At 45.3% G+C, this 72,089-nt stretch overlaps 1 protein-coding gene across 1 annotated transcript; it reads left to right on the top strand.

The window, feature by feature from the left end:
* Positions 1 to 23,811: 23,811 nt before the first annotated feature.
* Positions 23,812 to 25,057, top strand: LOC123444799 (protein MAINTENANCE OF PSII UNDER HIGH LIGHT 1). Its single transcript, XM_045121650.1, has 3 exons — positions 23,812 to 24,149; positions 24,250 to 24,384; positions 24,500 to 25,057. Exons 1-3 carry the CDS (start codon positions 23,958 to 23,960, stop codon positions 24,845 to 24,847), a joined length of 675 nt encoding a protein of 224 aa, XP_044977585.1. The 5' UTR covers positions 23,812 to 23,957; the 3' UTR covers positions 24,848 to 25,057.
* The last annotated feature ends 47,032 nt before the right edge of the window (positions 25,058 to 72,089 follow it).

Below are 72,089 nucleotides of genomic sequence, written 5' to 3'. Positions count from 1 at the left end.
CTGATACATGAGGGGAACTGTTTCTAAAAAAACAGAAGAGAACTACAACCAAGACAATCTTCCTTACGCTACTCGTCATCGTCGATATCATTCTCGTCGTCGCTACAATATTGGAGGATTGTATCGTTAGTCCCAATCTCTTCATCATCCTCGCTTTCATGACCATCCACTACCTCCTTCCTCCTTTTCTTCATTCTTTCTACCACTCCAGCCTCAACAAACACAACTTCCCCGTCCCTTCGCAATCTGCCTTGCACATTGGCTTCTTGAGCTTGCACTGGAACTTCTGGGGTGTCATCATCTTGGTATGATAGCCCGATACCACCGGGACCATCTCCTATTTCATTTTCAATCACACTCCACAAATGCCTATGCTGAAACTTTTGCACAACTCGCCAATTTCCATGCAAACGAGTGTCTGGCACATAGAATACCATTGTTGCTTGTGTTGTTAGAATAAAAGGATCGTTCTTGTACCAACACTTTCCAGTGTTAATGCTTATGAAGTGTCCATCATCATTGAGTCTATGTAGGTTTTCTTGCAACTAAGATCAAACCAGTCACAACGGAATAAGACGACCAAACGACGGACACCTCTGATAGTGTTGTACTGCAGCTTTATGATGCTTTTGAGCTGACCATAGAAGTCGATGTCAGCGCCTTCATGTTCTCCCTCGGTAAAAATTCCACTACTCTGTGACTTTCGATCTTTCTTGCGGTCAACAATGTGGTACCGGACACCATCAACAATACATGCAGAATACAATCTCACTCGCTTATCCGGTTCACATGCCAAGGCAAAGAGATCATCACTAACATTGTTCTTCTCATGTAATTTTCCAATTTGCACAAATAAAACCAGGGTAAATAACACACATGGAAAATTACGTGTCAATTGATCAAATGCTAAATATCTCACATGAGTCTTAAACCATTTATCAACATTGATGATACCTTGCTGGTTCAGCTCTTCCTTGCACAAGCTGTGATGCCAACAAAATAATAAGTTAAAGCATCAGGCCTAAATAATGTGTTCGTTCCAACCAGAGAAAAATGATATAATTAAGAGCACAAGAGATGCCATACTCGATATAGGGTTGAACCTTAGGGCAACTTCTGAGGACATACCAAACCATCTTGTCATAGTCATCACCAGCAGGCACGTAATCTGAAGCTCCAAGAAAGCTCACACCATTCTTGAAAACCGAGAGATCACCACCTTGCGAATCATCTCGCTCTCTGTTTCTACCCGGTCGATTAAATCTCGTTTCCACATCGTCAAAGTACCTCGAGCAAAATGTCAAGCACTCATCTTCAATATATGCTTCGGCAATGGATCCCTCCGGTCTGGCCGTGTTTCGCACATACCGCTTCAGTGTAAGCAACCTTCTTTCGATCGGGTACATCCAACCGTATTGTACACGTCCTCTAAGCATTGCCTCTTTAGGTAAATGGATGGCCAAATAAACCGTAACAGTGAAGAAAGATGGAGGGAAAAATCTTCTCCAGCTTGCAAAGGATAATTGGGATTTCTTTTTCAAGTCTTTTCAGAACATCTAGCTTCAGTGTTTTGCAGCACAACTCTTTAAAGAAATTCCCTAGCTCAGCAACCGCTTCATATATTTCCTTATCCATCAAACCTCGGAGTCCCGCCGGTAAAATCCTTTGGAGCAGGATGTGACAATCATGTGTTTTTAGGCCTTGAAGCTTGCATCCATCAGGAGAAACACATTTTGCTAGGTTCGCGGCGTACCCATCTGGAAATCTGATACGTCTCAAACGTATCTATAATTTTTGATGGTTTCATGATGTAATCTTGTCAACTTTGGATGTATTATGTACCTTTTATATCTTTTTTGGGACTAACTTATTAATTCAGTGCCAAGTGCCAGTTCCTGTTTTTTCTGTGTTTTTGACTCTTTTCAGATCTGATTTTGGAACGGAGTCCAAACGGAATAAAATCCCCAAAATAATTTTTTCCAGAACAGAAGAAGATTGGGGGACTTGAGGGCCAAGGCAGGAGAGCCAGAGGGGGGCCACAAGCCCTGTAGCCGCCACCAGGGGGGCTGGCGACTACCAAGCTTGCCCCCCTGGAGCTCCCCTGCCCTAGCTCTTTCGCCTATAAATTCCCTAAAATTCCAGAAAAAATTAGGGCATCCACGAAAACACTTTTCCGCCGCCGCAAGCTTCCGTTTCCGCGAGATCTCATCTGGAGACCCTTCCCCGTGCCCTGCCGGAGGGGACTTTGGAGTTGGAGGGCTTCTACATCAACATCATCGCCTCTCCAATGACTCGTGAGTAGTCCACTTCAGACCTACGGGTCCGTAGATAGTAGCTAGATGGCTTCTTCTCTCTCTTGGATCTTCAATACAAATTTCTCCATGATCTTCATGGAGATCTATCCGATGTAATCCTCTTTGGCGGTGTGTTTGTCGAGATCCGATGAATTGTGGATTTGTGATCAGATTATCTATGAATTATATTTGAGTCTTTCCTGATTTATTATATGCATGATTTGATATCCTTGTAAGTCTCTCCGAGTCTTGGGTTTTGTTTGGCGAACTAGATCTATGATTCTTGCAATGGGAGAAGTGCTTGGTTTTGGGTTTATACCGTGTGGTGACCTTTCCCAGTGACAGAAGGGGCAGCAAGGCACGCATCGTGTTGTTGCCATCAAGGGTAACAAGATGGGCTTTCATCATAGATTTGAGATTGTCCATCTACATCATGTCATCTTGCTCAAGGCTTTACTCTGTTCTTTTGAACTTAATACACTAGATGCATGCTGGATAGCGGTCGACGTGTGGAGTAATAGTAGTAGATGCAGAAAATATCAGTCTACTTGTTTTGGACGTGATGCCTATAGATATAATCATTGCCTTAGATAACGTCATGAATTTGCGTGGTTCTATCAATTGCTCGACAATAATTCGTTCACCCACCGTCTACTTGCTTTCATGAGAGAAGACACTAGTGAACACTACGGCCTGCAGGTCTATTCACAACTATCGTCTCCACTTTCACTTTTACTTTGCTTTGTTTACTTTTTTCTTTCAGTTCTCACTTTGCAAACAATCTATAAGGGATTGACAACCCCTTCATAGCGTTGGGTGCAAGCTCTTTGTGTTTGTGCAGGTACTTGTGACTTGACGTGATCCTCTTACTGGATCGATACCTTGGTTCTCAAACTGAGGGAAATACTTACCGCTGCTGTGCTACATCACCCTTTCCTCTTCAAGGGAACACCAACGCAAGGCTCCAAGGCCGCGGGGAAATCCTTTGCATATTTGCCAAGGAAGTCCCTATAGGCGTAGCCCGTAGCAGAAGGATTCCTGGCGTAGTTGCCAGGGAAGGTCTGTTAACGCAGTAGCAGAAGGATTTCTGGTGCCGTTGCTGGGGAGGATCGCTTGCCGAGGAGTATCAAGACAAGAATAATCTCCCGTGAGCACGCCTATTTCTGGCGCCGTTGCCGGGGAGAGATCAAGTCAAGATCTATCCAAGTAGGTGTCACAAACTCATCTCTTGCATTTACCTTTTTTGCCAGTTGCCTCTCGTTTTCCTCTCCCCCACTTCACATTTGTCGTTTTCATTTGCCTTTCTCCTTTGTCGTTTTCTTTTGTCTTTTGCCTTCTTTTTCCGCCCGTTTTCCTCGCTTGCTCTTGGGCTTGTTCGTGAGAGACCTTTCCTCATGGCCAAACCAAACTATTTCAGAAGGTTGGAAGAGATTGAAACTAGTGTCAAAGGTTTCATGTCTTCTCAGTTTGACCAAAATAGTTACTTCTGTAGGGAATTAAAAGAGCAAAATTCTTTTTTGGCCTGTTTGAATAAAGAGGTTGATGATATGGCCAAAGAATTCCTTGCACTAAATTCTCAGCTTGCTCACCTTGAAAAATTGGTGGGCCAAATTTCTGACAAGCACGCTACCTTAGTCAATAAGATGGCAGCTAAACCTGAAATTTGTGATGCAGATCACGAAGATCTTAAAGTGCTTGGTGTGACTCCTCTTGAATCTTTGTTTTCGCGTGTCAAACCTATTGATGAAGGGGCTGGATATGAATCCACTTTGGTTGAAAAACGCCCCAATGATTCGGAGTCCACCTATCTTGATGATAAAGGTGTGGAGAGTGCAGTACAAGAAATCAAAATATTGGGTAGTAATGAAACTCCCACTTTGGATTTCAAGGAATTCAATTATGATAGTTTCTCCTTGTTTGAATGCATTTCCTTGATGCAATCCATTGCAAACTCTCCACATGCTTATAGCCAAGCAAAGCCATTACCGCACATATCGTAGATGCTATGATGAAATCTCTTGAAGAGAAACTCGAACTAGAAGTCTCTATACCTAGAAAATTTCATGATGAGTGGGAACCTACTATCAAAATCAAAATCAAAAACTATGAATGCAATGCTTTGTGTGATTTGGGTGCTAGTGTTTCCGCGATTCCAAAGTCTTTATGTGATATTCTTGGTTTTCATGAGATTGAAGAGTGTTCTCTTAATTTGCATCTTGCGGATTCGACTGTCAAGAAACCCATGGGAAGGATCGATGACGTTCTTATTATTTCAAATAAGAACTATGTACCCGTGGATTTCATTGTACTTGACATAGATTGCAATCCTTCATGTCCCATTATTCTTGGTAGACCTTTCCTAAGGACTATTGGTGCTATCATCGATATGAAGGAAGGGAATATTAGATTTCAATTTCCTCTAAATAAGGGCATGGAGCATTTTCCTAGAAAGAAAATAAGATTGCCTTAGGAATCTATGATGAGGGCTACTTATGGTTTGAGCACCAAAGATGACTATACGTGATTCCATCACCTTATGCCTAGCTAAGGGCGTTAAACAATAGCGCTTGTTGGGAGGCAACCCAACAAATCTATCATTTTTCTTTCTGTTTTGTGTTTTCCACACTTTCATAATTCTGTTATGATTGTGTTTTTTGTGTTTCTTTTGCGTTTGTGCCAAGTAAAACCGTTATGATTAGTCTTGGGGATGATCGTTTGGTCATGCTCGAAAAGACAGAAACTTTCTGCTCACGAAAAGAATTGTCATTTTTTTCTGTAAGAGCTTTTGAGTTGATTCTTTTTGCGGCTGATTTCTACGCAAATTCTTCAGGCTGTCGTAAGTTTTCAGAATTTTTGAAGTACCATAAGTATACTAAGTATACAGATTGCTACAGACTGGTCTGCTGTTAACATATTCTGTTTTTGCTGACTTGGTTGCTTATTTTGATGAAACTATGGATAGTATCGGGGGGTGTTAGCCATGGAAGATTGAAAATACAGTAATACAACATCAACATAAGTAGAATTTAAGTTTGCTACAGTACCTAAGGAAGTGGTGGTTTGCTATCTTATACTAATGTTATCACGAGTTTCTGTTTAAGTTTCGTGTTGTGAAGTTTTCAAGTTTTGGGTGAAGTTCTTATGGACAAAGAGATAAAGAGTGGCAAGAGCTCAAGCTTGGGGATGCCCAAGGCACCCCAAGTTGATTCAAGGATGTCGTAGAAGCCTAAGCTTGGGGATGCCCCGGGAAGGCATCCCCTCTTTCGTCTTCAATCCATCGGTAACGTTACTTGGGGCTATATTTTTATTCACCACATGTTATGTGCTTTGCTTGGAGCGTCTTGTATCGTAGGAGTCTTTTATGTTTGTTGTGTCACAATATTCCTTGCTGCACACCTAGAGAGAGACATGCACTCACCGTGATTTTGTCGAGCTTCACTTATATCCTTTTGTTAGACAATTCAGCTCACATGTGTTTCACTTATATCTTTTGAGCTAGTTGATTTTGCTCTATGTTCTTCACTTATATCTTTTAGAGCACAGCGATGCGTGGCTCGGTAGTTGGCTTATGCTATGAAAGTAGTCTCAAAAGGGGTAGTTATCCAAAGGGATGTGAAAACTTCCATCTTCATGTGCATTGAATAGTTAGAGAAGTTTGATTCATCTCAATTAGTTTTGAGTTGTGGTTGTGGTAATATTGAAGTTATGTTAGTATGATGTTGTGGATCTAGAAATACTTGTGTTAAAGTTGGTGATTCACGTAGCATGCACGTATGGTGAACCGCTATGTGATGAAGTCTGAGCATGATTAGTTTATTGATTGTCATCCTCTGTGTAGCGGTCGGGATCGCGCGATGGTTTATACCTACCAACCCTTCCCCTAGGAGTATGCGTTGAATGCTTTGTTTCGATTACTACTAAAACTTTTGCAACAAGTATATGAGTTCTTCATGACTAATGTCGAGTCCATGGTTTAGATGCACTTTCACCTTCCACCATCACTATCTTCTTTAGTGTTGTGCAACTTTCGCCGGTGCACAAAACCCACCATATAGCCTCCCTCAAAACAGCCACCATACCTACCTACTATGGCTTTTTCAAAGCCATTCCGAGATATATTGCCATGCAACTACCACCATGACATGTGCCACCACTTCTACATTGCCATTGCATGATCGTAAGATAGTTAGCATGATGTTCCCATTAATGTCTATGCCATGCTAGATCATTGTCACGGTACACTACCAAAGGCATTCCACATAGAGTCATCATTGCTCTAAGTTTTGAGTTGTAAGTGTGATGATCATCATTGATGGAACATTGTCCCATTTGAGGAAATAAAAGAGGCCAAAGATGCCCACCAAAGAAAAAGAGGCCAAAGAGCCCACCAAAAAATGAGAGAAAAAGAGAGAAGGGACAATGCTAGTATCCTTCCACACTTGTGCTTATTAAGCACCATGATCTTCATAATTGATAGTCTCTCGTTTTGTCACCACCATATAGCTAGTGGGAAATTTTCATTATATAACTTGGCTTGTATATTCCAATGATAGGCCTCCTCAAAAATTTCCTTAGGTCTTCGTGAGCAAGCAAGTTGGATGCACACCCACTAGTTTTCTTTAAGAGCTTTCACATACCCTTAGCTCTAGTGCATCATTTGTATGGCAATCCCTACTCATTCACATTGATATCTATTGATGAGCATCTCCATACCTCATTGATATGCAAAGTTAATGTGACCATCTTCTCCTTGTTTGTCTTACAACCTCCACCACACTCCATTCCACTTATAGTGCTAAAACCATGGCTCACGCTCATGTATTGCGTCAGAGTTGAAAAAGTTTGAGAAAGTAAAAGTGTGAAAACAATTACTTGGCCAATACCGAGGTTGTGCATGATTTGAATTCGTTGTGCAAGGATGATAGAGCATAGCCAGACTATATGATTTTGTAGAGTTAACTTTCTTTTGGCCTTTTTATTTTGAAAGTTCGTGATTACCTTGCTAGTTTGCTTGAAGTATTATTGCCTCCACGTCAATAGCAAACTATTGTTTTGAATCTAATGGATCTGAACATTCATGTCACATAAGAGGAGTTACAAAGGACATCTATGCTAGGTAGCATGAAAGCATCAAAAATTCATTCTTTATCACTTCCCTACTCGAGGACGAGCAAGAGTTAAGCTTGCGGATGCTTGATACGTGTCAAACGTATCTATAATTTTTGATTGTTTCATGTTGTTATCTTGTCAACTTTGGATGTTTTGTGTACCTTTTATATCTTTTTCTGGACTAACTTATTAATTCAGTGCCAAGTGCGAGTTCCTGTTTTTTCTGTGTTTTTGACTCTTTTCAGATCTTATTTTGGAACGGGGTCCAAACAGAATAAAATCCCCGAAATAAATTTGTCGAGAATAGAAGAAGATCGGGGGACTTGAGGGCCAAGGCAGGAGAGCCACAGGGGTCCCACAAGCCCTGTAGCCGCCACCAGGGGGTCGGCGGCTACCAAGCTTGTGCCCCCCTGGAGCTCCCCTGCCCTAGCTCTTTCGCCTAAATTCCCTAAAATCCCAAAAAAAATCAGGGCATCCACGAAAACACTTTTCCGCTGCCGCAAGCTTCCGTTTCCGCAAGATCTCATCTGGAGACCCTTCCCGGTGCCCTGCCGGAGGGGACTTTGGAGTTGGAGGGCTTCTACATCAACATCATCGCCTCTCCAATGACTTGTGAGTAGTTCACTTCAGACCTACGGGTCTGTAGTTAGTAGCTAGATGGCTTCTTCTCTCTCTTGGATCTTCAATACAAAGTTCTCCATGATCTTCATGGAGATCTATCTTATGTAATCCTCTTTGGCGGTGTGTTTGTCGAGATCCGATGAATTGTGGATTTGTGATCAGATTATCTATGAATTATATTTGGGTCTTTACTGATTTCTTATATGCATGATTTGATATCCTTGTAAGTCTCTCCGAGTCTTGGGTTTTGTTTGGCCAACTAGATCTATGATTCTTGCAATGGGAGAAGTGATTGGTTTTGGGTTTATACCGTGCGGTGACCTTTCCAAGTGACATAAGGGGCAGCAAGGCACGCATCATGTTGTTGCCATCAAGGGTAACAAGATGTGCTTTCATCATAGATTTGAGATTGTTCATCTACATCATGTCATCTTGCTTAAGGCGTTACTCTGTTCTTTTGAACTTAATACACTAGATGCATGCTGGATAGCGGTCGACGTGTGGAGTAATAGTAGTAGATCCAGAAAGTATCGGTCTACTTGTTTTGGACGTGATGCCTATATATATAATCATTGCCTTAGATAACGTCATGACTTTGCGCGGTTCTATCAATTGCTCGACAGTAATTCGTTCACCCACCGTCTACTTGCTTTCATGAGAGAAGCCACTAGTGAACACTACGGCCCCCGGGTCTATTCACAACTATCGTCTCCACTTTCACTTTTACTTTGCTTTGTTTACTTTTTGCTTCCAGTTCTCACTTTGCAAACAATATATAAGGGATTGACAACCCCTTCATAGCGTTGGGTGCAAGCTCTTTGTGTTTGTGTAGGTACTTGTGACTTGACGCGATCCTCCTACTGGATCGATACCTTGGTTCTCAAACTGAGGGAAATACTTACCGCTGCTATGCTACATGACCCTTTCCTCTTCAAGGGAACACCAACGCAAGGCTCCATGGCCGCGCGGAAATCCTTTGCATATTTGCCAAGGAAGTCCCTATAGGCGTAGCCCGTAGCAGAAGGATTTCTGGCGCAGTTGCCAGGGAAGGTCTGTTGACGCAGTAGCAAAATATCACATTCATTATATATTCACAAAATGCAAGCTTTTCTTCTTTAGTCATCGTATACCATGCTTCTAGCATTTCGAATGACTCTCCGTCTTCAGAAGGTTGTAGGTGCAAATCTTCTCTTATGCCTCATACGACTCCATCGTATCTACTTTTCCAAACTCTTTTGCTCTTGTTTTGGACTCTAATTTGCAGGATTTGAATGGAACTAACCTGGACTGACGCTGTTTTCAGCACAATTGTCTTGGTGTTGTTTTTGTGCAGAAATCAAAGTTCTCCAAATGTCCTGAAAATTTACGAAGACTATTTTTGGAAAATATGAAAAATACCTGCGCAAAGATCCACCTGAGGGGGTGGGCCAGTGGGCCTCAAGCCCTGCCACCGCCACCCCGCTGGTGGCGGATGGCAAGCTTGTGGGGCCCACGTGGCTCTGTCGGCCCCATTCTCAGCTCTATAAATTCACTTTCGTCCCAGAAAAAATAAAAAGAGAAGATTTCCTCGCGTTTACGATATGGAGGCACCGCCACAACCTGTTCTTCATCTGGAGGGCAGATCTGGAGTCCGTTTTGGGCTCCGGAGAGGGGAAATCGTCGCCATCGTCATCATCAACCTTCTTCCCTCTCCAATTCCATGAAGCTCTTCGTCGTTCGTGAGTAATCTATTCGTAGGCTCGCTGGGCGGTGATGAGTAGGATGAGATCTATCATGTAATCGAGTTAGTTTTGACGGGGATTGATCCCTAGTATCCACTATGTTCTGAGATTGATGTTGCTACTACTTTGCCATGCTTAATGCTTGTCACTAGGACCCGAGTGCCATGATTTCAGATCTGAAATTATTATGTTGTCACCAATACATGTGTGTTTTAGATCCGATCTTGCAAGTTGTAGTTACCTACTATGTGTTATGATCCGGCAACCCCGGAGTGACAATAAACGGAACCACAACCGGTGATGACCATAGTTTGAGGAGTTCATGTGTTCACCAAGTGCTAATGCGTTGGTCTGATTCTTTATTAAAAGGAGAACCTTAATATCCCGTAGTTTCCTTTTGGACCCCGCTGCCACGGGAGGGATGGACAATAGATGTCATGCAAGTTCTTTTCCCTAAGCACGTATGACGACACACGGAATGCATGCCTACATCACATTGACGAACGGGAGCTAGCCACATATCTCTCCGTGTTATAACTGTTGCATGATGAATATCATCCAAACAAATCACCGACCCATTGCCTACGAGTTCGTCCTACTACTGCTATTACTTGTCTTGCTCTGCTGCTACTTCTGTTACTTGTCTTGCTCTACTGCTACTGTCGCTTGCTACTATTGCTACTTGCTACTGTTGTCACTACTGCTGTTCCTTGCCACTGCTATTACTCGTTACGCTGCTGCTACCTGCTACAATACTTTTTCTCGCCGGTCGTTGACGGGAACAGACAATTTCCGTCAACGGGCAACTTCTGGCGCCATTAATACGACAGTTAGGAATAGTCTGCCGTCAATAGATCGTTTCTGACACCGTTGTTATCATACTACTTTGCTGCTGACTCTTTGCTTGCAGATACTAATCTTTCAGGTGTGGTTGAATCTGATAAATTCAGCTGCTAATACTCGAGAGTATCCTCTCACCTCCTGCCTCGCGGATCAATAAATTTGGGTTGAATACTCTAGCCTCGAAAACTGCTACGATCCCACGCGCTGGTGGGCCGTCAACAACGTTCTTCTAGTTTCAATTGCTGGAGAGTGCTAGCAGCATTCTTATGGTGCCGTGCAGGGGAAGGTCTGTTGTCACGGAGTCAGCATTTTTCTAGCACCGTTGCCGGGGAGGTATTGCTATATTCTTTGAGTCACTTGGGATTTATATTTGCTTATCACTAGGGGAGGTAAGGAACTGAAGAATCTGAAGGATCCAAAAACCAAAGTCTTGCCCTCAATTAAGAGGGGAGGTAAGGAACTGCCATCTAGCTGTGCACTTGATTCACATTCACTTATGAGTAAGTTTGCGACATCACCTCCTGCTAGAAATTTTGATATGTCGTGTGTGCTTGATGATGCTTATGATGCTACTGCTAGAGATGCTATGCCTGATACTTCTAGAGATGCTATGCTTGATACTTCTTTGCCTGATATTGCTAGAGATGCTATGCTTGATAGTACGCCTGATGATGCTATGCCTGATGCTATGCTTGATACTGCTAGAGATACTACTTTGCCTGATGTTCCACTGGGGGTGTTCCTTGATGCTCATATTGCTAGAGTTACTGCCAATGCTCGTGATGCTTCTGATACCGCCGATACTATTGAGATAGAACCTGCTTTTGCTCCTGTTAGATCTAGCTCTCCTAGATATGAATTGCCTGATATACCTGAGGGTTACGTTATGGACGAAGAGATAGTTGAGGATTTTCTTGCGTGTAAGTATGCCTATGACGCTGAGAAATTACTTCTCAAGTGGAAGGAAAAATCTATGAAAGCTAGGATGAAATACGACCCGAAGTTTGCCACTTCACCTATCTTTATCACCGATAAGGATTATGAATTCTCTGTCGATCCTGAGATAATCTCTCTAGTCGAATCTGATCCTTTTCACGGTTATGAGTCTGAGACGGTCGTAGCCCATCTTGCCAAACTACACAATATAGCCACCCTTTTCACTAGTGAGGAGAAGATCCGCCACTACTACATCCTTAAGATGTTTCCTTTCTCTCTAAAGGATGACGCTAAAGCCTGGTTCACCTCTCTTGCTCCTGGATGCGTGAGTATTCCCCAGGATATGGTCTATTACTTCCGTGAGAAATATTTCCCTGCCCATAAGAAACAAGCTGCCTTGCAGGAAATATACAACTTTGCTCAACTCCAAGAAGAGAGTCTCCCACAAGCTTGGGGGAGGCTCGTCCAGCTACAAAATGCTTTGCCTGATCACCCTCTTAAGAAGAACGAGATACTTGATATCTTCTATAACGGACTTACCGATGCTTCTAGAGACCACCTAGATAGTTGTGCCGGATGTGTTTTTAGGGAACGAACTGTAGAACAAGCTGAGACCCTACCGAATAACATCTTGATCAACGATAATGCTTGGACTATTCCCGAACCACCTCCCAAGACAACTCTGAAGAAAAGGGGTATTCTATTCCTCAGTCCCGAAGATATGCACGAAGCCAAGAAATCTATGCAAGAGAAAGGCATTAGATCTGAAGATGTCAAAAATCTACCACCTATCGAAGAGATCCATGGTCTCGATAACCCGATACAGGTAGTAGAAGTGAATTCTCTGCGTAGGTTTGATGGGAGTGATATTCCTTTTGATAAACCTGCTAGCTTATGCTTTTATGAATTTGACAACTTTGTTGCCAAACAACAGAGTTTCAATGATTATGTTAGCAGACATTTGGAACAAAGTACTCGTATGCTTAGCCGTTTAAGTGCTTGTGTAGACAGAAATGTCAATGATCTAAAGCTTCTGAGTAAACATGCATCTATGATTACTACTCAGGTAGAATAAGTACTTAAAGCTCAGAATGACTTGCTCAATGAATTAAATGACAACTCTGTCAAAGTCATTACTAGAGGAGGCAAAATGACTCAAGAACCTTTGTATCCTAAAGGTCATCCTAAGAGAAATGATCAAGATTCTCAAGGAATCAATGCTGATACACCCAGTCATCCTAAGGAGAAGAAGAAGGATGATAGAAACCTAAATGCTAGTTCACCAAATACTGTCACACCTGAAGAACCTAATGATATTTCTGCGTCTGATGCAGAAACACAATCTGGTGATGAACATGAACCTGGTGACAATATGGATAGTGATGTTCATAATCATGCTCAACCTAGCAATGATGAGGAGGTGGAGACTGAAGCTACGGTTAATCCTGATAACCCATAACCTAAGAAATACGATAAGAATGACTTCACTGCTAGGAAGCATGGTAAAGAAAGGGAGCCATGGGTTCAGAGATCTATGCCCTTTCCTCCTAAGCCATCCAAGAAAAAGGATGATGAGGATTTTGAGCGCTTCGTTGAGATGATAAGACCCATCTTACTGCAGATGCAGTTAACTGATATGCTCAAGATGTCTCTGTATGCCAAGTACATGAAAGATATCGTGACTAATAAATGGAAGATACCAAATCTTGAGATCTCCACCATGCTTGCCAACTACACTTTCAAAGGTGGAACTCCTAAGAAACTTGGTGATCCCGGAGTGCCCACTATACCTTGCTCCATTAAAGGAAACTACGTAAGAACTGCCTTATGTGACCTTGGAGCCGGTGTTAGTGTTATGCCGCTCTCTCTTTAGCGTAGACTTGAATTGGATAAGTTGACAGCCACTGAAATATATGTGCAAATGGCCGACAAATCAACTGCTTTCCCTATCGGCATTTGCGAGGATGTGCCTGTTGTGGTTGCTAATACCACTATCTTAACAGACTTTGTTATCTTGGATATTCCCGAGGACGATGCCATGGCTATCATCCTCGGAAGACCCTTTTTAAACACTACAGGGGCTGTTATAGATTGCAACAAAGGCAATGTCACCTTCCATGTCAACGGTAATGAGCACGGTGCACTTTCCGAAGAAACGATATCAAGTACATTGCATCAATGCTATCGAAAAGACTTCATCTATTCTTATTGGGAGCTTTGAATGCCCTATTCCTCGTGTCAAGATGAAGTATGATTTGCTTGTTGGGGAGATACATATCCCCATTGAGGTGACTTAGTAGCTATTCGACAATTCTCCGTTCTCTCTTGCGATTCGAGAAGGCTTTGTCATGAGGACTTGATCAACCCCATTGACGGAATTCTTCCGATGACCATGAAATGGATGAATCAAGGAGTCACATACCTCTATTTTGAGCTTTCATTTTCTTTTGCTTAGAAGAAAAATGATAGATTTAGTTTAGTTTTCCCGTTTTCTGTTTTAGCGTCCCGGAGAAAAATACCTCGAAAATAAAAGTTCTCCCATGGTCCTGAAAATTTAGTATGATTTTTTCTAGAATATTTGAAAATTATTGGGCCTGAGAGCTAGCCAGTGGGCCACAAGCCCTGCCACCGCCACCCCTCTGGTGGCGGCTAGCAAGCTTGTGGGGCCCATATGGACCCCCTCCACTCATTCCAGCTCCCATGCTCTTCTTCCACCTCCGGAAAAATTTGTTTCGCAGCTCAAACCCGTGTTCTTGCTCATTTGGCTGTGATTTTCGATCTCCTTGCTCAAAGCACCATTCTCCGAACCGTTTTGGGGAAATCACTCCTTGATAAGTGACTCCTCCATTGGTCCAATTAGTCTTTGCTCTAGTGCTTTATCCTTCGCGTATTTTTGCTACCTTGGTGACCCTGTTCTTGAGCTAGAAATGTTGATTTTAGCTAGTTCCAAGTAGTTTTATCGCGTGATACGGTCTCTAGGCACTAGTAGGAGTAGTTGCTACAAGGTGTGGTTGGTCTTCATTCACTTTTCTCTTGAACCTCAAAAATTTCAGCAAAAGGAAATTATGTTCAGGAGGAAGTTTCATGGTGGTTCCTCAAGTAAGAAGGGTCCCCGTCTTTATTTTCGGGAGCCTGAACCTTTTCAACTAAGGGACGCACCGGTACAACCATGTGAATGGCCTTCCGATGAGTTCATGATCGAAGCAGGTTTCAAGGATGAGTTTGATACACTTGTCCGCAATGCCGGGTTAGAAGAATTCCTCTCAGATAAATGTGAACAATATGCTATGCTCACTGCCTCTTTCATGTGTAGATTTAAATTTTCAGTTGGCCGTGACTCATCCATACTGTTTGATCTGTACGATAAATCCTACGCTATGGATTTGGAGGATTTCAATAGGATTTGCAAGCTACCCGATCCGGGTAGTATTAATGATCCTTCTAAGTCTTCGGTCAGAGACTTTGTCTCCAGTATAACTGCTGGAGAAACCAGAGATATCACACAAGCCACCATAGGAAGCATCCATTTCCCTTCCTTGCACTACTTTGCCCTCTTCATAGGTAGGTGCATTAACGGCAAGGGTGCACATTGTCACCTATGCGCTTCTGACCTTAGTATCCTTAAGAGCGCAGTAACAGGTGACAGGAGCTTCAATATGGGAGCTATAATAGCAAGGAGGCTGAATAATAATGCCAGTGAGGGGGATTTCTTTGGTGGAGTTTATGCTACACGCTTAGCAAATTTTCTTGGAGTATCCATCCATTCAGAAGACCCTCCTCTCCGTACAGCCTACCTTGATCGTGTCGCTCTAACACACTACCAGTTCCTTGAGAGAGATCATGGATCCCTCCTATACCGCTTGATATTTAGCCGGCAGCATGTTTTCCATATTACCCTTCCTGCTCCTGCTTTCTTTGACTTTCAGGTAAAACGAAGATACTACATAACCATAGGAGAGGCAGAGGAGTGTGAGAGGGTGGCGACGGCTGCTCGACTACGTGAGGCAGCTATTCAGGCGGTGGCTGCATCACTCCCGTATAACACCCATTATGATTTTGGGTTTCGCCAGGACCATCCATGGGAGTAGACCAAGCTAGGCCAAAAGACTAAGCTTGGGGGAGTACGTGTTCTCACCGACTTTACATTCATGCTTATGCTTTCACTTTGTTAGCCGGTGTTTACACTTTGCCACTGTATTATCCATGCTAGTTTATTTTCGTTTTCTTGTTTTGTGTCCTTTTGAGAAAACCCAAAAAGATTTTTCTTTCTTCTTTTGCTTGTTGGGAGCTTTCCCGTGTAAGTAGTTTTCTTTTTCTTTGGGTCAAGGTAGAAGATATTGGTTACAATGTTTAGTGGTTCTTGCTTGCATACGTGTTTAGCTTTCAAAGAGCCATATTACTTTGTCTTCTCCTTTGTGTTTGCTTGCAGATTCAGCTTAGTCCAATGCTCTTATTATCGTTCACATCGTTCGATCGTGCAAATGAAAGGTAATAATGATGATATATGATGAAGTGAATGAGACTGGAAAAGCTGGTATGAACTCTATCTATTTTGTTTTTGTAAATATGACTAGCTTGTCAAACTAGATTCAACTTTGTTGTGAGAGAACCATGTTTGCAATGAAAACTTAGAGATCATAGTTTTTGATGCCATGCTTATTTAGCTAGGAGCTAATAATGGTTTGTCTTGAATGCCAACATAGATTTTGAGATGACTATGATGTAGTATGGTAGTATGGTATTCTCCATTGAATGATTCAAGTGGCTTGACTTGGCGCATGTTCATGCATGTAGTTGAAACAAAATCAACATAGCCTCTATGATGTTCGTGTTCATGGTGATTTATATCCTGTTCATGCTTGCATTTAATGTTAGTCAAATTCGTTGCATCTTGATGACTATTGTCGCTCTCAAGTTGGTCGCTTCCCAGTATTTTGCTAGCCTTCACTTGTACTAAGCGGAATACTGCTTGTGCATCCACTCCCATAAACCCAAAAGTTTTTCCATGAGAGTCCACCACACCTACCTATTTGCGGTATCTACCTGCCGTTCCAAGTAAATTTGCATGTGCCACTCTATAAACCTTCAAGAAATAATCTGTTTTGCATGCCCGAACCGCTCATGTGGTGACAGGGGGCTATTGGTATCTTCCATGCCAGGAGTGTTATCCTCGACATGTGTTTATTCACTGTCATTCATGAGAAAAAGGGCCGGTAATTGGAATGCCCAGTTCCACGCTTAAATCGAAAACATAATTGTAAAACAAGACTCCCCCCGAATTGATGTTAGTATGGACGGTACCCGAGGATTCGGCTAGCTGTGGAGTGTGATTGATTGGTGGTGGGGGAGTTAAAACTTTACTTTTCTGTTTGGGAACCGCCTATAGCATGAGTAGCATGGAAGATATTGAGAACTCTTGGTCATTGTGTTGACAATGAAAGCATGCCACCCAAAATTATTATCTCTGTTTTCAAAGCTTGAGCTCTGGCACCTGTGCATATCAATGCTTCCCTCTGCGAAGGGCATGTCTATTTATTTTCCTGTTGATTCATCCTCTTCTTATATAAGAACCAATTAGAGAGCACCTCTGTCATTTTTATGCTTTTCTTTTGATTGATATTGAGTATGACTATGACTGGATCTTCGTTGCTATGAATTACAATGTTTAGTCAGCCCTTGATCTTTGAAAGTGCTGTGCATTTATGTTTTGCGGACTCAGAAAGAGCTAGCGAGATACCACCTATTCATATTGCTTCATGCTTGTTTTGTTTGAAGTGTTGGTATTTGAAACTCATTATTATTTGCTCGTTAGTTGATTATGCGATTGATATTAGTTTACCGTGAGACCTTTGTGTCACTTGCTTATGTGGTTAACTTGTGATCTTGCTGAAACTCTGGTTATGAGTTAGACATAGTTGCAACAACAAGATCAAACAGAGTTTGTCAAAGTTTTTCTTTCTCTCTCAGTTTGACAACTGAGTTGCTTGAGGACAAGCAAGGTTTTAAGCTTGGGGAAGTTGATACGTCTCCATCGTATCTACTTTTCCAAACTCTTTTGCCCTTGTTTTGGACTCTAATTTGCATGATTTGAATGGAACTAACCTGGACTGACGAAGTTTTCAGCAGAATTGCCTTGGTGTTGTTTTTGTGCAGAAATCAAAGTTCTCCAAACGTCTTGAAAATTTACGGAGATTATTTTTGGAAAATATGAAAAATACCTGCGCAAAGATCCACCTGAGGGGGTGGGCCAGTGGGCCACAAGCCCTGCCACCGCCACCCCCTGGTGGCGGATGGCAAGCTTGTGGGGCCCACGTGGCTCTGTCGCCCCCAATCTAACTCTATAAATTCACTTTCGTCCCAGAAAAAATAAAAAGAGAAGATTTCGTCGCGTTTACGATACGGAGGCACCGCCACAACCTGTTCTTCATCTGGAGGGCAGATCTGGAGTCCGTTTTGGGCTCCGGAGAGGGGAAATCGTCGCCATCGTCATCATCAACCTTCTTCCCTCTCCAATTCCATGAAGCTCTTCGTCGTTCGGGAGTAATCTATTCGTAGGCTCGCTGGGCGGTGATGAGTAGGATGAGATCTATCATGTAATCGAGTTAGTTTTGACGGGGATTGATCCCTAGTATCCACTATGTTCTGAGATTGATGTTGCTACTACTTTGCCATGCTTAATGCTTGTCACTAGGGACCGAGTGCCATGATTTCAGATCTAAAATTATTATGTTGTCACCAATATATGTGTGTTTTAGATCCGATCTTGCAAGTTGTAGTTACCTACTATGTGTTATGATCCGGCAACCCCGGAGTGACAATAACCGAAACCACTCCCGGTGATGACCATAGTTTGAGGAGTTCATGTGTTCACCAAGTGCTAATGCGTTGGTCCGGTTCTTTATTAAAAGGAGAACCTTAATATCCCGTAGTTTCCTTTTGGACCCCGCTGCCACGGGAGGGATGGACAATAGATGTCATGCAAGTTCTTTTCCCTAAGCACGTATGACGACACACGGAATGCATGCCTACATCACATTGACGAACGGGAGCTAGCCATATATCTGTCCGTGTTATAACTGTTGCATGATGAATATCATCCAAACAAATCACCGACCCATTGCCTACGAGTTCGTCCTACTACTGCTGTTACTTGTCTTGCTCTGCTGCTACTGCTGTTACTTGTCTTGCTCTGCTGCTACTGTCGCTTGCTACTGTTGCTACTTGCTACTGCTGTCACTACTGTTGTTCCTTGCCACTGCTATTACTCGTTACACTGCTGCTACCTACTACAATACTTTTTCTCGCTGGTCGTTGACGGGAACAGACAATTTCCGTCAACGGACAACTTCTGGCACCATTGATACGAAAGTTTTGAATAGTCTGTCGTCAACATATCGTTTTTGACACCGTTGTTATCATACTACTTTGCTGCTGACTCTTTGCTTGCAGATATTAATCTTTCAGGTGTGGTTGAATCTGATAAATTCAGCTGCTAATATTCGAGAGTATCCTCTCACCTCCTGCCTGGCGAATCAACAAATTTGGGTCGAATACTCTACCCTCGAAGACTGCTACGATCCCACGCGTTGGTGGGTCGTCAACAACATTCTTCTAGTTTCGATTGCTGGAGAGTGCTAGCAGCATTCTTCTGGTGCTGTGCAGGGGAAGGTTTGTTGTCACGGAGTCAATGCCCATGTCTTCCAAATCTAGCCTGGAGTTAACCGTGTGCTTTGTCTTTCCTTCAATATTCCGAAATGTCCCTAGCAGATTCTCACATATGTTTTTCTCGATGTGCATAACATCGAGATTATGCCTGAACTTCAGGTGTTTCAGTACGGGAGGTCCCACAGAATAGACCTCCGGTCCCAACATTGATCCTGCTGACGCTTTCTTTTCTTTCCATGCTTTCCTGGTCTCACATCTTTGACCTTGTCGAGTTGCTGCTCAAGCTCTTCTTGAGTGAATTGTGCTGGCTTGTCGCGAGTTTCAGTCTCGCCGTTAAAATCCTTGGTTTTCCGCCAAGGATGGTTGCGACTAAGAAAACGGTGGTGCCCACTAAAGCATATCTTGCTCCTTATTCTCTTTAAGCAAGGGTCCTTGTCACAATGAACGCATGCTTGATACCCCCCTTTGGTCCTCCCCGTTAAAGTGTGCAGCGTTGGGTAATCATGGATGCACCATAAGATCGCAGCACGTAGATTGAACTTTTCGGGACTTCCGGCATCATACGTAAGTACACCCTTCCATAGCAGGAGCAGTTCATCTACGAGGGGCTCCATAAAGGCATCAAAATCCTTGCCGGGAGAATTTGGACCCGGAATCAACAACACCATCATGACGTTGGACTGATCCATACATGCCCATGGCGGAAGGTTGTATGGAATCACAAATACAGGCCACATACTATAGGATGTGCTCATCTTTCCAAATGGATTGAAACCATCACCGTCAATGCCGAGTCTAAAGTTCCTTGGATCAGCGGCAAATTCTTTATCTAATTTGTCCAACTCTTTCCATGCCTCCCCGTCAGCTGCATGGCTGAGTTCACCCTCCACGGCTTTCCGATTTAGCTTGTGCCATTGTACCTCCTCCGATTGTTTCTTTGAAATAAACATCCTCTGCAGCCTTGAAATCAAAGGAAAGTGGCTCAATACCTTCACCGGTATCCGCTTCTTCCCATCAGCATTTTTCCACCTAGAGGCATTACATTTTGGACACTCGTCGTAGTGGGCAAACTGCTTCTAAAACAAGACACAATTATTCCGGCAGACATGGATTGAAACATATCCAAGTCCCAATATGCTGATTATACTCAATGCTTCATCATAAGATTTGGGAATTTCGCTATCTGGATATTGCAAGGTCATGATACGGAGAAATCCGTTGAATTGAACATTGGTCATCCAGTAGAAAGACTTGGCGTGAAGTAACTTCACGGTGAAGGAAAATTTGGACAATTTACCACCATCACTAGTTGGGCGCTTTGCCTCCTCTAACAACTCGGCAAAGATTGTCTTTTGTCGATCACCTTGCGGTTCTGAATTGTAGAAATCCTTTAACAACTCAGGAATTTTGTCATCTTCATTTCCACCCTCCTCAAAATCAGCACCCGTTGGCGGATCATCTTGTACAAAATCATTGCCTTCATCAACATGGTGTGGGTCTGCATCAGGTTCAGATTCAGGTTCAGCATGTAAAGGTTCTCCATGATAGACCCACCGATCATATGTGCTTGCCATCCCATAAATCAATAGATGAGCCTCTACAGTTCCTAGAGGTTGTTGTGCACGGTTGAGACAGCTTCGACATGGGCAAAGAACATGAGCATCCTCGGCAGCACTTCTGCGAACAAATTGCATAAATTCTTCGACTCCTTTTGTATGTTCAGCGGAAAGCCTTCTAACTCCTTTAATCCAGCTCCTGTCCATCTGCAAAAGACCAAGAAATGTTGCAACTTAGCATCAATCAAAGCTCAGAGACCAATAGTAGCTAGCAAAAAGCAAACCAAACCTATATAAATCATTAGTGAGCAATATTATCAATATTTTTTGCATTCAAAGCTAGCAGTAAAAGGCACAAATTTACTACAATGGATTCAGGAGAGAATTTGTTCATCTGAGACAATGGCTTTAGAAATGAGAACAAATTTATTTCGGATATATCATATACTCCAAGAGCAAGCAAAGTGATTTAGGCTGATTTAAACAATTGATTATCAAGAGCAATGCTAGAACCCACTACTGCAACATTCATCCATGAAACAAAATACTTAAGCAAATTAATTTGGCCATGTTCAGGAAGCAGCAACATAAATCCATTCATCCATGTTCAAGAAGAAGCAGGGCAAGAAGTAACCTCATACCTCAAAGAAGCAGGGGAACAAGTGCGCGCCGCCGCCGGACCAGACCTCCTCCCCACACCACCTCCCTCCGCAACTCCCTCCACCGCTGCCCGCCCCCTCCGTTGGTCACAGCCACACCAGCTCCCTCTGCCGATGCCCGCCCCCGCACCAGCCCCCTCCGTTAGTCACGGCCGCACCAGCCACCGCCGCCGGTCACCTTTGCATCAGCCCCCGCCGCCGGTCACCTCCGCATCAGCCCCCGCCGCGGTCACCAGATCCGCCGCCGGACTCCTTTTCTAAAAACTACATCCCATGACTCTGTTAGATTAGGGAAGGGCAGGGAAGAGCAGTTGTATCTATATAAAGTTACTATATATACACTTAGTTGTATCAACTAACACAAGCAGAATGGCTAGCGCAGTGGTCCGGACCATGAGTTCTGGACAAAGAGATCGTTAGTTCGAGTCCCATGGCGCTCGAATTTTTGAGATTTATCGGCGTGGTGCACACGATGTGGACAGACCACAAACAAGCCCATTAGCAAGCCCAATATAAAATTAAGATGAAAAAATAGCCAACAGAAAATTGATATAAAAAAATCAATACATTTTACGATGTTTTTATAATCGTCGTAAAAATTATGTTAGAACATGTTACGACGTTTTTATAATCATCGTAAAAATTATGACGATCTCATCTTATTCGGTTACGACGTTTTTGACTCGCATCGTCGTAATTTATATGTAGATTTGATCCCCTCAAACGGTTTACGACAATCTCGGATGAAATCGTCATAGATTTATGACGAATTCATCAGCGACATCTTAAAAAACGTCATGTATGAGCATATTTCTTGTAGTGGATCTCAAACAGGGAGAGGAAGATTGCGTACGGTGCAGCGGGAGCCGATCCGGCAGCGTTCATGTTCTCGACCATGTCGTTGATGAAGAGGTTGCCGAGGTCGGGGAAGAAAACGTCGTCGAGGAAGTTGTCGCTGCCAGCAGTCGCGTGATTACGCTCCCCGGGGTTCCGGAGGCCTGTCGTCCCTTCTCGCGGTGCTCGCCGGAAGGAGACTCGCATGGCGGCGCAATGATCTGGAACTATATTGGTATGAGCTCGGCTCAATCCCGCAACCCGTGGCGTGGCGAGCGAGGAAAAGTGTGCGAGGGCCTCTTCTGTTCTCACTCTCTTACAAGTACTAGAAGAGCTCACCTTATATAGAGGTAGAACTCTCTCCCAACTAGCAATGTGGGACTAAACTTTAGTCCCACCCACACCACAAACCAGCCAACATACATGGGCCATGAGAATTTCAGATTCTAGTTGGGCTTTGGGCCAAAGCCTGCTAGCAAATTCCAACAAGCTCATGCCCTCACAGACCCCCACCCCTCTCATGCGTCGTCCACGACGGCTTCTGCTACATATCATAAGGGGGGGTCGGACGACATGGCGCTAGTGTGGCCTCAGAGCTGTAACCCGTGCGGAGCTCTGGGGTGGCGCCATGGCCATTGGCCTGCGGAGAAACATCGGCATTTTGTATATGTTTTTTATGAGACGAACATGTGGGCCTCATGTGTAAGTTAACGGTACAAACGCATGAGCGACCGGTTAAGATTCAAGCATTCGTTTACTTGCGTGTTTTGAAACGGCCAACCATGTATTTGATAAATATGTGTATAACAAACAAAAATATGTTATTCCCTCAAAAAAATGTTATAACAATGCGGTCTGTCCAAAATACCGTTATATGCGGGCTCAAGCTATACGGCCGCTTTGTCTGGCGGGCGCCGCAGCGTCCCGCATAACCCGCATCTCCAACTTGTACTAGCAGCTCTATACGGTCGGGAGAATGCCTGAAAAATCGCCCAACAAACGAACAAGCCGCATCTACTGTACAACACGCAACACACTTATGCCTCTGGATCCTTCGTCTACACGCAACACACTTATGCCTCTACACGCAACACACTTACGCCATGCCAGTGTTAGAACATCTACAATCGAACGCCTCAAACGATCTTTTCTATATCCGCGAATACGTCCGGTCAGTTACCGGACAGGAAAAAGAAGAAGAAAAATGATCCAAGCGGATCCGGCCTTGTACCAACACTATACGTTCGGGTTGTTCGCGAACCCTCGTATACATGTCAAATATAGATAGGATATGAGGGTTCGCGAATGCGGCCGAACGCGTCCGGTCAGTGTGCCTCGTAGGACGTGACATCATCTCGGCCAATCTTTTCCTTTTTCTTTTTATCAATCACGTGCAATTGATCGGCTATATAAAGAAGAAAATAAACCAGAGACGGGAAACGTTGGCAGCTCCAGAGAAAATTCCGCAGCAACCAGGAGGAGAACGTGGACGGCCGGTCATCCACACGCAGCTGCAGCTTGGCGGAGTGGAAAAGCCAAAAGAAAAATAAATACTCCACAAAAGCCCCGAGGCCTCGGTCGAGTACCTTGCGATTCTGTGGTGTTCACTAGTCCCAGCCATATCCTCCCACTCGTTTTCTTTTCTGGTGTGTGTGAGGCTAGAGCGAGCGAGCGAGAGAGAGAGAGAGAGGGAGAGAGGAGAATTGAGAGAAGGTGAAGATGGCTTGCCCTGCCCAATCCATGCTCTCTGCGAGCAGCTGCGTGCTCCTCAGGAGCAGCAAGCCCCAGCAGGCCACGATTCCGCGAGGAGGCATCAATGGCAACAGCAGGTTCTTGACAGTCTCCTGCAATGCTTCTTCGTCTCCGGACGACTCCGAGTGCAACGACGTGGAGTGCGCCCCGGAGAAGGAGGTACCGGACCTATCTAATCGTGTCTTCTTCTTCTTCTTCTTCTTCTTCTTCTTGCTGCTGCTGCTCTTGCTGTTATCTGAACTTGCATTTGCCTGCGCAGATCGGGAGCCTGAGCGTGGAGTGGCTGGCGGAGGAGAGGACCAAGGTCGTGGGAACTTTCCCTCCCAAGAAGAAAGGATGGACCGGCCTAGTCGAGAAGGACACCGCCGGCCAGACCAACATCTACTCCATCGAGGTACGCACGACCTACTCTACTCCAACTACTAATTCTTTGTCAAGACTCTGCTTCTGGCCTTGTCTTGCTTCTTCTTGGCATCCCAAACTGACGGCGTAATTGCGCGCGCGCGCAGCCGGCGGTGTACGTGGCGGAGAGCGCCATCAGCTCCGGCACGGCGGGGACGTCGTCCGAAGGGTCTGAGAACACCGCGGCGCTCACGGGGGGGCTGGCCCTCATCTTCGCCGCCGGGGCGGCCTCCATCCTCATCCAGGTGAGCAAGAACCAGCCGCCGGTGCAGACCACGGAATACTCCGGCCCGCCTCTCAGCTACTACGTCGCCAAGTTCCAGCCGGCCGCCGCGGCATTCTCGGTGCAGTCAAGCCCCCCTGTTGTGGAAGCGCCCGCGCCCGAGGAGGCGCCTTCCGATTCACCCACCTTAGAGGCGGAATCTTCGGCGACCGCGGAGCAGCCGTCCTCGTGAGCTCATCATATACTCAGTGAGCGTGAGACGGAAACCGAAGCGTAAATTTGATGTGGAAGACAGGCACGAGCTTGTGTATTGGCATTTCAATGTCAGGCTAGAGTTTGAAAAGTTTGACGCGTCGTTCTTCATTCATGAGCTAATAAGTCTACTCTTCGTTTTATGTATACGCGGTCTATGCCGGGTGGTTAGCTTGGTTTCAGTTACTCTTATCTTGCATACCAGTTCCAATCATGTCACAACATCTCCACGAAGATATACTCCAGTTTTGTTAGCAACCGGCGATATTCAGAAGGAATAGTGATACGGGGATAGCATTGGTCAGGCTCAGCTGGTGATTCGTTTTCGCAGTCTGAAAGCCTATTGTGGGCTCAAGCAAAATAAGATATTGCGTAATCAGGTGAAGGACTTCATGGCCTTGTGGAGAAGAATGCTCGAACACCCGCCTATTTCGTCCCTTCCACAAGTTCCAACATGTGTATGTGGAAGTGGTGATGCGTTGGTCGTTCATGGGGAAACGATGTACTCGTTCCACCAAGATGGAACAGAGCCTATCTAAAAAAAGAAAGATGGAACACAGCAAAAAAAATGTGCATGCCAAGTACGCTGAGCGATTATATAAACACCTACCCCTCCGGTCCGTAATATAAAGGGGACTGCTACTTATTCACCGGATGATGTTTAGAAAACATCATCCACCTTGATAGCCGTCTGATCTACATGCGTAGCTGTTCGATCCGAGCGCGGCGTTTGGGTTGGGCACTCCGTAATTCCTTGTTGCAGTTTTTTTTCTTCGCGCGCGCACCCTGTAATTCCTGAGACAACACTCGAGTTTCTGAAACAATCGCTTTGTTGTGGGTTTTTTTCTTCGTGCGTGCTTCGGCTGGTCACCCGGTAATTCCTGAGACAACGCTCGAGTTTCTGAAACAATCGCTTTGTTGCAGTTTTTTTCCTCGCGCGCGCACCCTGTAATTCCTGAGACAACACTCGAGTTTCTGAAACAATCGCTTTGTTGTGGGTTTTTTTCTTCATGCGCGCTTCGGCTGGTCACCCGGTAATTCCTGAGACAACGCTCGAATTTCTGAAACAATCGCTTTGTTGCAGTTTTTTTTCTTCACGCGCGCTTCGGTTGGGCACCCGGTAATTCCTGAGACAACACTCGAGTTTCTGAAACAATCGCTTTATTACAGATTTTTTTTCTTTGTTTTTCTGCAACAATGACGTCCGTCTGAGTCGGTAGGCCAGCTCGTATCCTACCTCCATCTTTGAGCTCTCGTCCTGAGTGCCGCCAATCCCCGTCGCCTGTCGGGGCCATGGCCGGTGGGCACAAGCTGGAGCAATTTGTGGGTGTCTCCATGGAAGCTAACTACTCTGTTGCTTGCGTGTGTGATGTATGAGGCTGGATGGCTAAAAGAAAGAAGGTATGAGTAAAAAAGATGTGGAGGAGAGTAGTCAAAGAAGAAGATAAGGCAACAGGTAAAAGCGGTTGGGAAATCCACTGGAACACGTGTCATCAGCGGGAGGAGGCGGAAGGAACGAAAAAAATCAGCCGGCTGAGAGAGATCATTTCTCTAATATAAAATCACTTTTTACATTAGTATAGTGTTAAAAACGTTTTTATATTATGGAACAAAGAAGATAAATCAAAGTTGTTTCAAGTGATAGTATCCACCGTACCTGGCTGGAGTTGGACCTGCTGAATCAATAAGCACAAATTGGTGGATTTTTCTAGCATAATAGATGTAATTATATATTTAAATATCCCAGGCAAGAAATAGCACCTGATTGTAAATTGATTATATAGTACACCATACACAAAGTCCAACAAAAGATCATAGTTTGTTGCTGACATAATTACGACATGTCATCACAATTTGTTTGTATACCATACCTAGCTGTGGTAAAGATGGAAACCGTTGTCTCATTTCTGCATCTTCCAGTTGAAGGGGAATTAAATAAAACTACTACTGCCATCTTCCAAAGAAAACAATGGCAACACCAAGCCTCCTCTAAAATTGATTACTTGAATTATTTCTTGATTTTTATAAAAAAAGTATACAGCATTTTCTCAACAGTGATTATGAAAATTGAAGCAGCTCAGTTGCTTTTATCTAGTATTCATTTTTGCAAGGTACTCCTGTGTTCATAGAGGAAATATAGCCATAAGGCAACGGCAGGGTGAGATGTATGTGACGTGAATGTACTACGGGAAAAATTGTAAGCTAATACTCCTTTCGTTTCTAAATATAAGTCTTTCTAGGAATTCTACTAGAGGACTACATATGAATGTATATAGACATACTTTAGAGTGTAGATTCATTTATTTTGCTTCGTATGTAGTCATCTAGTGAAATCTCTTAAAAGACTTATATTTAGAAACGGAGGGAGTACATGCAATTCAAGTAAACCATCTACAAAACTAAAACCACCCAGTCCTGATCAGTTTCAGGTTTTCTCAAAAATAAAATGTTGAGGTTAAGCTCATGGCATCATGCGTATATAACCAATCAAATAGCTTCAAGAAGGAAATTATCACATACTCCTTAGAGCATCTCTAGCAGACCCTTAAAAAGGCCGAGCCCGTAAAATTCTGATGAGTATACGGATTCGGCCCGTTTTAGTGGCCAGAACAGACCCCGTATCGCGAATCCGGTCCATAATTTTTTTATTATGGCCCGTAAAAAGACCCCTCGAGCCCGCATATATGCAGTTTCACAGCGCGTTTACGGGTCAAACCCTATTCTCCGCCGCTGCAGCTCCGCCCCTATTCAACTCCCACTCCGCCCTAATTTCTCGTCGCCAGCGAGACAAAAAAACCACCAGCGGGCCGTCCCGACAATGGACCGCCACAAAAATGGAGGGGATGACGCCGAGCGTCGTCGCCGCCGTGTCTCCGACGTCGCACGCAAGCGGGGATTACGGAGGTGGCTGATGTATGTCCTCCGGCCGCCGCGAGCTCGCGGCTCGACGCATCGGTTCCTTTGTTGCTGGGAGTTCGTCTGTGTGCGCCTCGTCCTCGCGGACCATCACTCCGGTGAAGAGAAGGGCGGAGGAGCTCGGGCCGCTCACCGTCAAGCTCGATGATGACGTCGGCGAGCTCCGTGGAGGGGTCATCGGCCCCTAGGATTACCTCCCCTGGGGGCAGGAGGATCGCCTCATGCATGCCATCATGGAGTGCTCGGTGAGGGAGGCGGCGGAGGACGCCGCGCGCAACCGCCACAAACTCGAGATCGAGCAGATCTTCCTCGAGCAAGGGGTCACGGGGTCACACCTGAGCACGTCCAAGGAGGCGGACCTGCGTGTCCTGAAGGCCGAGCAGGACAAGATCTGGATCGACCTCGACTCCGACGAGGAGTAAGCTCCTCTGGCTCCTCCCGCGCATCGTCGCCGCCGCACCCATAGTTTTTGGTAGCATTGGCTCGAGTACGCTGCACGGCCCGCAGATCCCCCCATACCTAGTAGTAGTATGAAGAACTTATGTAATTTGGTGAAGAAGTGATGTAGTTTTTGCAAGAACCATGCTATAGTTTGATGAATGATGTAGTGGTTGCTTCGTGCGAACACTTTTTGTCAAATTTTACAGTTTCATATACATGGTCTAATCTTTGGCGCACGAAATGGCCTGATAAAATAACTTCACAGGTAAACCCATTTTACAGGTCGCTCTTTGACGAGGTCTGCTAGATATGCTCTTACGTCCCATATGTTGGGGAATGTTGCATGGGAAACAAAAAATTCCTACGCACACGAAGACCTATCATGGTGATTTTCATCTACGAGAGGGAGATCGGATCCACATACCCTTGTAGATCGCTACGCGGGAAGCGTTAAGAAATGCGGTTGATGTAGTGGTACAGCTTCGTGATTCAAATCATCGTCGTCCCACGACCCGTCCCACGATCCGTCCTGATCTAGCACCGAACGGACGGCACCTCCGCGTTTAGCACACGTACAACTCGAGGACGATCTCTGCCTTCTTGATCCAGCAAGAGAGACGGGGAAGTAGATGAGTTCTCCGGCAGCGTGACGGCACGCCAGTGATGGTGATGATCTATTCCTGCAGGGCTCCGCCCGAGCTCCCCAGAAAGCCGATCTAGAGGAAGAACTACGAGGTATAGGTTTGAGTTGCACGTGGCAAAGTTGTATCTCAAACACCCGAAAACCTGTAGTATATATAGGAGGAGGGGAGGGGCTAGCCTTGGGGCTGAAGGGAGCCCCTAGGGCACCGTACGACGTGGAGAGGAGGACTCCAACTCCAATTCGGTTTGGAGAAGGAGTCCTCCTCTCCCTTCCCACTTCCCTCTTCTTTTTTTTCTTTTGGTTTTCTTTCCTAGAGCCATGGCCCACTTGGGCTGGCCTCACCAGCCCACTAAGGGCTGGTGCGCCACCCTTGGACTATTGGGCTCACTTCCGGGTGGGTGGGCCCCTCCCGGTGAAAACCCGGAATCCATTCGTCACTCCCGGTACACTACCGGTAATGCCCGAAATCTTTTCGATGAACAAATGATCAATCTTCGTTTCAGGACCATTCCGGAAACCCTCATGACGTCCATGACCTCATTCGAGACTCCGAACAACCTTCGGTCACCAACACCTATAACTCAACTATACCGAAACGTCACCAAACCTTAAGTGTGCAGACCCTACGGGTTCGAGAAATATGTAGACATTACCCGAGACACTCCCCGGCCAATATCCAATAGCGGGACCTGGATGTCCATATTGGATCCTATATATTCTACGAAGATCTTATCGGTTGAACCTCTGTGCCAAGGATTCATATAATCCCGTATAACATTCCCATTGTCCTTCGGTATGTTACTTGCCCGAGATTTGATCGTCGGTATCCTATACCTATTTCAATCTCGTTATCGTTAAGTCTCTTTACTCGTTCGGTAATACAAGATCCCGCGACTAACACTTTAGTCACATTGCTTGCAAGGCTTATATGTGATGTTGTATTACCGATTGGGCTCCGAGATACCTCTCCGCCACACGGAGTGACAAATCCCAGTCTTGATCCATGCCAACTCAACATACAACTTTGTAGATACCTGTAGAGCACCTTTATAGTCACCCAGTAACGTTGCGACGTTTGATACACACAAGGTATTCCTCCGGTGTCAGTTAGTTACATGATCTCATGGTCATAGGAATGAATACTTGACACGCAGAAAACAATAGCAATAAAATGACACGATCACATGCTACGTTCATAGTTTGGGTCTTGTCCATCACATTTATCAAGTGACAACACTTGCGTATGGTCAAAAAACCTTAACCATCCTTGATCAACTCGCTAGCCAACTAGAGGCTTACTAGGGACATTGTTTTGTCTATATATCCGCACATGTATCTATGATTTCATTCAATACAATTATAGCATGGATAATAAACGATTATCTTGAAACAGAAATACAATAATAACTATTTTATCATTGCCTCTAGGCCATATTTCCAACACCATAATATAAGATGCATATTAGACATAATAACATCAATATTGTGGGAAGAAAGGAGTATCATTTAACATTGCCGGGAGAGAAGGATGGTGGAAGAAATTACATATTACGGAAAAAGTGAGCACTGAGCCACGCACAAGAGGGTGTCGTCTCATGGCCATGTTGTTGAACCACCGGGAGCCGAGCCCTTATTGAGTATTATGATTATCAAAAAGTATATGATAGACTATAACTTATTCCTCCCTTGTGACAGCCCGGTGCCAACGTTCCACAAGATTCCCCCTTCCTTCCGTTTTCGTCGTGTGCCTATTTTATTTGTCGCATCATCATCGCATCATGCGCATCATCTGCATTGCATCGGCGTCTCCGTTGTCGCCCGTTTTCAAACGTTGCATCCGTTATTAGTTGCCGCTTCTCTTCGCGTTCGTCGTTGTTCGTTCCGAGCCTGACCGCACACGCACGCGCCCGCGGCACCGTCGTAACTATGTTTTTAAAGTGTGCGTAAAACTTTCTCTGATCGAGGTGAAACTTGGCATGCGGTCGTGATTAGTTATAGCCAGGCCGCCTGTCGAATTTCGTCGCGATCGGAGACCGTCTGGTACCCGAACGGTCGACCATAGCGGCACCGTATTCGGTCTACCGTCGGACGTGTTCCGGTGTTTTAAATTGCGTTGCCGCGCCGCCCGTTCTTCCTCTCGTCTCCGGATATCCCCTCTACACGGCCGCGTACCCATACCCGCGTTTGGAATCGTCTGAATCCGACCCTGCGGTTGGATCCGGAATGAAATTCCGGTTAACCGAGCCCCCCCGTTTGTCTATATGTAGCCCCCATGCCATTAATTAGAGAGCCACTCCCCCTCTGCCTCGAAATCCGTGCAACCTACCCGAAACCTTAGCCTCCCACCTGCCCCCTCTCTCCTCCCCCCAGCCGTCGGGCCCGCCAGAGCCCGCGCGCGGCCCGTCGAGCCCATCTGGCCGCCGCCCCGGGCATGCAGCCGCCGCGTTCAGCCCCGCAGCCCGAGCCCCTCCTCCCGAGGCAGCAGCCTCGCTGCCAGCCCCGATCCGGAGCCCCGCTCCCGAGCGCCGCCGCCGCCAGATCGGGCCGCCGCCTCGAGCGCTCCGCCGCCTGGGTCCCGCGCTGCGCCCCGCCGGATCCCGGAGTCCCGCCGCCCCGATCTCCCGCGCTCCGCCGCCTCAGATCCGCGCCCCCTGCTCCTCGCGCCGCCAGCCGTCGTCTTCCCAAAGGGCCGCCGCGCCCCTCGCCGGTGTCTCCTCGCCCCGTCCTCGCGAGGGACCTGCATGCAGCCCCGCCGCCAGCCGCCGGTTGCAGACGCTCGCGGGCGAGCTGGAGACGAAGCCCCGAGCGCTTCGCTGCTAGGCGCCTTGGGCCGCGCCTCCATGGACCGGCCCAGTCGGCCTCCCGAGCCGCAGCACCCCTCGGCCTGCTACCGCGACCGGCCTCCTCCAGCAGGCCAGGCCTGCCTCAGCCTTCTCCACCGACCCCGGCCCATCTCCACAACCGGCCCAAGGAGAGGTGAGATCCCCCCCCCCCCCGCCTGTGCACCTTTTATCTAAGCAGTGCCCCTGTTCGGCCCATTAGTGAATTAGGGTGATTCTCGGAATTATCTAAATTCCAGCAAAATATACGTATATTAGACGTTTAGTAAAACCCCCGTAACTTTTATTCCGCAAGTCGGATCGAGGTGATCTATATATGGTTTTGGCGTAGAATATGATTATCCAACTTGCATATTTGTTTGAAGTCGTTTAGCGTGTCTAACACCTAATTTAGCGTGCTGTCCTATTTTGTTTGCGTCCCATAATATCTTTCGCGCGTGTCCGGACTGCCCGTATGCCGTAGATTAAATGTCCAAGTTTTAGGAACCTTGATTCCATGTATTTTAGAGCGGCCACTTGTATTTTTGCGTGTAGGGATTGCCGGTAGATTATTTTCCCGTATATAGGTTATTTTCTCGCATTTAGGTGCGGCATTATTTTGTGTTGCAAACCCCACATATTTTATATGTTTCCGGGGTAGAAAAATCCATGTGATTTTTCTGTGCAATTAGTTTTGCCATTCGAGCAAGTTAGTTCGCGCGATATTTTGCCGTGATGCCCTTTTGTTTAATTCGTAGGATTTATTCCGTGCTTCGTTTGACGGAGTTGTCAACTAGAGAGTTGATCTTGGATGTTTTGTTTAGCCCCTGGTATTTTTAGTTGCAATAGAAATGCATGTTTAGGTGTTGTTTGCTTGCTCTCAAGTTGCTAGAAATAGTGCTGTTTTAGAGGAGCTGAAATATTTCTAAGTCTGGAATCGGTTATATTTTGTTGCTGTCTTGTCTTGCTTGCATCTTCTGATCTGTAGCTCTTTTGAGGTTGGTCCAATGGAGTTAGTTGTACCCCTTGTGTTTCTTTAGCATTCTGTAAAGTTTCATGCCATTTGGAGTCCTGTAGCTATAGGTTTTGCTGCTGTCAATATAGCTTCAGATCGAAAACTGCACTTTCATGAGGTGTAATTTTCACTAAGTCTGAAATAGTGTGTGAGATGCCATTTTGTGTCTTCTTTTCCTAGTGCTCCTTGCTGCCATGCTAGTTGTTGTTAGTTGTTTGTAGTAGTGCTTCTTTCCCTCTTTCGTGCCATGCCTTGCTTGAGCATATCGGAGTTGTGTAGCCGTAGTTGTGGGGCGTAGAAAATGCTATGTGGCTGATTTTGGCAGATTGTAGCCATTTCTTGTTTTGCTCGCAGTTTTTGAACCGTAGCTCCGATTTGATCGTGTCCTACATGAAACTTGCTTAGAATCTCGTGTAGTTTCATTTTCTCTTGCTGTTTGTATGTTTTGAAGTGCTCGTGACCGCCGTTGCACACATATTGCATTCATGCCATCATATCTTGCGATGCTTGTATCTTTTGATCCGTAGCTCCGTTGGAGATGTTCTTTATGTGTAGATTGCTTGTCTTGACGCGTAGAATCAGGTGAACCTATTTGTTTTGCTGTTTAACAACCAATTAAATGCATTAGTTCAGATCTGGGCAGAATTGTAAATTAACTTGTGAGGTCGTTTCGGAGGTGCTATAGACATTTCCGACCTCATTTAAAATGCCTAGATAAGTAGTTTAATTTCCGCTTCACCTCTTGCCATGTTTAAACACATTTAATATTGCCGTATAACTAATCGGGATAGAACTAAATAAATAGACGTGGAGTATCGTCAATATGCAACTCTTTGCATATTGAACTACACTTAATGTGTAGTGATTGATTGTGTGAATTGTCATGCCGTGTCTTGCATGTATTCAACTGCTCATGCATCATATGTGTTGTGCATCGTGTGGTGAATTCGTGTGTTGATTCGTGTTTCCGGGTTGCTTCGTCTCGATAGAGTTCCGCAAGCGTGTCGGATGTGAGGACCCGTTCGACTATATCGGTTCGTCTGCTTCACGGAGTCATTCTTCTTCCAAGCGGGATCTCAGGCAAGATGATCATTTCCCCAGATACCATTACTATCATTGCCATGCTAGTTTTATCGCTTCTATCGATTATGACTCGTTGCCTACCACCTGTTAAATGTCAGCCTCTCAACAATGCCATGTTAACCTTCAACCTGTTCAACCTAGCAAACCACTGATTGGCTATGTTACTGCTTGCTTAATCCTGTGTTAGCGTTGCTAGTTGCAGGTGCATTTCTTCCATGTGAAAGCATGGGTTCCTTGTTATATCACCATATTAATTGCTATTTAATTTAATGCACATATATACTTGGTAAAAGGTGGAAGGCTCGGCCCTTTTCTAGCCTGGTGTTTTGTTCCACCTTTGCCCCTTTAGTTTCCGGCTACCGGTGTTATGTTCCATAAATGAGCGCTCCTAACACAATCGGGGTTGTTATCGGGACCCCCTTGATAATTCGTTTTAGATTAAAGCTGGCCTGGCAAGGCCCAACATTGGTACTACATTTGCCTAATCACCTAATAAAATTGCATAGGGACCCGCCGGCACCCGTGGACTATTTTAATCAACCCCCAGGCCAGTGCTCCTCATGAGTGTTGGTCCAAAACAGAGCAGCTTATTAACGCTACCCGGGGCAACTCGGCGTTTGGCGTGGTAACCATCGCTCATCCGTCGTGTCCTGAGAACGAGGTACGCGACTCCTATCGGGATCGTCGACACGTCGGGCGGCCTTGCTGGATTAGTTTTACCTTTGACGAGATATCTTGTGCATCGGGATTCCGGTGATGCTTTGGGTAATCTCAGAGTTGAGGTTTTCCACTAGGGAATCCGACGAGATCGCGAGCTTCGTGATTGAGGATTTCTATGCGGCTTGTGGTAATTTGTGATGGACTAGTTGGAGCACCCCTGCAGGGTTAACTCTTTCGGAAAGCCGTGCCCGCGGTTATGTGGCAACGTGGAAACTTTGTTTAACACTGGTTCTAGATAACTTGAAGTTAACTTAATTAAAATATGCCAACTGTGTGTGTAACCGTGACTGTCTCTTTCGTGAGTTTTCGTCCGTAGTCGGACCCTGCTCTTACTCTTGATGATTATGTAATGTACTAATGTGACTCTGATGTAGCTTGTGCGAGTGTAAGCCAACTCTTTATATATCTCTTCTTTTTCAGTACATGTACTTGTAACGATATCCATTCTTGCGACACGACGAGATGCGCTTCTATCCCTGACGAGGCCCTCGTGCCAAATTGAGGATAGGGTCGCATCTTGGGCGTGACAAGTTGGTATCAGAGCAGTACCGACCTAGGAGCCCCCTTGATTGATCGAACTTGGCCGAGTCGAGTCTAGTGAAAAACTATTTGAGTCTTACTTATATATCGGAGAGTAGGATTCTTTTTTTTCTCCTCTTCTATGCTCTGGTGAGGAATCTTGACGTAATATTGTAATTCTACTCCTCTTCCCACTCAAAAAAATTTTGGGATCACGCGGATATTCTTGGAATCTATATGATGCTGATGTGACGGAGTTTTGTCTTGGTGCCTCCTGTCTGACTTGATTTTCTTCCGGGGAGTTGAGCTCCAGGGGATTCTCGAGCACATCGTTATCATTCAGATTTCTTGGTATCTAAGAACGAAGGATGTTCGTAATTGCTTCAATACTAGTAGTGGCGAGATAACCCCGATGTCCCGAGTACTGGTGCAGATTGTTTGGGAGTACTGCCATACTTTGTATCGTTGTGATCACGAGGGTCTGTTGTAGATGAAGGTCCGAGATTCTGGTCGTGTGTTGACGGATGTGATACAGGTGACGGGTTAGTATAGGAGTTGTGTGATTATTACTCCTTGTATCCGTGTACCAGATTGCATGATCAGATATTTCGGGAATTCATAGGTGGGAATTCAAGTAGTTGCTTATAGGACAATCTTCCAACAAATGCATGATGTTAGGTTGGGGTTCGACATCTAGTGGATTCGTTTGTTCACGGTCGACTTACAGCGGTACACGTTGTGTCTTAAAGAGTCCTTGTAGCTTGCTACGACTCGGGGACGCTTCGTATGTCGGGTGCACTGCCTTGCACTTGATGGCTACTGTAAAATCGAGCCCGTGCGATCCTGTCCACGAAAATATCGGATGAAATCTTTCTCATGAGTTTGTTCTGGCTTGTTTCATAATCCTCACCCTTTGTGTTGTTGAATTATGGTAATTCGAGTTGCTTCGATGTCAATGGTGATTTCAGATCTTTCCTAATCTGTGTTCTCATATTTTTATGTGAATGCAATTCTTTGCTCAATCAGATTGTCTTATCATTTCTTGTCAACCGGAGTCGTCGTGCTAATTCTTTTTCAACCGGTGTGTTTCTCTTCAAGTAATCATATCCTCTCCAATTTTGCAAGATCATTCTCTCATTTTATTCCGGAGTTCATCTCATCCGTCCCAAGTTGTCTTTGTTTTTCCCCGCCCTCCCGCCCTTTTTCTTCAGTGATTGGATTTCATCCAACTACATTTCATTTCAGTGATGCTTCCGCTATCTCTTCTTTCTTTCGTAACCGGTGATTCATCGTGAAGATTCTCAGGAGCTTCGTGCTCATCTTTATTCAATCTTGTTATCTTTTCGGTGAATTTAATTCAGTTGTCCGTGTTCATCATATCCTATTTATCCTTTTAATTCTTTCCTATGTTAAATTCTTATGAGCATATCTTGTTTTTCATTCCTCTCTTTTCATCCGGAGCGTTGAAGATATTTCAGTAGTTTCTCGTTTTCAATTCTTTTAATTATTTTGAGGTGCTAACCTCATCTAGTTTTCTTATACAGGTGCAATATCTCTCGTTCTAGCAATTGTTTCAACGGTGATTTCTTTGAGTGGGCCCATAACCCACAGGTTTTCCCAGGATCTTGTCTGGCTCTTGTAATTATCCGGAGGTCGTTAATTCTTTTCAACTATGACGTAGGTATGAATTTCATCAGTCATATTCTTTCTTTAAGATCTATTCGAATTATTCTCATATTTGGCTCAACCTTGCATTCTTCTTTATTCCGGAGTGTCTCAGTTATTCATGGTGTTGTTTCTCGTCATCATTCTCAGTTTGGAAATCTGAAGGAGTGTTTCACTCAAATCTTGGTCCATTCTCTAGTAGATTCATCATTTCAGCTTGGTGCCATCATCTTAATTGTTCCAATCATGAGTAATCCCTTTCTTCCTATCCGGTGCATTTCTGAGTTGTTTTCATTCTCGATCCTGCGAAGGCCATCATTTTAGAAGATTCTTCGTTCTCAGCTTTCAGCTTCATCCTCAATTCTTCTTAACTGTTGTCTCTTCGTTCGTCTCTCGGTTATTCAGGCGCCTTTTTCAAGTTTTCTCTCAGGTGGCTCATGAACTCTTCATTCTCATGTATGTCCATTAATTCTTGGTTTTTCCATTCAATTGTGAATTCTTACCGGTGCTTCCATCAATCATGCCTCAAGTGGTTCTTATCTCTCTGCTAGAATAAGTGGTATGCTAAATCTGTTGCTTGTCATCAATTAAACTTGATGAAGGATAAGCATAACTTAATTCTTATTCTTGTTCTTCCTTCTTCCAAGATATTTCAATTCTTCTTCCGGAGTGCCTCATGATATCAATTCTTTTCTCAAGTGCCTATCTTTCTTTTCCGGAGTTCCAAGTTCTTTGAAGTATCTCTTTGTGAGGCTTCATCTAAATCTTGGCAAGGTCATAATCTTATTCTTTTTTACCTTCATATCGTTGCATATTTCATTTGTATACGGAGGTCCTTCATGGTGGTTCATCAAGGTTTCAATCCATTCTCAGGTGTTCTTCAAGATTCTGTTGGAGTACCTCAAGTATTCTTTCTCTTGCGTCTCCAGTGCAATTGTTCTTCCTTTATCCTTTGAGGTGGTATTATAGCATTCTTGTTAGTGTAGGAGCCTCGAAGAGATTTCCTTTCAAGTATGAGATAATTAAACCCACCAATTCTATGATCATGTGATATTCTCAACTCATGGTTTCTTCATTGAGCTATCTTGGGTTGGATTTCACCTAAAGCTTTTCCTATGGATTGCTGCTATCATGGTGCTTGTCATTAATCCAAGTTCTCAATGTATCCTCTTGGTGTAAGAAATTGTTCATATCTTGTTGCTCCCAATCTGTCCTTGTTTCTTTAGTGGGTGGTTGTCACCTCATAAATGTGAGATGATTTTCATAAGCCCACTACTATCTTGTTCCTCGATGTTGATTTTCCAACTACTCTGTCAATTCTCTATCCGGAGGCTCTTCAATTCTATCGTGATGATAGTTGTCATTTCTTTCTTCATTCTCTTCTTCCGTATGAGCTAGTTCCTATTATATTCTTCCGGAGGCATTGTGTTATTGCTATTTTGGGTCAATCTTGTTGTTCTATCAAGATCATGGTGTTCCCTTTTTCTATTTACTTGTTTTTTGTGAATATTGTCTAATTCTACCATCTTATCGAATTTTTTGTCCCATTTTCCTACCGAAGTGCTGCCGAAATTTTCCATGAATTCTTGCTCGTCTCTCATATCAGTCCTCATCTCCTTGCAACCTTCAAGGATCGTTGGTTTCACTCGTTTGTCAAAGAAGCGACTAAATTTTTACCTCTTGCTTTCTCATCCTCTCCACCTTTCATTCTTGGATCTCGGGGCGAGATCCTCTTGTAGTGTAGGAGAGTTGTGACAGCCCGGTGCCGACGTTCCAGAAGATTCCCCCTTCCTTCCGTTTTCGTCGTGTGCCTATTTTATTTGTCGCATCATCATCGCATCATGCGCATCATCTGCATTGCATCGGCGTCTCCCTTGTCGCCCGTTTTCAAACGTTGCATCCGTTATTAGTTGCCGCTTCTCTTCGCGTTCGTCGTTGTTCGTTCCGAGCCTGACCGCACACGCACGCGCCCGCGACACCGTCGTAACTCTGTTTTTAAAGTGTGCGTAAAACTTTCTCTAACCGAGGTGAAACTTGGCATGTGGTCGAGATTAGTTATAGCCAGGCCGCCTGTCGAATTTCGTCGTGATCCGAGACCGTCTGGTACCCGAACGGTCGACCGTAACGGCACCGTATTCGGTCTACCGTCGGACGTGTTCCGGTGTTTTAAATTGCGTTGCCGCGCCGCCCGTTCTCCCTCTCGTCTCTGAATATCCCCTCTACACGGCCACGTACCCATACCCGCGTTCGAAATCGTCCGAATCTGACCCCGCGGTTGGATCCGGAACGAAATTCCGGTTAACCGAGCCCCCCCCCCCCCCGTTTGTCTATATATAGCCCCCCATGCCATTAATTAGAGAGCCACTCCCCCTCTGCCTCAAAATCCGTGCAACCTACCCGAAACCCTAGCCTCCCACCTGCCCTCTCTCTCCTCCCCCCCAGCCGCCGGAGCCCGCGCGCGGCCCGCCGAGCCCATGTGGCCGCCGCCTCGGGCATGCAGCCGCCGCCGTTCAGCCCCGCAGCCCGAGCCCCTCCTCCCGAGGCAGCAGCCTCGCTGCCAGCCCCGATCCGGAGCCCCGCTCCCGAGCGCCGCCGCCGCCAGATCGGGCCGCCGCCTCGAGCGCTCCGCCGCCTGGGTCCCACGCTGCGCCCCGCCGGCCCGATCTCCCGCGCTCCGCCGTCTCGGATCCGCGCCCCCTGCTCCTCGCGCCGCCAGCCGTCGTCTTCCCAGAGGGCCACCGCGCCCCTCGCCGGTGTCTCCTCGCCCCGTCCTCGCCACGGACCTGCATGCAGCCCCGCCGCCAGCCGCCGGTTGCAGACGCTCGCAAGCGAGCTGGAGACGAAGCCTCGAGCGCTTCGCTGGTAGGCGCCTTGGGCCGCGCCTCCCTGGACCGGCCCAGTCGGCCTCCCGAGCCGCAGCACCCCTCGGCCTGCCACCGCGACCGGCCTCCTCCAGCAGGCCAGGCCTGCCTCAGCCTTCTCCACCGACCCCGGCCCATCTCCACAACCGGCCCAAGGAGACGTGAGATCCCCCCCCCCCCCGCCTGTGCACCTTTTATCTATGTAGTGCCTCTGTTCGGCCCATTAGTGAATTAGGGTGATTTTCGGAATTATCTAAATTCCAGCAAAATATATGTATATTAGACGTTTAGTAAAACCCCCGTAACTTTTATTCCGTAAGTCGGATCGAGGTGATCTATATATGGTTTTAGCGTAGAATTTCGCGTAGAATACGATTATCCAACTTGCATATTTGTTTGAAGTCGTTTAGCGTGCCTCACACCTAGTTTAGCGTGCTGTCCTATTTTGTTTGCGTCCCGTAATATCTTTCGCGCGTGTCCGGACTGCCCGTATGCCGTAGATTAAATGTCCAAGTTTTAGGAACCTTGATTCCATGTATTTTAGAGCGGTCACTCGTATTTTTGCGTGTAGGGATTGCCGGTAGATTATTTTCCCGTATATAGGTTATTTTCTCGCATTTAGGTGCGACATTATTTTGTGTTGCAAACCCCACATATTTTATATGTTTCCGGGGTAGAAAAATCCATGTGATTTTTCTGTGCAATTAGTTTTGCCATTCGAGGAAGTTAGTTCGCGCGATATTTTGCCGTGATGCCCTTTTGTTTAATTCATAGGATTTATTCCGTGCTTCGTTTGACGGAGTTGTCAACTAGAGAGTTGATCTTGGATGTTTTGTTTAGCCCCTGGTATTTTTAGTTGCAATAGAAATGCATGTTTAGGTGTTGTTTTCTTGCTCTCAAGTTGCTAGAAATAGTGTTGTTTTAGAGGAGTTGAAATATTTCTAAGTCTGGAATCTGTTATATTTTGTTGCTGTCTTGTCTTGCTTGCATCTTCTGATCTGTAGCTCTTTTGAGGTTGGTCCAATGGAGTTAGTTGTACCCCTTGTGTTTTTTTAGCATTCTGTAAAGTTTCATGTCATTTGGAGTCCTGTAGCTATAGGTTTTGCTGCTGTCAATATAGCTTCAGATCGAAAACTGCACTTTCATGAGGTGTAATTTTCACTAAGTCTGAAATAGTGTGTGAGATGCCATTTTGTGTCTTCTTTTCCTAGTGCTCCTTGCTGCCATGCTAGTTGTTGTTAGTTGTTTGTAGTAGTGCTTCTTTCCCTCTTTCGTGCCATGCCTTGCTTGAGCATATCGGAGTTGTGTAGCCGTAGTTGTGGGGCGTAGAAAATGCTATGTGGCTGATTTTGGCAGATTGTAGCCATTTCTTGTTTTGCTCGCAGTTTTTGAACCGTAGCTCCGATTTGATCGTGTCCTACATGAAACTTGCTTAGAATCTCGTGTAGTTTCATTTTCTCTTGCTGTTTGTATGTTTTGAAGTGCTCGTGACCGCCGTTGCACACATATTGCATTCATGCCATCATATCTTGCGATGCTTGTATCTTTTGATCCGTAGCTCCGTTGGAGATGTTCTTTATGTGTAGATTGCTTGTCTTGACGCGTAGAATCAGGTGAACCTATTTGTTTTGCTGTTTAACAACCAATTAAATGCATTAGTTCAGATCTGGGCAGAATTGTAAATTAACTTGTGAGGTCGTTTCGGAGGTGCTATAGACATTTCCGACCTCATTTAAAATGCCTAGATAAGTAGTTTAATTTCCGCTTCACCTCTTGCCATGTTTAAACACATTTAATATTGCCGTATAACTAATCGGGATAGAACTAAATAAATAGACGTGGAGTATCGTCAATATGCAACTCTTTGCATATTGAACTACACTTAATGTGTAGTGATTGATTGTGTGAATTGTCATGCCGTGTCTTGCATGTATTCAACTGCTCATGCATCATATGTGTTGTGCATCGTGTGGTGAATTCGTGTGTTGATTCGTGTTTCCGGGTTGCTTCGTCTCGATAGAGTTCCGCAAGCGTGTCGGATGTGAGGACCCGTTCGACTATATCGGTTCGTCTGCTTCACGGAGTCATTCTTCTTCCAAGCGGGATCTCAGGCAAGATGATCATTTCCCCAGATACCATTACTATCATTGCCATGCTAGTTTTATCGCTTCTATCGATTATGACTCGTTGCCTACCACCTGTTAAATGTCAGCCTCTCAACAATGCCATGTTAACCTTCAACCTGTTCAACCTAGCAAACCACTGATTGGCTATGTTACTGCTTGCTTAATCCTGTGTTAGCGTTGCTAGTTGCAGGTGCATTTCTTCCATGTGAAAGCATGGGTTCCTTGTTATATCACCATATTAATTGCTATTTAATTTAATGCACATATATACTTGGTAAAAGGTGGAAGGCTCGGCCCTTTTCTAGCCTGGTGTTTTGTTCCACCTTTGCCCCTTTAGTTTCCGGCTACCGGTGTTATGTTCCATAAATGAGCGCTCCTAACACAATCGGGGTTGTTATCGGGACCCCCTTGATAATTCGTTTTAGATTAAAGCTGGCCTGGCAAGGCCCAACATTGGTACTACATTTGCCTAATCACCTAATAAAATTGCATAGGGACCCGCCGGCACCCGTGGACTATTTTAATCAACCCCCAGGCCAGTGCTCCTCATGAGTGTTGGTCCAAAACAGAGCAGCTTATTAACGCTACCCGGGGCAACTCGGCGTTTGGCGTGGTAACCATCGCTCATCCGTCGTGTCCTGAGAACGAGGTACGCGACTCCTATCGGGATCGTCGACACGTCGGGCGGCCTTGCTGGATTAGTTTTACCTTTGACGAGATATCTTGTGCATCGGGATTCCGGTGATGCTTTGGGTAATCTCAGAGTTGAGGTTTTCCACTAGGGAATCCGACGAGATCGCGAGCTTCGTGATTGAGGATTTCTATGCGGCTTGTGGTAATTTGTGATGGACTAGTTGGAGCACCCCTGCAGGGTTAACTCTTTCGGAAAGCCGTGCCCGCGGTTATGTGGCAACGTGGAAACTTTGTTTAACACTGGTTCTAGATAACTTGAAGTTAACTTAATTAAAATATGCCAACTGTGTGCGTAACCGTGACTGTCTCTTTCATGAGTTTTTTCTCCGATCGAGGACACGGTGGGGTTATGTCTGACGTAGGTAGGTGTTCAGGATCATTCATTTGACCATCTGTAGTTCACGTCCGCTATGCGTAGACCTTCCCCTCTTATTTCTTGTACTCGTAAGTTAGCCACCAAATATATGCTTAGGCGCTGCTGCAACCTCACCACTTAACCATACCTCACCCATTAAGCTTTGCTTGTCTTGATACCTTTGGAAATGAGATTGCTGAGTCCCCTGTGGCTCACAGATTACTACAACACCAGTTACAGGTACAGGTAAAGGTAAATTGACGCGAGCGCTTGATTGTACATTTGGAGTTGCTTCTTCTTCTTCTTCTTCATCGATCTAGGATGGGTTCCAGGCCGGCAGCCTGGGATAGCAAGGATGGACGTCGTTCTTCTTTTCTCATTTGTTTTCGTCCGTAGTCGGACCCTGCTCTTACTCTTGATGATTATGTAATGTACTAATGTGACTCTGATGTAGCTTGTGCGAGTGTAAGCCAACTCTTTATATATCTCTTCTTTTTCAGTACATGTACTTGTAACGATATCCATTCTTGCGACACGACGAGATGCGCTTCTATCGCTGACGAGGCCCTCGTGCCAAATTGAGGATAGGGTCGCATCTTGGGCGCGACAAGTTGGTATCAGAGCAGTACCGACCTAGGAGCCCCCTTGATTGATCGAACTTGGCCGAGTCGAGTCTAGTGAAAAACTATTTGAGTCTTACTTATATATCGGAGAGTAGGATTCTTTTTTTTTCTCCTCTTCTATGCTCTGGTGAGGAATCTTGACGTAATATTGTAACTCTACTCCTCTTCCCACTCAAAAAAAATTTGGGATCACGCGGATATTCTTGGAATCTATATGATGCTGATGTGACGGAGTTTTGTCTTGGTGCCTCCTGTCTGACTTGATTTTCTTCCGGGGAGTTGAGCTCCAGGGGATTCTCGAGCACATCGTTATCATTCAGATTTCTTGGTATCTAAGAACGAAGGATGTTCGTAATTGCTTCAATACTAGTAGTGGCGAGATAACCCCGATGTCCCGAGTACTGGTGCAGATTGTTCGGGAGTACTGCCATACTTTGTATCGTTGTGATCACGAGGGTCTGTTGTAGATGAAGGTCCGAGATTCTGGTCGTGTGTTGACGGATGTGATACAGGTGACGGGTTAGTATAGGAGTTGTGTGATTATTACTCCTTGTATCCGTGTACCAGATTGCATGACCAGATATTTCGGGAATTCATAGGTGGGAATTCAAGTAGTTGCTTATAGGACAATCTTCCAACAAATGCATGATGTTAGGTTGGGGTTCGACATCTAGTGGATTCGTTTGTTCACGGTCGACTTACAGCGGTACACGTTGTGTCTTAAAGAGTCCTTGTAGCTTGCTACGACTCGGGGACGCTTCGTATGTCGGGTGCACTGCCTTGCACTTGATGGCTACTGTAAAATCGAGCCCGTGCGATCCTGTCCACGAAAATATCGGATGAAATCTTTCTCATGAGTTTGTTCTGGCTTGTTTCATAATCCTCACCCTTTGTGTTGTTGAATTATGGTAATTCGAGTTGCTTCGATGTCAATGGTGATTTCAGATCTTTCCTAATCTGTGTTCTCATATTTTTATGTGAATGCAATTCTTTGCTCAATCAGATTGTCTTATCATTTCTTGTCAACCGGAGTCGTCGTGCTAATTCTTTTTCAACCGGTGTGTTTCTCTTCAAGTAATCATATCCTCTCCAATTTTGCAAGATCATTCTCTCATTTTATTCCGGAGTTCATCTCATCCGTCCCAAGTTGTCTTTGTTTTTCCCCGCCCTCCCGCCCTTTTTCTTCAGTGATTGGATTTCATCCAACTACATTTCATTTCAGTGATGCTTCCGCTATCTCTTCTTTCTTTCGTAACCGGTGATTCATCGCGAAGATTCTCAGGAGCTTCGTGCTCATCTTTATTCAATCTTGTTATCTTTTCGGTGAATTTAATTCAGTTGTCCGTGTTCATCATATCCTATTTATCCTTTTAATTCTTTCCTATGTTAAATTCTTATGAGCATATCTTGTTTTTCATTCCTCTCTTTTCATCCGGAGCGTTGAAGATATTTCAGTAGTTTCTCGTTTTCAATTCTTTTAATTATTTTGAGGTGCTAACCTCATCTAGTTTTCTTATACAGGTGCAATATCTCTCGTTCTAGCAATTGTTTCAACGGTGATTTCTTTGAGTGGGCCCATAACCCACAGGTTTTCCCAGGATCTTGTCTGGCTCTTGTAATTATCCGGAGGTCGTTAATTCTTTTCAACTATGACGTAGGTATGAATTTCATCAGTCATATTCTTTCTTTAAGATCTATTCGAATTATTCTCATATTTGGCTCAACCTTGCATTCTTCTTTATTCCGGAGTGTCTCAGTTATTCGTGGTGTTGTTTCTCGTCATCATTCTCAGTTTGGAAATCTGAAGGAGTGTTTCACTCAAATCTTGGTCCATTCTCTAGTAGATTCATCATTTCAGCTTGGTGCCATCATCTTAATTGTTCCAATCATGAGTAATCCCTTTCTTCCTATCCGGTGCATTTCTGAGTTGTTTTCATTCTCGATCCTGCGAAGGCCATCATTTTAGAAGATTCTTCGTTCTCAGCTTTCAGCTTCATCCTCAATTCTTCTTAACTGTTGTCTCTTCGTTCGTCTCTCGGTTATTCAGGCGCCTTTTTCAAGTTTTCTCTCAGGTGGCTCATGAACTCTTCATTCTCATGTATGTCCATTAATTCTTGGTTTTTCCATTCAATTGTGAATTCTTACCGGTGCTTCCATCAATCATGCCTCAAGTGGTTCTTATCTCTCTGCTAGAATAAGTGGTATGCTAAATCTGTTGCTTGTCATCAATTAAACTTGATGAAGGATAAGCATAACTTAATTCTTATTCTTGTTCTTCCTTCTTCCAAGATATTTCAATTCTTCTTCCGGAGTGCCTCATGATATCAATTCTTTTCTCAAGTGCCTATCTTTCTTTTCCGGAGTTCCAAGTTCTTTGAAGTATCTCTTTGTGAGGCTTCATCTAAATCTTGGCAAGGTCATAATCTTATTCTTTTTTACCTTCATATCGTTGCATATTTCATTTGTATACGGAGGTCCTTCATGGTGGTTCATCAAGGTTTCAATCCATTCTCAGGTGTTCTTCAAGATTCTGTTGGAGTACCTCAAGTATTCTTTCTCTTGCGTCTCCAGTGCAATTGTTCTTCCTTTATCCTTTGAGGTGGTATTATAGCATTCTTGTTAGTGTAGGAGCCTCGAAGAGATTTCCTTTCAAGTATGAGATAATTAAACCCACCAATTCTATGATCATGTGATATTCTCAACTCATGGTTTCTTCATTGAGCTATCTTGGGTTGGATTTCACCTAAAGCTTTTCCTATGGATTGCTGCTATCATGGTGCTTGTCATTAATCCAAGTTCTCAATGTATCCTCTTGGTGTAAGAAATTGTTCATATCTTGTTGCTCCCAATCTGTCCTTGTTTCTTTAGTGGGTGGTTGTCACCTCATAAATGTGAGATGATTTTCATAAGCCCACTACTATCTTGTTCCTCGATGTTGATTTTCCAACTACTCTGTCAATTCTCTATCCGGAGGCTCTTCAATTCTATCGTGATGATAGTTGTCATTTCTTTCTTCATTCTCTTCTTCCGTATGAGCTAGTTCCTATTATATTCTTCCGGAGGCATTGTGTTATTGCTATTTTGGGTCAATCTTGTTGTTCTATCAAGATCATGGTGTTCCCTTTTTCTATTTACTTGTTTTTTGTGAATATTGTCTAATTCTACCATCTTATCGAATTTTTTGTCCCATTTTCCTACCGAAGTGCTGCCGAAATTTTCCATGAATTCTTGCTCGTCTCTCATATCAGTCCTCATCTCCTTGCAACCTTCAAGTATCGTTGGTTTCACTCGTTTGTCAAAGAAGCGACTAAATTTTTACCTCTTGCTTTCTCATCCTCTCCACCTTTCATTCTTGGATCTCGGGGCGAGATCCTCTTGTAGTGTAGGAGAGTTGTGACAGCCCGGTGCCGACGTTCCAGAAGATTCCCCCTTCCTTCCGTTTTCGTCGTGTGCCTATTTTATTTGTCGCATCATCATCGCATCATGCGCATCATCTGCATTGCATCGACGTCTCCCTTGTCGCCCGTTTTCAAACGTTGCATCCGTTATTAGTTGCCGCTTCTCTTCGCGTTCGTCGTTGTTCGTTCCGAGCCTGACCGCACACGCACGCCCCGCGGCACCGTCGTAACTCTGTTTTTAAAGTGTGCGTAAAACTTTCTCTAACCGAGGTGAAACTTGGCATGTGGTCGAGATTAGTTATAGCCAGGCCGCCTGTCGAATTTCGTCGTGATCCGAGACCGTCTGGTACCCGAACGGTCGACCGTAACGGCACCGTATTCGGTCTACCGTCGGACGTGTTCCGGTGTTTTAAATTGCGTTGCCGCGCCGCCCGTTCTCCCTCTCGTCTCTGAATATCCCCTCTACACGGCCACGTACCCATACCCGCGTTCGGAATCGTCCGAATCTGACCCCGCGGTTGGATCCGGAACGAAATTCCGGTTAACCGAGCCCCCCCCCCCCCCCGTTTGTCTATATATAGCCCCCATGCCATTAATTAGAGAGCCACTCCCCCTCTGCCTCAAAATCCGTGCAACCTACCCGAAACCCTAGCCTCCCACCTGCCCTCTCTCTCCTCCCCCCCCAGCCGCCGGAGCCCGCGCGCGGCCCGCCGAGCCCATGTGGCCGCCGCCTCGGGCATGCAGCCGCCGCCGTTCAGCCCCGCAGCCCGAGCCCCTCCTCCCGAGGCAGCAGCCTCGCTGCCAGCCCCGATCCGGAGCCCCGCTCCCGAGCGCCGCCGCCGCCAGATCGGGCCGCCGCCTCGAGCGCTCCGCCGCCTGGGTCCCACGCTGCGCCCCGCCGGCCCGATCTCCCGCGCTCCGCCGTCTCGGATCCGCGCCCCCTGCTCCTCGCGCCGCCAGCCGTCGTCTTCCCAGAGGGCCACCGCGCCCCTCGCCGGTGTCTCCTCGCCCCGTCCTCGCCACGGACCTGCATGCAGCCCCGCCGCCAGCCGCCGGTTGCAGACGCTCGCAAGCGAGCTGGAGACGAAGCCTCGAGCGCTTCGCTGGTAGGCGCCTTGGGCCGCGCCTCCCTGGACCGGCCCAGTCGGCCTCCCGAGCCGCAGCACCCCTCGGCCTGCCACCGCGACCGGCCTCCTCCAGCAGGCCAGGCCTGCCTCAGCCTTCTCCACCGACCCCGGCCCATCTCCACAACCGGCCCAAGGAGACGTGAGATCCCCCCCCCCCCCCCGCCTGTGCACCTTTTATCTATGTAGTGCCTCTGTTCGGCCCATTAATGAATTAGGGTGATTTTCGGAATTATCTAAATTCCAGCAAAATATATGTATATTAGACGTTTAGTAAAACCCCCGTAACTTTTATTCCGTAAGTCGGATCGAGGTGATCTATATATGGTTTTAGCGTAGAATTTCGCGTAGAATACGATTATCCAACTTGCATATTTGTTTGAAGTCGTTTAGCGTGCCTCACACCTAGTTTAGCGTGCTGTCCTATTTTGTTTGCGTCCCGTAATATCTTTCGCGCGTGTCTGGACTGCCCGTATGCCGTAGATTAAATGTCCAAGTTTTAGGAACCTTGATTCCATGTATTTTAGAGCGGTCACTCGTATTTTTGCGTGTAGGGATTGCCGGTAGATTATTTTCCCGTATATAGGTTATTTTCTCGCATTTAGGTGCGACATTATTTTGTGTTGCAAACCCCACATATTTTATATGTTTCCGGGATAGAAAAATCCATGTGATTTTTCTGTGCAATTAGTTTTGCCATTCGAGGAAGTTAGTTCGCGCGATATTTTGCCGTGATGCCCTTTTGTTTAATTCATAGGATTTATTCCGTGCTTCGTTTGACGGAGTTGTCAACTAGAGAGTTGATCTTGGATGTTTTGTTTAGCCCCTGGTATTTTTAGTTGCAATAGAAATGCATGTTTAGGTGTTGTTTTCTTGCTCTCAAGTTGCTAGAAATAGTGTTGTTTTAGAGGAGTTGAAATATTTCTAAGTCTGGAATCTGTTATATTTTGTTGCTGTCTTGTCTTGCTTGCATCTTCTGATCTGTAGCTCTTTTGAGGTTGGTCCAATGGAGTTAGTTGTACCCCTTGTGTTTCTTTAGCATTCTGTAAAGTTTCATGCCATTTGGAGTCCTGTAGCTATAGGTTTTGCTGCTGTCAATATAGCTTCAGATCGAAAACTGCACTTTCATGAGGTGTAATTTTCACTAAGTCTGAAATAGTGTGTGAGATGCCATTTTGTGTCTTCTTTTCCTAGTGCTCCTTGCTGCCATGCTAGTTGTTGTTAGTTGTTTGTAGTAGTGCTTCTTTCCCTCTTTCGTGCCATGCCTTGCTTGAGCATATCGGAGTTGTGTAGCCGTAGTTGTGGGGCGTAGAAAATGCTATGTGGCTGATTTTGGCAGATTGTAGCCATTTCTTGTTTTGCTCGCAGTTTTTGAACCGTAGCTCCGATTTGATCGTGTCCTACATGAAACTTGCTTAGAATCTCGTGTAGTTTCATTTTCTCTTGCTGTTTGTATGTTTTGAAGTGCTCGTGACCGCCGTTGCACACATATTGCATTCATGCCATCATATCTTGCGATGCTTGTATCTTTTGATCCGTAGCTCCGTTGGAGATGTTCTTTATGTGTAGATTGCTTGTCTTGACGCGTAGAATCAGGTGAACCTATTTGTTTTGCTGTTTAACAACCAATTAAATGCATTAGTTCAGATCTGGGCAGAATTGTAAATTAACTTGTGAGGTCGTTTCGGAGGTGCTATAGACATTTCCGACCTCATTTAAAATGCCTAGATAAGTAGTTTAATTTCCGCTTCACCTCTTGCCATGTTTAAACACATTTAATATTGCCGTATAACTAATCGGGATAGAACTAAATAAATAGACGTGGAGTATCGTCAATATGCAACTCTTTGCATATTGAACTACACTTAATGTGTAGTGATTGATTGTGTGAATTGTCATGCCGTGTCTTGCATGTATTCAACTGCTCATGCATCATATGTGTTGTGCATCGTGTGGTGAATTCGTGTGTTGATTCGTGTTTCCGGGTTGCTTCGTCTCGATAGAGTTCCGCAAGCGTGTCGGATGTGAGGACCCGTTCGACTATATCGGTTCGTCTGCTTCACGGAGTCATTCTTCTTCCAAGCGGGATCTCAGGCAAGATGATCATTTCCCCAGATACCATTACTATCATTGCCATGCTAGTTTTATCGCTTCTATCGATTATGACTCGTTGCCTACCACCTGTTAAATGTCAGCCTCTCAACAATGCCATGTTAACCTTCAACCTGTTCAACCTAGCAAACCACTGATTGGCTATGTTACTGCTTGCTTAATCCTGTGTTAGCGTTGCTAGTTGCAGGTGCATTTCTTCCATGTGAAAGCATGGGTTCCTTGTTATATCACCATATTAATTGCTATTTAATTTAATGCACATATATACTTGGTAAAAGGTGGAAGGCTCGGCCCTTTTCTAGCCTGGTGTTTTGTTCCACCTTTGCCCCTTTAGTTTCCGGCTACCGGTGTTATGTTCCATAAATGAGCGCTCCTAACACAATCGGGGTTGTTATCGGGACCCCCTTGATAATTCGTTTTAGATTAAAGCTGGCCTGGCAAGGCCCAACATTGGTACTACATTTGCCTAATCACCTAATAAAATTGCATAGGGACCCGCCGGCACCCGTGGACTATTTTAATCAACCCCCAGGCCAGTGCTCCTCATGAGTGTTGGTCCAAAACAGAGCAGCTTATTAACGCTACCCGGGGCAACTCGGCGTTTGGCGTGGTAACCATCGCTCATCCGTCGTGTCCTGAGAACGAGGTACGCGACTCCTATCGGGATCGTCGACACGTCGGGCGGCCTTGCTGGATTAGTTTTACCTTTGACGAGATATCTTGTGCATCGGGATTCCGGTGATGCTTTGGGTAATCTCAGAGTTGAGGTTTTCCACTAGGGAATCCGACGAGATCGCGAGCTTCGTGATTGAGGATTTCTATGCGGCTTGTGGTAATTTGTGATGGACTAGTTGGAGCACCCCTGCAGGGTTAACTCTTTCGGAAAGCCGTGCCCGCGGTTATGTGGCAACGTGGAAACTTTGTTTAACACTGGTTCTAGATAACTTGAAGTTAACTTAATTAAAATATGCCAACTGTGTGCGTAACCGTGACTGTCTCTTTCATGAGTTTTTTCTCCGATCGAGGACACGGTGGGGTTATGTCTGACGTAGGTAGGTGTTCAGGATCATTCATTTGACCATCTGTAGTTCACGTCCGCTATGCGTAGACCTTCCCCTCTTATTTCTTGTACTCGTAAGTTAGCCACCAAATATATGCTTAGGCGCTGCTGCAACCTCACCACTTAACCATACCTCACCCATTAAGCTTTGCTAGTCTTGATACCTTTGGAAATGAGATTGCTGAGTCCCCTGTGGCTCACAGATTACTACAACACCAGTTACAGGTACAGGTAAAGGTAAATTGACGCGAGCGCTTGATTGTACATTTGGAGTTGCTTCTTCTTCTTCTTCTTCATCGATCTAGGATGGGTTCCAGGCCGGCAGCCTGGGATAGCAAGGATGGACGTCGTTCTTCTTTTCTCATTTGTTTTCGTCCGTAGTCGGACCCTGCTCTTACTCTTGATGATTATGTAATGTACTAATGTGACTCTGATGTAGCTTGTGCGAGTGTAAGCCAACTCTTTATATATCTCTTCTTTTTCAGTACATGTACTTGTAACGATATCCATTCTTGCGACACGACGAGATGCGCTTCTATCGCTGACGAGGCCCTCGTGCCAAATTGAGGATAGGGTCGCATCTTGGGCGCGACAAGTTGGTATCAGAGCAGTACCGACCTAGGAGCCCCCTTGATTGATCGAACTTGGCCGAGTCGAGTCTAGTGAAAAACTATTTGAGTCTTACTTATATATCGGAGAGTAGGATTCTTTTTTTTTCTCCTCTTCTATGCTCTGGTGAGGAATCTTGACGTAATATTGTAACTCTACTCCTCTTCCCACTCAAAAAAAATTTGGGATCACGCGGATATTCTTGGAATCTATATGATGCTGATGTGACGGAGTTTTGTCTTGGTGCCTCCTGTCTGACTTGATTTTCTTCCGGGGAGTTGAGCTCCAGGGGATTCTCGAGCACATCGTTATCATTCAGATTTCTTGGTATCTAAGAACGAAGGATGTTCGTAATTGCTTCAATACTAGTAGTGGCGAGATAACCCCGATGTCCCGAGTACTGGTGCAGATTGTTCGGGAGTACTGCCATACTTTGTATCGTTGTGATCACGAGGGTCTGTTGTAGATGAAGGTCCGAGATTCTGGTCGTGTGTTGACGGATGTGATACAGGTGACGGGTTAGTATAGGAGTTGTGTGATTATTACTCCTTGTATCCGTGTACCAGATTGCATGACCAGATATTTCGGGAATTCATAGGTGGGAATTCAAGTAGTTGCTTATAGGACAATCTTCCAACAAATGCATGATGTTAGGTTGGGGTTCGACATCTAGTGGATTCGTTTGTTCACGGTCGACTTACAGCGGTACACGTTGTGTCTTAAAGAGTCCTTGTAGCTTGCTACGACTCGGGGACGCTTCGTATGTCGGGTGCACTGCCTTGCACTTGATGGCTACTGTAAAATCGAGCCCGTGCGATCCTGTCCACGAAAATATCGGATGAAATCTTTCTCATGAGTTTGTTCTGGCTTGTTTCATAATCCTCACCCTTTGTGTTGTTGAATTATGGTAATTCGAGTTGCTTCGATGTCAATGGTGATTTCAGATCTTTCCTAATCTGTGTTCTCATATTTTTATGTGAATGCAATTCTTTGCTCAATCAGATTGTCTTATCATTTCTTGTCAACCGGAGTCGTCGTGCTAATTCTTTTTCAACCGGTGTGTTTCTCTTCAAGTAATCATATCCTCTCCAATTTTGCAAGATCATTCTCTCATTTTATTCCGGAGTTCATCTCATCCGTCCCAAGTTGTCTTTGTTTTTCCCCGCCCTCCCGCCCTTTTTCTTCAGTGATTGGATTTCATCCAACTACATTTCATTTCAGTGATGCTTCCGCTATCTCTTCTTTCTTTCGTAACCGGTGATTCATCGCGAAGATTCTCAGGAGCTTCGTGCTCATCTTTATTCAATCTTGTTATCTTTTCGGTGAATTTAATTCAGTTGTCCGTGTTCATCATATCCTATTTATCCTTTTAATTCTTTCCTATGTTAAATTCTTATGAGCATATCTTGTTTTTCATTCCTCTCTTTTCATCCGGAGCGTTGAAGATATTTCAGTAGTTCCTCGTTTTCAATTCTTTTAATTATTTTGAGGTGCTAACCTCATCTAGTTTTCTTATACAGGTGCAATATCTCTCGTTCTAGCAATTGTTTCAACGGTGATTTCTTTGAGTGGGCCCATAACCCACAGGTTTTCCCAGGATCTTGTCTGGCTCTTGTAATTATCCGGAGGTCGTTAATTCTTTTCAACTATGACGTAGGTATGAATTTCATCAGTCATATTCTTTCTTTAAGATCTATTCGAATTATTCTCATATTTGGCTCAACCTTGCATTCTTCTTTATTCCGGAGTGTCTCAGTTATTCGTGGTGTTGTTTCTCGTCATCATTCTCAGTTTGGAAATCTGAAGGAGTGTTTCACTCAAATCTTGGTCCATTCTCTAGTAGATTCATCATTTCAGCTTGGTGCCATCATCTTAATTGTTCCAATCATGAGTAATCCCTTTCTTCCTATCCGGTGCATTTCTGAGTTGTTTTCATTCTCGATCCTGCGAAGGCCATCATTTTAGAAGATTCTTCGTTCTCAGCTTTCAGCTTCATCCTCAATTCTTCTTAACTGTTGTCTCTTCGTTCGTCTCTCGGTTATTCAGGCGCCTTTTTCAAGTTTTCTCTCAGGTGGCTCATGAACTCTTCATTCTCATGTATGTCCATTAATTCTTGGTTTTTCCATTCAATTGTGAATTCTTACCGGTGCTTCCATCAATCATGCCTCAAGTGGTTCTTATCTCTCTGCTAGAATAAGTGGTATGCTAAATCTGTTGCTTGTCATCAATTAAACTTGATGAAGGATAAGCATAACTTAATTCTTATTCTTGTTCTTCCTTCTTCCAAGATATTTCAATTCTTCTTCCGGAGTGCCTCATGATATCAATTCTTTTCTCAAGTGCCTATCTTTCTTTTCCGGAGTTCCAAGTTCTTTGAAGTATCTCTTTGTGAGGCTTCATCTAAATCTTGGCAAGGTCATAATCTTATTCTTTTTTACCTTCATATCGTTGCATATTTCATTTGTATACGGAGGTCCTTCATGGTGGTTCATCAAGGTTTCAATCCATTCTCAGGTGTTCTTCAAGATTCTGTTGGAGTACCTCAAGTATTCTTTCTCTTGCGTCTCCAGTGCAATTGTTCTTCCTTTATCCTTTGAGGTGGTATTATAGCATTCTTGTTAGTGTAGGAGCCTCGAAGAGATTTCCTTTCAAGTATGAGATAATTAAACCCACCAATTCTATGATCATGTGATATTCTCAACTCATGGTTTCTTCATTGAGCTATCTTGGGTTGGATTTCACCTAAAGCTTTTCCTATGGATTGCTGCTATCATGGTGCTTGTCATTAATCCAAGTTCTCAATGTATCCTCTTGGTGTAAGAAATTGTTCATATCTTGTTGCTCCCAATCTGTCCTTGTTTCTTTAGTGGGTGGTTGTCACCTCATAAATGTGAGATGATTTTCATAAGCCCACTACTATCTTGTTCCTCGATGTTGATTTTCCAACTACTCTGTCAATTCTCTATCCGGAGGCTCTTCAATTCTATCGTGATGATAGTTGTCATTTCTTTCTTCATTCTCTTCTTCCGTATGAGCTAGTTCCTATTATATTCTTCCGGAGGCATTGTGTTATTGCTATTTTGGGTCAATCTTGTTGTTCTATCAAGATCATGGTGTTCCCTTTTTCTATTTACTTGTTTTTTGTGAATATTGTCTAATTCTACCATCTTATCGAATTTTTTGTCCCATTTTCCTACCGAAGTGCTGCCGAAATTTTCCATGAATTCTTGCTCGTCTCTCATATCAGTCCTCATCTCCTTGCAACCTTCAAGTATCGTTGGTTTCACTCGTTTGTCAAAGAAGCGACTAAATTTTTACCTCTTGCTTTCTCATCCTCTCCACCTTTCATTCTTGGATCTCGGGGCGAGATCCTCTTGTAGTGTAGGAGAGTTGTGACAGCCCGGTGCCGACGTTCCAGAAGATTCCCCCTTCCTTCCGTTTTCGTCGTGTGCCTATTTTATTTGTCGCATCATCATCGCATCATGCGCATCATCTGCATTGCATCGACGTCTCCCTTGTCGCCCGTTTTCAAACGTTGCATCCGTTATTAGTTGCCGCTTCTCTTCGCGTTCGTCGTTGTTCGTTCCGAGCCTGACCGCACACGCACGCCCCGCGGCACCGTCGTAACTCTGTTTTTAAAGTGTGCGTAAAACTTTCTCTAACCGAGGTGAAACTTGGCATGTGGTCGAGATTAGTTATAGCCAGGCCGCCTGTCGAATTTCGTCGTGATCCGAGACCGTCTGGTACCCGAACGGTCGACCGTAACGGCACCGTATTCGGTCTACCGTCGGACGTGTTCCGGTGTTTTAAATTGCGTTGCCGCGCCGCCCGTTCTCCCTCTCGTCTCTGAATATCCCCTCTACACGGCCACGTACCCATACCCGCGTTCGGAATCGTCCGAATCTGACCCCGCGGTTGGATCCGGAACGAAATTCCGGTTAACCGAGCCCCCCCCCCCCCCCCGTTTGTCTATATATAGCCCCCATGCCATTAATTAGAGAGCCACTCCCCCTCTGCCTCAAAATCCGTGCAACCTACCCGAAACCCTAGCCTCCCACCTGCCCTCTCTCTCCTCCCCCCCCAGCCGCCGGAGCCCGCGCGCGGCCCGCCGAGCCCATGTGGCCGCCGCCTCGGGCATGCAGCCGCCGCCGTTCAGCCCCGCAGCCCGAGCCCCTCCTCCCGAGGCAGCAGCCTCGCTGCCAGCCCCGATCCGGAGCCCCGCTCCCGAGCGCCGCCGCCGCCAGATCGGGCCGCCGCCTCGAGCGCTCCGCCGCCTGGGTCCCACGCTGCGCCCCGCCGGCCCGATCTCCCGCGCTCCGCCGTCTCGGATCCGCGCCCCCTGCTCCTCGCGCCGCCAGCCGTCGTCTTCCCAGAGGGCCACCGCGCCCCTCGCCGGTGTCTCCTCGCCCCGTCCTCGCCACGGACCTGCATGCAGCCCCGCCGCCAGCCGCCGGTTGCAGACGCTCGCAAGCGAGCTGGAGACGAAGCCTCGAGCGCTTCGCTGGTAGGCGCCTTGGGCCGCGCCTCCCTGGACCGGCCCAGTCGGCCTCCCGAGCCGCAGCACCCCTCGGCCTGCCACCGCGACCGGCCTCCTCCAGCAGGCCAGGCCTGCCTCAGCCTTCTCCACCGACCCCGGCCCATCTCCACAACCGGCCCAAGGAGACGTGAGATCCCCCCCCCCCCGCCTGTGCACCTTTTATCTATGTAGTGCCTCTGTTCGGCCCATTAATGAATTAGGGTGATTTTCGGAATTATCTAAATTCCAGCAAAATATATGTATATTAGACGTTTAGTAAAACCCCCGTAACTTTTATTCCGTAAGTCGGATCGAGGTGATCTATATATGGTTTTAGCGTAGAATTTCGCGTAGAATACGATTATCCAACTTGCATATTTGTTTGAAGTCGTTTAGCGTGCCTCACACCTAGTTTAGCGTGCTGTCCTATTTTGTTTGCGTCCCGTAATATCTTTCGCGCGTGTCTGGACTGCCCGTATGCCGTAGATTAAATGTCCAAGTTTTAGGAACCTTGATTCCATGTATTTTAGAGCGGTCACTCGTATTTTTGCGTGTAGGGATTGCCGGTAGATTATTTTCCCGTATATAGGTTATTTTCTCGCATTTAGGTGCGACATTATTTTGTGTTGCAAACCCCACATATTTTATATGTTTCCGGGATAGAAAAATCCATGTGATTTTTCTGTGCAATTAGTTTTGCCATTCGAGGAAGTTAGTTCGCGCGATATTTTGCCGTGATGCCCTTTTGTTTAATTCATAGGATTTATTCCGTGCTTCGTTTGACGGAGTTGTCAACTAGAGAGTTGATCTTGGATGTTTTGTTTAGCCCCTGGTATTTTTAGTTGCAATAGAAATGCATGTTTAGGTGTTGTTTTCTTGCTCTCAAGTTGCTAGAAATAGTGTTGTTTTAGAGGAGTTGAAATATTTCTAAGTCTGGAATCTGTTATATTTTGTTGCTGTCTTGTCTTGCTTGCATCTTCTGATCTGTAGCTCTTTTGAGGTTGGTCCAATGGAGTTAGTTGTACCCCTTGTGTTTCTTTAGCATTCTGTAAAGTTTCATGCCATTTGGAGTCCTGTAGCTATAGGTTTTGCTGCTGTCAATATAGCTTCAGATCGAAAACTGCACTTTCATGAGGTGTAATTTTCACTAAGTCTGAAATAGTGTGTGAGATGCCATTTTGTGTCTTCTTTTCCTAGTGCTCCTTGCTGCCATGCTAGTTGTTGTTAGTTGTTTGTAGTAGTGCTTCTTTCCCTCTTTCGTGCCATGCCTTGCTTGAGCATATCGGAGTTGTGTAGCCGTAGTTGTGGGGCGTAGAAAATGCTATGTGGCTGATTTTGGCAGATTGTAGCCATTTCTTGTTTTGCTCGCAGTTTTTGAACCGTAGCTCCGATTTGATCGTGTCCTACATGAAACTTGCTTAGAATCTCGTGTAGTTTCATTTTCTCTTGCTGTTTGTATGTTTTGAAGTGCTCGTGACCGCCGTTGCACACATATTGCATTCATGCCATCATATCTTGCGATGCTTGTATCTTTTGATCCGTAGCTCCGTTGGAGATGTTCTTTATGTGTAGATTGCTTGTCTTGACGCGTAGAATCAGGTGAACCTATTTGTTTTGCTGTTTAACAACCAATTAAATGCATTAGTTCAGATCTGGGCAGAATTGTAAATTAACTTGTGAGGTCGTTTCGGAGGTGCTATAGACATTTCCGACCTCATTTAAAATGCCTAGATAAGTAGTTTAATTTCCGCTTCACCTCTTGCCATGTTTAAACACATTTAATATTGCCGTATAACTAATCGGGATAGAACTAAATAAATAGACGTGGAGTATCGTCAATATGCAACTCTTTGCATATTGAACTACACTTAATGTGTAGTGATTGATTGTGTGAATTGTCATGCCGTGTCTTGCATGTATTCAACTGCTCATGCATCATATGTGTTGTGCATCGTGTGGTGAATTCGTGTGTTGATTCGTGTTTCCGGGTTGCTTCGTCTCGATAGAGTTCCGCAAGCGTGTCGGATGTGAGGACCCGTTCGACTATATCGGTTCGTCTGCTTCACGGAGTCATTCTTCTTCCAAGCGGGATCTCAGGCAAGATGATCATTTCCCCAGATACCATTACTATCATTGCCATGCTAGTTTTATCGCTTCTATCGATTATGACTCGTTGCCTACCACCTGTTAAATGTCAGCCTCTCAACAATGCCATGTTAACCTTCAACCTGTTCAACCTAGCAAACCACTGATTGGCTATGTTACTGCTTGCTTAATCCTGTGTTAGCGTTGCTAGTTGCAGGTGCATTTCTTCCATGTGAAAGCATGGGTTCCTTGTTATATCACCATATTAATTGCTATTTAATTTAATGCACATATATACTTGGTAAAAGGTGGAAGGCTCGGCCCTTTTCTAGCCTGGTGTTTTGTTCCACCTTTGCCCCTTTAGTTTCCGGCTACCGGTGTTATGTTCCATAAATGAGCGCTCCTAACACAATCGGGGTTGTTATCGGGACCCCCTTGATAATTCGTTTTAGATTAAAGCTGGCCTGGCAAGGCCCAACATTGGTACTACATTTGCCTAATCACCTAATAAAATTGCATAGGGACCCGCCGGCACCCGTGGACTATTTTAATCAACCCCCAGGCCAGTGCTCCTCATGAGTGTTGGTCCAAAACAGAGCAGCTTATTAACGCTACCCGGGGCAACTCGGCGTTTGGCGTGGTAACCATCGCTCATCCGTCGTGTCCTGAGAACGAGGTACGCGACTCCTATCGGGATCGTCGACACGTCGGGCGGCCTTGCTGGATTAGTTTTACCTTTGACGAGATATCTTGTGCATCGGGATTCCGGTGATGCTTTGGGTAATCTCAGAGTTGAGGTTTTCCACTAGGGAATCCGACGAGATCGCGAGCTTCGTGATTGAGGATTTCTATGCGGCTTGTGGTAATTTGTGATGGACTAGTTGGAGCACCCCTGCAGGGTTAACTCTTTCGGAAAGCCGTGCCCGCGGTTATGTGGCAACGTGGAAACTTTGTTTAACACTGGTTCTAGATAACTTGAAGTTAACTTAATTAAAATATGCCAACTGTGTGCGTAACCGTGACTGTCTCTTTCATGAGTTTTTTCTCCGATCGAGGACACGGTGGGGTTATGTCTGACGTAGGTAGGTGTTCAGGATCATTCATTTGACCATCTGTAGTTCACGTCCGCTATGCGTAGACCTTCCCCTCTTATTTCTTGTACTCGTAAGTTAGCCACCAAATATATGCTTAGGCGCTGCTGCAACCTCACCACTTAACCATACCTCACCCATTAAGCTTTGCTAGTCTTGATACCTTTGGAAATGAGATTGCTGAGTCCCCTGTGGCTCACAGATTACTACAACACCAGTTACAGGTACAGGTAAAGGTAAATTGACGCGAGCGCTTGATTGTACATTTGGAGTTGCTTCTTCTTCTTCTTCTTCATCGATCTAGGATGGGTTCCAGGCCGGCAGCCTGGGATAGCAAGGATGGACGTCGTTCTTCTTTTCTCATTTGTTTTCGTCCGTAGTCGGACCCTGCTCTTACTCTTGATGATTATGTAATGTACTAATGTGACTCTGATGTAGCTTGTGCGAGTGTAAGCCAACTCTTTATATATCTCTTCTTTTTCAGTACATGTACTTGTAACGATATCCATTCTTGCGACACGACGAGATGCGCTTCTATCGCTGACGAGGCCCTCGTGCCAAATTGAGGATAGGGTCGCATCTTGGGCGCGACAAGTTGGTATCAGAGCAGTACCGACCTAGGAGCCCCCTTGATTGATCGAACTTGGCCGAGTCGAGTCTAGTGAAAAACTATTTGAGTCTTACTTATATATCGGAGAGTAGGATTCTTTTTTTTTCTCCTCTTCTATGCTCTGGTGAGGAATCTTGACGTAATATTGTAACTCTACTCCTCTTCCCACTCAAAAAAAATTTGGGATCACGCGGATATTCTTGGAATCTATATGATGCTGATGTGACGGAGTTTTGTCTTGGTGCCTCCTGTCTGACTTGATTTTCTTCCGGGGAGTTGAGCTCCAGGGGATTCTCGAGCACATCGTTATCATTCAGATTTCTTGGTATCTAAGAACGAAGGATGTTCGTAATTGCTTCAATACTAGTAGTGGCGAGATAACCCCGATGTCCCGAGTACTGGTGCAGATTGTTCGGGAGTACTGCCATACTTTGTATCGTTGTGATCACGAGGGTCTGTTGTAGATGAAGGTCCGAGATTCTGGTCGTGTGTTGACGGATGTGATACAGGTGACGGGTTAGTATAGGAGTTGTGTGATTATTACTCCTTGTATCCGTGTACCAGATTGCATGACCAGATATTTCGGGAATTCATAGGTGGGAATTCAAGTAGTTGCTTATAGGACAATCTTCCAACAAATGCATGATGTTAGGTTGGGGTTCGACATCTAGTGGATTCGTTTGTTCACGGTCGACTTACAGCGGTACACGTTGTGTCTTAAAGAGTCCTTGTAGCTTGCTACGACTCGGGGACGCTTCGTATGTCGGGTGCACTGCCTTGCACTTGATGGCTACTGTAAAATCGAGCCCGTGCGATCCTGTCCACGAAAATATCGGATGAAATCTTTCTCATGAGTTTGTTCTGGCTTGTTTCATAATCCTCACCCTTTGTGTTGTTGAATTATGGTAATTCGAGTTGCTTCGATGTCAATGGTGATTTCAGATCTTTCCTAATCTGTGTTCTCATATTTTTATGTGAATGCAATTCTTTGCTCAATCAGATTGTCTTATCATTTCTTGTCAACCGGAGTCGTCGTGCTAATTCTTTTTCAACCGGTGTGTTTCTCTTCAAGTAATCATATCCTCTCCAATTTTGCAAGATCATTCTCTCATTTTATTCCGGAGTTCATCTCATCCGTCCCAAGTTGTCTTTGTTTTTCCCCGCCCTCCCGCCCTTTTTCTTCAGTGATTGGATTTCATCCAACTACATTTCATTTCAGTGATGCTTCCGCTATCTCTTCTTTCTTTCGTAACCGGTGATTCATCGCGAAGATTCTCAGGAGCTTCGTGCTCATCTTTATTCAATCTTGTTATCTTTTCGGTGAATTTAATTCAGTTGTCCGTGTTCATCATATCCTATTTATCCTTTTAATTCTTTCCTATGTTAAATTCTTATGAGCATATCTTGTTTTTCATTCCTCTCTTTTCATCCGGAGCGTTGAAGATATTTCAGTAGTTTCTCGTTTTCAATTCTTTTAATTATTTTGAGGTGCTAACCTCATCTAGTTTTCTTATACAGGTGCAATATCTCTCGTTCTAGCAATTGTTTCAACGGTGATTTCTTTGAGTGGGCCCATAACCCACAGGTTTTCCCAGGATCTTGTCTGGCTCTTGTAATTATCCGGAGGTCGTTAATTCTTTTCAACTATGACGTAGGTATGAATTTCATCAGTCATATTCTTTCTTTAAGATCTATTCGAATTATTCTCATATTTGGCTCAACCTTGCATTCTTCTTTATTCCGGAGTGTCTCAGTTATTCGTGGTGTTGTTTCTCGTCATCATTCTCAGTTTGGAAATCTGAAGGAGTGTTTCACTCAAATCTTGGTCCATTCTCTAGTAGATTCATCATTTCAGCTTGGTGCCATCATCTTAATTGTTCCAATCATGAGTAATCCCTTTCTTCCTATCCGGTGCATTTCTGAGTTGTTTTCATTCTCGATCCTGCGAAGGCCATCATTTTAGAAGATTCTTCGTTCTCAGCTTTCAGCTTCATCCTCAATTCTTCTTAACTGTTGTCTCTTCGTTCGTCTCTCGGTTATTCAGGCGCCTTTTTCAAGTTTTCTCTCAGGTGGCTCATGAACTCTTCATTCTCATGTATGTCCATTAATTCTTGGTTTTTCCATTCAATTGTGAATTCTTACCGGTGCTTCCATCAATCATGCCTCAAGTGGTTCTTATCTCTCTGCTAGAATAAGTGGTATGCTAAATCTGTTGCTTGTCATCAATTAAACTTGATGAAGGATAAGCATAACTTAATTCTTATTCTTGTTCTTCCTTCTTCCAAGATATTTCAATTCTTCTTCCGGAGTGCCTCATGATATCAATTCTTTTCTCAAGTGCCTATCTTTCTTTTCCGGAGTTCCAAGTTCTTTGAAGTATCTCTTTGTGAGGCTTCATCTAAATCTTGGCAAGGTCATAATCTTATTCTTTTTTACCTTCATATCGTTGCATATTTCATTTGTATACGGAGGTCCTTCATGGTGGTTCATCAAGGTTTCAATCCATTCTCAGGTGTTCTTCAAGATTCTGTTGGAGTACCTCAAGTATTCTTTCTCTTGCGTCTCCAGTGCAATTGTTCTTCCTTTATCCTTTGAGGTGGTATTATAGCATTCTTGTTAGTGTAGGAGCCTCGAAGAGATTTCCTTTCGTGAGTTCTTTCTCCGATCGAGGACACGGTGGGGTTATGTCTGACGTAGGTAGGTGTTCAGGATCATTCATTTGATCATCTGTAGTTCACGTCCGCTATGCGTAGACCTTCCCCTCTTATTTCTTGTACTCGTAAGTTAGCCACCAAATATATGCTTAGGCGCTGCTGCAACCTCACCACTTAACCATACCTCACCCATTAAGCTTTGCTAGTCTTGATACCTTTGGAAATGAGATTGCTGAGTCCCCTGTGGCTCACAGATTACTACAACACCAGTTGCAGGTACAGGTAAAGGTAACTTGACGCGAGCGCGTTGATTGTACATTTGGAGTTGCTTCTTCTTCTTCTTCTTCATCGATCTAGGATGGGTTCCAGGCCGGCAGCCTGGGATAGCAAGGATGGACGTCGTTCTTCTTTTCTCGTTTGTTTTCGTCCGTAGTTGGACCCTGCTCTTACTCTTGATGATTATGTAATGTACTTGATGGGGTCGTAGTCCTAGGGTAGGGTCATAGGCCTGCTGATGGGGTCGTAGTCCTAGGGTAGGGTCATAGGCCTGCCATACAGGTCCTACCCAAGGACTCTGCCCATCTCATTCGTACCCTACACATCTACTGTCAGGCTTATACCCACGACAGTACTGATGTGACTCTGATGTAGCTTGTGCGAGTGTAAGCCAACTCTATATATATCTCTGCTTTTTCAGTACATGTACTTGTAACGATATCCATTCTTGCGACACGACGAGATGCGCTTCTATCCCTGACAAGGCCTTCGTGCCAAATTGAGGATAGGGTCGCATCTTGGGCGTGACATTCTTGTACTTTAAGATAATCATATATTTTTATACATACGTTCACGATGTTCAAACAATATAATCAACTATTTCATCAATTCTACTCTATCTCTTCTAACATGGTATAAGCCTAACTGATCCAACTCTATTCGTCGCCCGCCTCTTCCGCTCCATGTCGCCACCATGGAGGTCGGCCTCCATGACCATTGCAGGGCCGCGTCGTCCGTACCTAGGGTTCGTCCGCCGCCTGTGTTAACCGATTGCCCTCAAGAGCCTTTTTCCGATCTTTTGATCTGTGTTTTTTCTCTCCCGCCGGTCGCTTTGGTCAGCATTTCCTTTTTGATTCTTTCGACCTAAGATCGATTAGTGTCGCTCGTCGTTGTCGTCGACAAGCCTCTACTCCAACACTGGTGTGACCACCCAGCCTCTACTCCGACTCGGCGGCCTCGCGCGATGCGACGGCCCGTCATGGGTCGTCGTCCGCGCATCTGTCCGCTCGTCACTCTATTCTGGTCGTTGCCGCCCCGCTCCGAACATGACTCGTGCATCACCCTCCTACCGTCTCCATCGCCAGTCACCGGCTGCCTCAGGGTCGCCAGCTGCCTCGGGTTTATTGGCCGCCGACTGCATCGGGCTTGTCAGCCCCCTCGTCGGCTACCTTGGGCTTGCCCATTGACGGCTATCTAGGGCTTGTCGCCCCCCCCCCTTGTCGGTTGTGTCGAGCCTGTCGGTTGTCGGCTGCATCGGGATTGCCAGCCCCCTCTTCGTCTTTCTTGGGCTTGCTGGCACCCTGTTGGAAATATGCCCTAGAGGCAATAATAATTAGTTATTATTATATTTCTTTGTTCATGATAATCGTTTATTATCCATGCTATAATTGTATTGATTGGAAACACAATACTTGTGTGGATACATAGACAAAACACTCTCCCTAGTAAGCCTCTAGTTGACTAGCTCGTTGATCAAAGATGGTCAAGGTTTCCTGGCCATAGGCAAGTGTTGTTAGTTGATAACGGGATCACATCATTAGGAGAATCATGTGATGGACTAGACCCAAACTAATAGACGTAGCATGTTGATCGTGTCATTTTGTTGCTACTGTTTTCTGCGTGTCAAGTATTTGTTCCTATGACCATGAGATCATATAACTCACTGACACCGGAGGAATGCTTTGTGTGTATCAAACGTCGCAACGTAACTGGGTGACTATAAAGATGCTCTATAGGTATCTCCAAAGGTGTTCGTTGAGTTAGTATGGATCAAGACTGGGATTTGTCACTCCGTATGACGGAGAGGTATCTCGGGGCCCACTCGGTAATACAACATCACACACAAGCCTTGCAAGCAATGTGACTTAGTGTAAGTTGCGGGGTCTTGTATTACGGAACGAGTAAAGAGACTTGCCGGTAAACGAGATTGAAATAGGTATGCGGATACTGACGATCGAATCTCAGGCAAGTAACATACCGAAGGACAAATGGAATGACATACGGGATTATATGAATCCTTGGCACTGAGGTTCAAACGGTAAGATCTTCGTAGAATATGTAGGATCCAATATGGGCATCCAGGTCCCGCTATTGGATATTGACCGATGAGTCACTCGGGTCATGTCTACATAGTTCTCGAGCCCGCAGGGTCTGCACACTTAAGGTTCGACGTTGTTTTATGCGTATTTGAGTTATATGGTTGGTTAATGAATGTTGTTCGGAGTCCCGGATGAGATCACGGACGTCACGAGGGTTTCCGGAATGGTCCGGAAACGAAGATTGATATATAGGATGACCTCATTTGGTTACCGGAAGGTTTTCGTGCATTATCGGAAAAGTTTCGGGCTCATCAGTAGTGTATTGGGAGTGCCGGGAGGGGTGCCGGGGACCATCGGGAGGGTTGTCACGCCCCAAGGGGTCTCATGGGCTATGGGAAGAGATAAACCATCCCCTAGTGGGATGGAATAGGTTCCCACTAAGGCCCATAAGGTTTGAGAAGGAAAAAACACAAGGTGGAAAGAGTTTCCAAGTGGGAAGGTGGAATCCTACTCCAAGTAGGATTGGAGTAGGACTCCTCCACCTCCAATTTCGGCCAAACCTTTAGGTTTTGAGGCTGCCTCCTCCCCTCCCTCCCTCCTATATATAGTGGGGTTTTAGGGCTGATTTGAGACAACTTTTGCCACGGCAGCCCGACCACATACCTCCACGGTTTTACCTCTAGATCGCGTTTCTGCGGAGCTCGGGGGGAGCCCTGCTGAGATTAGATCACCACCAACCTCCGGAGCGCCGTCACGCTGCCGGAGAACTCATCTGTCACTCCGTCTCTCTTGCTGGATCAAGAAGGCCGAGATCATTGTCGAGCTGTACGTGTGCTGAACGCGGAGGTGTCGTCCGTTCGGCACTAGATCGGAGTTGATCGTGGGACGGATCGCGGGACGGTTCGTGGGACGGTTCGCGGGGCGGATCGAGGGACGTGAGGACGTTCCACTACATCAACCGCGTTTCTTAACGCTTCTGTTGTGCGATCTACAAGGGTGCGTAGATCGGAAATCCCCTCTCGTAGATGGACATCACCATGATAGGTCTTCGTGCGCGTAGGAAATTTTTTGTTTCCCATGCGACGTTCCCCAACACACCCTTGTCGGTTGTGTAGGTCCTTTCGGTTGCCGACTGCCTCGTGCTCACCGGCTCCTTGTCGGCCTCCTTCGGCATGTCATTCCTCATCGGTTGTCGTCACCTTTGTATGCTGGACCACCCCACTTCAGCGTCCACGAGATTGTCATCATCATCGAACAGCGCCCCCAACCTAGTGTGCGATTGTATTGATCACACGCACGCCGCAATCCGCTCAATCTACGTCGTGCGACTGATCTGATTAGTGATACGTCCATTTTGCATCATGATTTTCTACTAGGTGAAAGCGGATCTACGGCATGCGGGTCGTGGGAGGCACGTATGGAGCTTCGGTGAAAGCGGGTCTGGGCGTAGTAGCCCTACTAGGCGAGGGAGCTCCAGACAACGCACACCTGATGCGTGGTGAACGTGGGTGGTTCGCGGGCACGAGCGGTGTTGGTGGTTCGGCAGGGCGACTGTGGTCGCTGTGGTGGGCATGGCGCGACGGCTTGACTGCTTGGCAGGCCGTCTGTGGCTGACGGCCCGGAAGGGGTACGACCGGCTGCTTGGTGGTGTCCAGATGCCACTTGTTGGAGCAGGGAGGCTCCGACTACGGTTGGATGCGGGGTGCAGGGCCCGATCTGGTCTCTGCATGGTCATCGTTGAGGAGGCTAGCTGGTGACCGTGCATACCGGTGGCATGCATGTTGTGTGGGGAGTGAACGGTCCAGTGGAGGCACGGGTCGACCTCGGCCTTCTGCGTGGGAGTGGATGCCCCGGGTGAAAGCCTGGCCGGTGTTGGTCGGTCGGCGGTGACGGTGCCCGTGGGCATCGTGTGTCCTCCTTGGAGGCATCGTCGGGAGTTTTCACAGCCTCTGCTTCCAGATCAATTTCTTTGGGTGAAAGACTAGATCCTGCTGTAGGATCAGGCGGTGGCGTCGTCCTCGACGTCGTTCCCCTCTTTAGGGCATCGTCTTGAAGACTTTGATCCATGTGGTGCTTCTACGACTGCACGTGCACAGGGGGTTCTGTGGCAACAATGACGACGGTGAGAAATTCAAAGGCGTGGTCTTGGTCGTGGTATTCGACTCCTCTTCTTCGGTGTGTTTGTGGGAGAGCCTCGCATGTGCGTTGTTGTGAAGTCGAAGCCGTGGTAGGGAGCGAGTGGTATGCGATGACACATGACTGGTGGTTCGTTCGGTCATCCTTTGTGACGTCAACCTCGCCTAGTTTCCTTCATGTTCATCGTCGGAGTCGGAGTTGCGTTGTCTAGTATGATTTGTATGGAGTGTTGTGGTGCAACTATTAAGGCTGTCGTTTTTTTTCTTTGATCTTCGAATCTTCTGGTCATGGGACCAGGGGCGGAGCCAGGGGCCGAGCGGGGGCCAGACCCCCCCTATCGATGGGCCACCCCCAACGATCATTAGCGCGGACTAGCTGTATATTGAGCAGTAACTTCCGGTTAGTTAGTGCTCACAGTCATCATGAGCAGGCCAAACAGCCGGGAAACGGCCCAAGCCTAGTTACCAAACCCACAATGACCTGCGATTCGTGCCTCACCACTGGCCCAGATATGTGGAATAGCCCTGCTTCGGTTTGACCTGATTGAATTCGTATTTATGAAGAAGAAAAACTTATTGACTCCGTGTTAGGGCATCATCGCCAGCAGCTGATGGCGCTTCATGTCAGATCGGATCGCCGTCCCTCACCCTGCGTTGCCTGCAATCTGTGTATGCGCTAATCTCATGATCTCCATGTACTAGGCGTTTCAGATTTCACACCCTAGGCTGCACAATATGACTCACGCAAGATCAGAGGTACTACATCTGTACATTATATATTACCGGCTTACCGCTCATGTCTATGCTAAGTTATTACTAGCAGTACTAGATTTTTACAAACTGCTGAGTGTTGGTCATTGTTCGTTAGGTTGGTTACAGATTGCAGACAGGTTTGTATGCATAACATCTCCAATCTTTATTTATGTGTAGTTTCAATCTGTACCGATCAAATATTCTAGTACAACTAGAATTACAGAACAAGCTAACATAGAAATCACATCATATGTGATTATTGACTTTGTTCTCACTTCTTTTAGGCACATGAGCTACTTTCAAACTAATAAAAATCTACATTCCTTCTTATCTTGACAAAATATATATTATGTTGTGTTCCTCTTGTTTATTTATTGGCAGAGAAAAAAAAACTTTATATTATCATTGTCTTCTTCGCCCCCATGCTTAAATCCTGGCTCCGCCCCTGCATGGGACCCTCACCATCTTATTTTTTCCATTGCTTCCTGTCATATCACTGAATGTCAGGTATGCTGGATCTTTACAAAATATATACTTGGTCATTTCAACATCAATCGATGATCAGATCAAGCTACAGCTAGCAGTACAGCAGGAATCCTTTTGGGTGGACGGGAACCTTGGAAAGGATGGCCGCGCGAATCGGATGTGCTGGTTGTGGAGAACCTTATGACCCCGTTTGAATTTTAATTGACTGCTTGTCTGGGACGTGGACGTCTAAATTGGTTTCTTCATCTATTCCATTCTAATAACATTGGGAATTTGGTTAGATGCTTGTTTTAGAGGGTGCTTGGATCCAAGGGACTAAAACTAGTCTCTTTAAGAGGCTAAAGTTCCAAGCACCCCTGACTAAAGAGAGGTTAAGGTCCTGTTTGTTTCATAAGTCTTAGGACTTTTTTAAGTCCCAACTTATCAGTCATAAGTCTCTATATGTTTGTTTACAGAAACTTATAAGTCCCGAGTCCCTACCTGTTTGTTTACAGGGACTTATAAGTCCATGTTGCACACAGGATAAGCACTGCTGCAATGAGGCAGAAACCGGGCGACGAACGAACGGGACGGGGCGGCGACGGGGCGACGAACCGAGTCAGAAACGGGGCGACGGAACGAACGGGGCGGGGCGGCGACGGGGCGACGAACCGAGGCAGAAACGGGACGACGGAACGAACGGGACGGGGCAGCGACGGGGCGACGGAACGAACGGGACGGGGCGGCGAACCGAACCGACGGAGCGAGAGGCGGGGCGGCGACGGGGCGAGAGGCGGGGCGGCGGCGGCGATTGGACCGAGAGGCGGGGCGGCGTGCTTGGACCGAGCCTGGAGCGACGCGTGGTAGGTCCGGTCCGGGATAAGTCCCAATAAGCTCCTCCCTGAGAATCTTATTTGATAAGTCCCAAATCACCACAATAAGTCCCAATAAGTCCCTTGTGTTTGGTTTATGTGAGACTTATAGGGACTTTTTTAAGTCCCTAAACCAATAAGTCCCTGAAAACAAACACCCTCTAAAACTAGTCTTGAGGCTAAAATCTTTTAGTCAGGGGTATCCCTACTAAAATGTGCATTAGTCCTCTCTCTCCTCATTTAACTCCTGAGGCAAGTTCTGGATTGGAGGGTTTGGAGGATAATAGATGCTAATTAACTTGATTTATTTTCTTTAGTATTTAAATCCAAGCATGGGTGAGACTAGCAAGTTTTAGTCTTATTACTTTTAGTCATGGGACTAAAAAGTATTCAAGCATCCTCTTACACACACATTCTACTATCATACCGCTATTACTAGTTATTATTAATTACAGTGGGCGTACAACAAAGAGGAAAGAGTGCACGATCCAAGATTTATCTACTTGTTCCTCGTGTAGTTGAGCGTAAACCTTCGACTTGAAGCACTAGAAGATGCTATTGTACTTTGCTATGGTTTGTTTACTCCGCTTGCATGGAGGTACTGCATCAGACTCTGGCTCCACAGTTTGGCGATGGAGGTAAAGATGGCAAGTAACGACGGTCATGGATGAGTCACCAACAGTGGATATCTCTCAATCCTTTGAGGAGAACTCCTTTCTAAATGCTACCTTCACTAAAGAGGATATCAGAAAGGCGGTCTTCCAAATGAAGCATAATAAGGCACCAGACCCAGATGGCTGCCCTGCTGAGTTTTATCAGCACTCCTGAGAAGCCATTAAACCGGATCTTCTAGATTTATTCGGATGCTTGCATACCGGACAACATGAATTGTTCCGTCTAAACTTTGGGGAGATCATTTTGTTACCTAAAATTTTGGAGGTAGAAAGGATTCAACAATATAGACTTATTTATCTTCTAAAAGTTAGTTTCAAAATCTTTACAAAAGTGGCAACCATTAGGTTAGTTTTGGTGGCTGATTATGTGGTTAAACCTATGCAAACTGCTTTCATGCAAGGTAGGAATATCTTCAACGGGGTCGTTGTTCTACACGAAACCGTACATGAGATGCATGTTAAAAAACTTAATGGTTTAATATTCGAGATAGACTTTGAAAAAGCCTACGATAAGGTTAATTGGTCGTTCCTACAACAAACTCTGAAAATGAAGGGGTTCTCAAAAGAGTGGTGAGCCTTGATCCAGAGTTTTGTTTCTAGAGGTAGGGTCGCAGTAAAAGTCAATGATGACATAGGACGGTACTTCGAAACAAAAAATGGGTTAAGACTGGGGACTCCATTTCTCCCATACTATTTAATTCAGTGGTGGATATGTTAGCAATCATGATTGATCGGGCTAAACAATATGGTCACGTTGAGGGAGTGGTCCCACATCTAGTGGATGGAGGACTATCAATTCTTCAATATGGAGATGATACGATTCTATTTATGGAACACGACCTAGATAAAGCAGCGAATATGAAATTAATATTGTCAGTTTCAAGCAACTATCTGGTCTAAAAATTAATTTCCACAAAAGCGAATTGTTTTGATTTGGAGAGGCCCAGGACGCAGCTGCTCAATATGCCGAGTTATTCAGATGCGAGCAAGGGCAATTTCCTATTAAGTATTTGGGTATTCCAATACATTATAGGAGATTAACTAATGCGGAATGGAAGCCCTACATTAAGTATTTGGGTATTCCAATACATTATAGGAGATTTCCTATTAAGTATTTGGGTATTCCAATACATTCTTCCAGTTACCCAAAGGAGTCTTACAAAGATTGGATTACTTTCGATCGAGATATTTTTGGCAAGGGGATAGTGAGAAAAAGAAATATCGACTAATTAAATGGAATGTTGTTTGCCAACCAAAAGACCAAGAAGGATTGGGTATTCATGACCTACAGGTTAAGAACTCGACTCTCTTGGGTAAGTGACTTTTCAAGCTACTTATGAAGGATGGTGTCTGGCAAACACTCCTTAAACGAAAATACGCCCGCACAAAACCGTTATCCCAGGTCATCTGGAAACCTAACAATTCACATTCTTGGGCCGGACTAATGGCGACTAAGAAACATTTCTTTCTCTATGGTGTATTTAAGATTAAGGATGGATCGGAAATAAGATTATGAAAGGATAAGTGGTTAGGGCATAACACCCTTCGTGAACAGTATCCGGCCTTATATAGTATTGTGTGTTACAAAGGTGCTACGCTTGCGTATGTCATGCAAACTTCACCACCAGATGTGATGTTCAGACAAGACTTAATCGGTACGAGGTTGCAGTCTTGGAATACCTGGTTAGGCCACCTAGCATCGGTGTAGGTGTCACAAGTCACTGATGAGTTTCGTTGGAATCTATGTAAAAATGGTAAATTCTCGGTGGATTCCATGTACAGTGCGATGGTACAGTCCGATATACCAGTCGATAATAACAAAAAAATGTGGCAAATGAAGGTACCACTGAAATTAAAGATTTTCGCGTGATACCTTCGCAAACGTGTCATTTTAACTAAAGATAACCTCGTGAAATGCAACTGACATGAAAGCACGAAGTGTGTATTTTGTCCTCAAGAAAAGACAATAAAACACTTATTCTTTGATTGCAAGTTCGCTCGTTTTATCTGGTCAGCTATCCAAATGGCTTCCAACTTGTATCCACCCACTTCCGTTGCCAATGTTTTTGGCAATTGGTTAACTGGGATTCATACTAAGTTTAGAACCATTCTTTGGGTAGGAGCGCTTGTCATTATATGGTCGCTTTGGCTGAGTAGAAATGACAAAGTTTTCAATAATAAGAATTACTCTCGCTTGCAAATTATATTGCGATGCACATGTATTCTCCGTTCGTGGTCCATATTACAACGGACGGAGTTTCGAGACCTTT

This window comes from Hordeum vulgare, chromosome 1H, assembly GCF_904849725.1.
Source record: "Hordeum vulgare subsp. vulgare chromosome 1H, MorexV3_pseudomolecules_assembly, whole genome shotgun sequence".
Classification (NCBI taxonomy): Eukaryota; Viridiplantae; Streptophyta; class Magnoliopsida; order Poales; family Poaceae; genus Hordeum; species Hordeum vulgare.
Note: the sequence above shows the minus strand (reverse complement) of the source record. Positions and strands in the feature narration are given on the sequence as shown.

What these genes read in the sequence shown, in the direction of transcription:
- LOC123444799 (XM_045121650.1), top strand. Translation starts at nt 23,958, where the DNA reads ATGGCTTGCCCTGCCCAATCCATGCTCTCTGCGAGCAGCTGCGTGCTC. An exon ending in AGTGCGCCCCGGAGAAGGAG is followed by an intron (nt 24,150 to 24,249) that starts GTACCGGACCTA and finishes TTGCCTGCGCAG; the next exon opens with ATCGGGAGCCTGAGCGTGGA. An exon ending in CCAACATCTACTCCATCGAG is followed by an intron (nt 24,385 to 24,499) that starts GTACGCACGACC and finishes GCGCGCGCGCAG; the next exon opens with CCGGCGGTGTACGTGGCGGA.